General features: G+C 44.4%; 1 protein-coding gene across 2 annotated transcripts; it reads right to left on the reverse strand.

The window, feature by feature from the left end:
* Positions 1-15921: 15921 nt before the first annotated feature.
* LOC129714831 (RNA-binding protein 4B-like) lies at positions 15922-40892 on the reverse strand. Of its 2 annotated transcripts, XM_055664673.1 has the most exons (4): positions 40635-40892; positions 34632-34938; positions 21118-21821; positions 16127-16237 (listed from the first exon to the last, which is right to left on the reverse strand). In XM_055664673.1, the coding sequence occupies exons 1-3, from the start codon at positions 40737-40739 to the stop codon at positions 21124-21126; spliced, it is 1110 nt and encodes a 369-aa protein (XP_055520648.1). In that variant the 5' UTR covers positions 40740-40892; the 3' UTR covers positions 16127-16237; positions 21118-21123. The 2 variants fall into 2 exon arrangements, with proteins under 2 accessions (XP_055520649.1, XP_055520648.1); XM_055664674.1 differs by lacking the exon at positions 21118-21821 and having other exon boundaries at positions 15922-16237; positions 40635-40862.
* Between the last annotated feature and the right edge of the window lie 31197 nt (positions 40893-72089).

Genomic DNA, 72089 nt, shown 5'->3' on the forward strand with positions numbered 1-72089 from the left:
AAATGTATAAAAATGTTCTTTATTAAAATCTGGCAATGTGCACTTTAACCACATGTCATTTTTTTCTATTACAAATCTCAAATTGTGGAGTACAGAGGCAAACAATTAAATGATGGATCTTTGTCCAAAACATTCTGGAGGGCACTGTACATTTTATCTGTTTGCTTTGTTACCTTCTCTTAGCTATTCTAGATTATTGATCTTTCCTTGATCTCCACCGTCTTTAAGGTCTCGTTCTCACACCTGGCACATCCTTATCACTGTACCTCCTGCTCTCCTGACTCCCAATCTTGACCCGAAACGTCACCCATTCTTTCTTTCTGTGCTGAGATGCTGCCTGTCCCGCTGAGTTACTGCAGCATTATGTGTCTAGTTTAGCATTGGATAGGGATAGTCAGCATGGCTTTGCATGTAAGAGATCAACTATTGTACAACAATAATGTGAAGGAAGCCACTTCCAATGTCACTTTCCATGTGAGCCGGGTAGAATCTGAATGGAATTAGTTTGAGCAGAAAATTACTGAAACTATCGCAAATAGAAATGGGTAATGTGCTGGGGTATTGCAATAACAAAACGTTTTTTTCTTCAGAAATGCAGAAGCTGAGGAAAGCTGTTCGTGACATGGGTAAGGCAGCATAAATTGGCACTGATATTTCCAAGTAATTACAGCAAAGTGTTGGAATTAAGAAAACATTAGATGTATTTCTATTGCAAGACATTTTTAATGTTAGTTTTCATAAATATATTGTTGGCTATGAAAGTTACCACTTATCCATGCCACATGCTTGGTTTTCAGTTTATTGTCAGAAGAGACGATTCATGTTCCATAGTTGCCATCTATATAGCTGCCGTCCATTCTTTAAGGTTTAAAATTATGTTGCCAACACCATGTCAATTGGTCTCATAACTGTAGTCGAAACTAACCTGATTAACCATTACAAATTTTGACAAAAGGTATATCAGTGCAAAGCTTTAAACATTCTATACGCACCTTGATGCAGTGGGCATTGCTTATGAACAGGGATTAGAATTCCCAGTCCGATGAGTTTTGGAATTTTGCACCACAGGATGTTCTACACTTACGCAAGAATGCTGTTCATCGATTACAGCTCAGCATTCAACACCATTATACCATCAAAACTGATCACCAAACTCGGTAACCTGGGCATCGACCCCTCCCTCTGCAACTGGATACTGGACTTTCTAACCAACAGACCCCAGTCTGTGAGGTTAGACAAGCACACCTCTTCAACCCTCACCCTGAACACCGGCGTTCCTCAGGGCTGTGTGCTGAGCCCCCTCCTCTACTCCCTCTTCACCTATGACTGCACACCTGTACATGGTACTAACACCATCATCAAGTATGCAGATGATACAACGGTGATTGACCTCATCAGCAACAACGATGAGCTGGCCTACAGGGAGGAGGTCCAGCACTTAGCAGCATGGTGCGCTGACAACAACCTGGCCCTTAACTCCAAGAAGACCAAGGAGCTCATTGTAGACTTCAGGAAGTCCAGAGGCGGCACGCACACCCCCATCCACATTAACGGGACGGAGGTGGAACGTGTTTCTAGCTTCAGGTTCCTGGGAGTCAACATCTCCGATGACCTCTCTTGGACCCACAATACCTCTACTCTGATCAAGAAGGCTCATCAGCGTCTCTTCTTCCTGAGGAGACTGAAGAAGGTCCATCTGTCTCCTCAGATCCTGGTGAACTTCTACCGCTGCACCATCGAGAGCATCCTTACCAACTGCATCACAGTATGGTATAGCAACTGCTCTGTCTCCGACCGGAAGGCATTGCAGAGGGTGGTGAAAATTGCCCAACGCATCAACGGTTCCTCGCTCCCCTCCATTGAGTCTGTCCAAAGCAAGCGCTGTCTGCGGAGGGTGCTCAGCATCGCCAAGGACTGCTCTCACCCCAACCATGGACTGTTTACCCTCCTACCATCCGGGAGGCGCTACAGGTCTCTCCGTTGCCGAACCAGCAGGTCGAGGAACAGCTTCTTTCCGGCGGCTGTCACTCTACTCAACAACGTACCTCGGTGACTGCCAATCACCACCCCCCCCCCTCCCCTCCCCGGACACTTATTATTATTTATTCAAATCGTTTGCTATGTCGCTCTTCAAGGGAGATGCTAAATGCATTGCATTGTCTCTGTACTGTACACTGACAATGACAATTAAAATTGAATCTGAATCTGAATCTACAGTGTAAGTTCTGAGAATGTTTCAGAAGGAAACAGATTTCCAGTCATTAAAAACTTAGGGCAGTATCAGAGATAGCGATGATAAAAGTTGAGAATGAATAGCAGTCGGGCGGATGCTGATCATTTGTCATTGCGAGAAAGATTGATGTTGAATATTGAATTTAAATATGTACAAATGTACTAAAAAGTGGATCAAGTCCTCTAATTTTAACGACAGGGAGGAAACTGCGTCGGAACGAAATTGGTACGTCCAAAAATATTGGTATGAATTTAATTGTTTAAAATGTATATCATTTGCCAGTGCTTGGTATTAGTGCTTCTATCCATTCATTTGATTGTTTCAGAACCAAGAATTGATCAAAGCAACGGTGAGTAATTGCACAAGTTCCATCTCCTTAAGATGCATAGTTACATCTTGCTCTTGGAGCTAACAGAATCAAAGGATATGGGGAGAAAGCAGGAACTCTTCTGGATTCTGGATGCTCAGCCAGGATCATATTCTGGCTTGAAGGGCGGAATGTCCTACTCCTGCACCTACTTTCCATGTTTGTTTCCCATGAATTGGGTTAGATTATGTTGATATCAATAAACATGGATCTGGATTGGCATGAGTCGTAACTATATGCACCAAAAAATGGTTAAAACTTTGAAACTCTAAGAAACATAATTGTCATCCCGATTCATAAATTCGCATCAGCAATTCCAAACCTCGACATATTGTTCTGCTTGCCATCAAAGTGAATTGTGATTTTTTTTCTAGATCTTAAGGAGATGGAAGATATCCGCGAAGAACTAGGTTAATTCTTAAAATTAATTCACCAAATATTTATGTCAAATACCACAAATAATGGTGTTCATTGCACACGTTGTTGGCAGAATATTGGACTTAAAGGGCTCCATAATTTGCATTTCATGTGAAAAAACTCAAATTAAAATTGTTTCAAAATTAATTGGTCTTGAAAGATGTGACTAAACCGATAGCATTATCAAAGGTTCAAAGTTCAGTTTGTCACATGTACCAAGTGAAACTCGAATTACCATGCAGCCATTCTAAAAAAGCAACATGACACACAAAGTTAACATAAATATCCGCCACAGCACATTTCCCACATTCTTGGCTAATAAAGTAATTATGATTTTCACAAGGTGCTTGCATGCGCAACTTGACGTAGTTTGAAAATGCCCTCATTTCACCTCCACCCCATATTTTATCATTCACTAGCATAATGTTCAACTGAATCACACTTAACAACAGTTTTCAATAGTTGTCCATGCAGACAAAACATGCAATATCCTTGTGCATAGGTCTCGACATGACCTCATTGGAGGTAAAAAAAAAAGCAGACCGTAATGGAAAGATTGAAACCTACGTGGCCTAACAGTAGTGAAAAACATTGATAGGTAGATGTGTTGGAGAGAAGGAAAATCAATGCATACCTCTTAAAGGCAGAATTCTATGTTTATCTGTAGATAACTATTTCTGAAAATCATCTTAATCATTCATAACTTTAGTTTTATCATGTGTGATATCATCTTCATTAACTTTCATTGATTTTGCACCAGGAACCATGTTTATTCCTGATAACACAGAGGGAACTCTCATGCCAACATGTATTACTTGAGGAAACCAATTCAATAGAAGCCTTATAATGAGCAGGAATATTAGCAGTGAATTAAATACAATATTTATCATAGGGAATTCAAATAGCTCTGAATTTGCACATTGTAAAAGTTCTATGAGAACAAAATTCCAATGACAATTTTGAACATTTTACAAATAGTTGATTATTTATACAGTATATCGATTTGGTGCCATATCATTTTGCAAAGCCATGCTAATAATTGAAATTTAATCTTTCGCCAGAGGAAAAATTGCGCGAAAAGGAGTCAGGTAATGTACAGTTAAAATATATTCTCAGTGGTAGTTTATGCACTAAAATTATTTTTTCAGGTGAGAATTATGTTATTGGAAAATCGGGACCAAGCCTAAAATATCCTTGGCCTTCAAGAGTCGGCTAACAGCAGGGATTATTCCCTAATCTGTTGGTACGTGCTTTTAAACTTTGGTACCTTATTCCCGAGAGAAGGGAGATTACAGATGGTCGGGTGGCATGTCTTAATACATACATGAGGACTTGGAATTAATGCAGATTTCCCTAAATAATAACATTGATGAGGGAGCCTTGTTCTGTAAATAGACTGTGTAGTTGGAACTCAATGCAACAAACATAGTGTACCAGATTGGCAAAGCTATTTCAAATTCTCAAAGGCTGGGGGGGGGGGGTAGAGAGAGGATATCCTTTCTTTTGGCTGAGGGTTGAAGAGCGATTGCCAAAAGTGATACCCCCCAAATACACTGTAATTTATTGACTTTGGAATTCACTTTTATGTGCAAATTCAAATGCAGCGCTCAAAAAGCTGGATAGTTATCTCTTAGTACATAGTTTTCAGGATAATGAAGTGGCTGAATGGGTCTAACTATATTTTACATACGTAGAGCCAGTACGAACTCAACAATCCAAATAGCCTCCAATAGCCCTGTGGTCCTTTTCATTCAGCTTAAAAATAAAAATCAGGTCAACTATTACAAGTTTTACATTTGCATTAGACACCGAACAAAAACATGTCACAAATTATTTGAAAAATCTATTTCATTCATCTCTGCCATATTTTATCTTTAGAGCTGAATTATCTTCGTGCCATTTGCAGTAAGTAATGTCTTATTTTCTGATTACTTGTTTATATATAGAAGACTAACATTGCAATGTTCTCATTCACATCTGCATTAGAGTTACACACTGCGTGCTTTTATTACTTTTCGGTTGAAATGCAAGACCGACCTCGAAGTCCCGCATAGGTAGAATTGTAATGCATCCCAGCGGAGCCTAATGTAGAGTTTATCAGAATAACTCCAACTTCAAACAAAGGTTTGTGGAACAGAAATTTTCTTTGGCTTTGATATGAGGTTTGTAATAATTTGATCGGCCATCCAATAAAAGGAGGGTTGGTCTCAAAATCTGAGATTAAACCGAAAGTATAAATGTGATGAAGACGGTTTGAAGGGTGTGCGAATAGTGAATATGATTCGGAAAATCTGCATGGAAAATTATTATTCCAACTGGTTGTGTTACATGCAAGTAAAAGCAGAAATATGCCAAGGATGGTCAGCAAATCAGACATCATTTTGTGAGACAGACTCAACATTCGGCAGCCAGATTTTATTTGTCACCAAAGATAAACTTTGCACAGGGCTATGCAGCGAAGTGCTGGTGCAGACGCCAGCTACATTGCACTCAACCAGAGTTGAACAGTAGATCAGACGATCTGTACACACACAGGGAAGGCACTGCCAGTCATAAGTAATCACCCACATTTGCTGTGCCTGTCAGGATGCAGCCTTCTGCTCCATATCTAAGTCCCCAAAGCATTCATGTGGCTCTGTCCATTCTGCCCAACACCAACCGTCTCACATCTGCTCATCCATCCACAGATCTATTGGCAACTATCTCAGTCTTGTGTGTTGCAATGTGTGGATATGGAGATGAAACGATCTGATCCATAAGCAGATGTAGCCAAAGGTTTTCTATGAAGCTCCTATTGGAAGTATGCAAGATGCAACCTAGTAAAACATAATAAGGAAGCAATCAGAGATGCACTCTCTACCATCTGTTCAATAGATGCCATAGATTACGTTAATTTTTACATCACATACTTTTGATAACATAAATGTCAAATGTGCTCTCATCCCTCATATTTCACACAATCAGAAACACGATTCTGACATAAAAAAATTCGGACAAGTGCAACAGCAAAATAGTGCTGAGCACGGAATCTCGGGTTTCATTTTGCCTAATCAGTTAAATGATAACTTCTGTTTTTCAGGAAAAGGCCAGGATATAAAAAGTAAGACTGATGCAGTTACTACCTACAATTATATTATCTCCCTAGATAACTCACAAAATCATATTGCACTTTTGAAATGGTACTAGAAAAATCGTTGTGATTGATCCTGGGAGAACTTACAAAATATGTTGAAATATTCCGGGAAATCTAAATCTCCAAGTTTTCACACTCGGAGCATTTATAAATATACTAGACTAAGTGGGACCCGTTGGGTCCCAGCATCACACGGGAGGGCTGGTCACCAACGCAATGTTCCACCTGTCCACCAATTCCAATACTGCTCGCCAGTGGGGGGGGGCTGTCTGTTGCGCTAGTATGGGTGTTGCCTGCTGAAGGTACTGGTTTCCATTGGGCTAGTATTGACATTGTAGGCCGTATGGATGCTTGGGCAGGCATCCTACTGTTGCAATGTTTTAAAAAGCCAAGCCAAGGCAAACAATTGGGCTGCAGACACCTGACAACCAAAATTCATTTTGTGAACACAAACTTGATAAAAAGGCGGGGCAAACAATTGGACTGCAGACACCCCGACAACCAAAATTCATTTTGTTAACACAAACTTGTTTAAAAAAGGCGAGGCAAACAATTGGGCTGCAGACACCCGACAACCAAATTTCATTTTGTGAACACAAACTTTTTTTAAAAAAGGCTGCAGCCACTTTACAGCCGCATTGAGGGGACTCACTGTGGAGTAGACGTGCGTTCAGTGTTATTCGCAGCTCAGAGAGCCGTGACCCTCTCGCTTCCTGGTCTGGCAGAGACCGAGTGAGGCACGACACTTCCTGGTTTTATAGTCCCTCCCCCTGCCGCCAGCGGGGGCAGCAGAGAGAATGGGGAATTTTGTAAAAACATTAATATCTCTCTCATTTTTCATCGACGGAAAAAATGCTCCAAAAATGACGGACGTAGGTGGCGGCGTTCTCTTGGAAATCGCAGCAGTCGGCCAAAAGCGGTCAAGATCAGAGATTTAGTAATACAGATACACTTCGAGTGTGTGTTTCAAATCGTGCCTATTGTTGGTCGACAGTTTTATTTGATTTGGTGTGTGGTTAGGGTGCTGTAATCATAAAACAGTTCTCAGTGATAGCACTTGATGAGTTTCATAGCGTCAGCAAGTCATCGGAAAAAAGTACGACTTGACACCCGGAGACTATTCAGACCATTGTTTTTCCATCAGTTTTCCAGATAGGAAATTCACTGGCTGATAAAGGCAAATAAACCCAAAGCTTTCCAGAGCACACTATCTACCTGTGATGCCACCCTCAAGGAACTGTGTACTTGCACTCCTAGATCTTACTCTCCATCAAATAATGGGTAAAGACATTTCACGTGGTTAACCAATCATATGTTTTGCTGTAGCTTGACTTAACTAAAAAAAAAAATGGGTAATTATAACTGGGTCAGAGAAATAAGTCAATTTGCGAAAAACTATTAATGACAATCTTCCTTCAAATCTCTATTTTTCAGAAGCAATTGAAGATACAGAGAACTAGATTTACAAGACAAATTATCTGATTTAAAAAAATCTCTGCATCTTTCTTTCAACTGCAACTAATTTAGAAACATAGAAAATATGTGCAGGAGTAGGCCATTCGGCCCTTCGAGCCTGCACCGCCATTCAATATGATCATGGCTGATCATCCAACTCAGTATCCTGTTCCTGCCTTCTCTCCATACCCCCTGATCCCTTTAGCCACAAGGGCCACATTTAACTCCCTCTTAAATATAGCCATTGAACTGGCCTCAACTACCTTCTGCGGCAGAGAATTCCAGATTCACCACTCTCTGTGTGAAAGGTTTTCCTCATCTCGGTCCTAAAAGATTTCCCCCTTATCCTTAAACTATGACCCCTTGTTCTGGACTTCCCTAACATCGGGAACAATCTTCCTGCATCTAGCCTGTCCAACCCCTTAAGAATTTTGTAAGTTTCTATAAGATCCCCCCTCAATCTTCTAAATTCTAGCGAGTTCAAACCGAGTCTATCCAGTCTTTCTTCATATGAAAGTCCTGACATCCCAGGAATCAGTCTGGTGAACCTTCTCTGTACTCCCTCTATGGCAAGAATGTCTTTCCTCAGATTAGGAGATTTGCTTGGAATCTGGAGTTTTTTTCTGCATACTAAATTTGTAATTAACAAAGTTATCTGTTATTTCTTAAACTGAGGGAACATTCAACATTGCAGTGGAAAATATAGGTGAATTCTCCAGCTAAATTATTTTGTAATAACATTTCTGTCATAGCAGTGTGAACATTTCTCATGGTCGATCTCGCTGGTGATCCACTCAATAAATGCTTGATATTCTCTTGCAATTTATGGAATGTATTTTAATAGTAAGATTTCACAGCGTTGGACTAATGCCAGCACAGATTTCATACCGTTTCATTTACCCACTGATATTAATAATAAATGTTATTGCCATGTTTGCAAACTAGCAGATCCATTTGATATTGTAATAAAAACTTGGGTAACCATGTCAAACGAACAACATGGAAGGCAGTATCTAATGTACATGCTTAGTGCAGATAATTTCAATTGAAAATTAGTTAAACTCAACTGGCAGTGCAGTTATTCATTTTACACAAGAATATTTTAATATTATTGACAGATAAACAGACAATATTAATCAGTTCGAACTCCATACATTAAGAACTCAAAATACGTGGAAATGAGAAGGACATAAAACACACATTATTTACTTTTACCAATATATAATGCACATGATCACAAAAGGTGGATATTTAACAGCTACCGACCACTTATCTCCTGGTCTTACTTTCCTGTTTATTGAGCAAAAACAACATTAATTACATCCATTTGGTAAATACCCCTGCCAGTGTAATTAGATAGGTTTCAAAACGGCCTTGGTCACATTAGATAATCAAGTGTTTTTCAGTGAAAAATCCCCTATTAAAAATGTAGTACTCGTGGCACATGGCATTGAGGCACCTCTGCATTATTCATTCCATGATGATTAATATAATGTATTACATTGTAATATGTAAAACAAAAGATTTACTCCCGGCAAATTACATAATAAAATCATTCCTCCAATCAAGTCTTCATTCAGATTCCTTGGGACTACCTTAATGTTTGCGTGCAGAAAAGATGTCATGCGCACAAATAGCAATGACTTCTTATGAATCTATAATAGTCAGTGATTTTGCTGGCCTGTCGCCGTCTTTCTCTCATGTGCCCCACACGCCCCTTTTGTTCCACCTAATACGCACACATATGTGTGTGTGTGCCATTTTCTCTTTGGCTTCACTTTGCAACACAACCACAGCGCAGTGATTTTAGTGTTCAAAGCCGAGCAGAGGATGAATGCCCAATATTACTTCATTCTTATCGATCTGATTAATGTTCATTGTGGCTTCTCAGAAGTGTGTATCTGCCATGCACGAAGCATGAAAAGAGATTACCAATTTGCTAATATTGCTCTGTGCTTTTGTCAATTAAAAATGCTTATTTCTCTGTTGTATGGAAGATTAATTTGTTTGTTGTATGGAAGATTAATAGCTGAATCTTAACAAGAAAGTAAAGAAATATGGGCTGGGGTCTCTCATTTCAGCATCTGGGTATTTAGCTGAACAGAATATTTTAATTCCTGTGTATGTAACACATTAACCAACAGGGTTGGCACGTGTAGTGTGCATTAAGGAACGCAGTAAGCAAGTGGTGCTGCAGATAAGACACAAAATGATTAAGTAACTCAGCATTGACATTCTTTAATCATTGCTTCGTCTAAACAATGAAATTCCTTACCTAACAGCTTACCAGGAGAACCTTCATCTAAAGGACTGCTGCAACTGCTCACCACCATTTCCTCAAGAACAGTTAGAGAAGAGGTTTAAATACTGGCCTTGCCAGTGATACCCATATCCTACAAGAGAATGAAAAAAAATTGCATCAAGCAAATACCTCATGAAGAAATTAAAAAATGCTTATCAAGTGGCGGCACAGAGGCATACCTCCGGGTTTGATCCTGACTACGACTGTTTACCTGTACAGAGTTTGTACGTTCTCCCCGTGACCTATGTGGATTTTCTCCGAGATTTTCGGTTTCCTCCCACACTCCAAAGCCGTACTGGTTTGTTGGTTAATTGGCTTGATGTAAATGTAAAATTGTTCCTAGTGTGTGCAGGGCAGTGTTAACGTGCAGCAATCGCAGATCAGCTCAGACTCTGTGGGCAGAAGGGCCTGTTTCCACGTTGTACCTCTAAACTAAACTAAAAGTGGCTGCAAGTTTGCAAGACTGCAGTGCCACAAACCCTGGTGTGCGTAATTGGACATGCTGATGTTACGGTCAAATAGCACTGCAATTCATTATTCTCAAAGGAACAAGAGTTTGGCTGCACCTGCTAAATATCAAGTGAAACACGAGATATTGTAAATTACCACACATTTTCCCTATTTCTAACGAGCATACTTACCTGTAATGCTGGAACTAAGGCTCAGATTATAAAAGGGAATTACGATACGATAGTAGCTATAAGGTGAGAGGAGAAAAAGTTTAATGGAGATGTGCAGGACAATCTTTTTTACACCAGAGTGTAAAGCGGGTCTGGAATGCATTATCAGGGGTGATGGTGGAGAGATACAATAGTGGTGTTTAAGAGACTTTTAGATAGAACATGGAACTGCAGGGAATAGAGGGATATGGATCATGCACAGGCAGATGAGATTAGTTTAACTTGGCATCATGTGCAGCACAAATGGGGCCAAACGGCCCATTTCTGAGCTGAACTGTTGTAGACTCCAACAATGAGCCTATCCAATAAACAATTTTCATAGCAACCTTGTCGTTTTCCACTTCCTTGAAATCATGAAGCAAGCTATTTTCCCCCTTGATCTATTCAAATACACCTATTCTTCAAAACAATCACTCAAGCGGGTGTTCATGGTATCATGGGGCAAGATGTAGCCACAGGATTTAGACCAGGGGTAGGCAACTTTGTTCTGCATACGGGCCAGGACCCATATCTGTGAGCGGATGGAGGGCCACATCTATCGCCATCTATATTACTGAAACTCTTTGTGCTGGCGATGTCACTATGCTCTGCTTTTTCCCCATCTTCTTCCAAACGCTACGCCTCAGCCTGCCCATTTTCACATATTCTACTCACATGTCTCCCGTCGAAGCGATAAACATCTTCCCGACGCATTACGGCCTATATTTCCGAAGTTATTCATGATTTAAAGTTTCAAAAAAAGCCAAAACTGCTTTCTCAGGGAGCGTCCAGTGATGTCACAATGCCTCTCACAATGCTCCATTGGTCTCTCAGAATGGGACGTTGATCAGAATGGGCTTTCAAGCTGCATGCCGACTGCCACAATGACCGTACACTGTGAGAGGCAGGCAGCTTGAGAGCCCCCCTCCCCCTTCCCTCCCCTCTCTACCCACCTCCCCTTCCCTCTCTACACCCTCCCCTCTCTACCCCCCTTCCCCTTCCCCTTCCCTCTACACCCAAGTTATTTATAAACAGCCAAGTCTAATGTTTGTGACTGAAAAGGGATTGGAAGAAATTAGTTCTTCCAATACTCTGAAAAGGATGAATTTCTCACCTATGCTTAATTTGAGGTGCCTGGTTATTACGTCAGTGCAGTTGACTATTAATGATGCGAGTTGATAATTAATCCTCAATTGCTCCAAATTAAACAATTGCATATTAAACTCCCTTTTACCAACAATGAAAAGCAAATATCAGATGCAAAGCAGATATTTTGCTTACCAGAAAATAATGCATATTCCTTAGCTTGCAAGAACTGTCAGCAGAAACCAATTTTAACTGTGTGGGCGCTGGGACCAGCAAGAAAGAAGCCGGATGACAACCTTGAAAGAGATAACAAACCAAAGTTAGCCATAATTAATATTGATCACCTAGGCCAGCTGGCATTTTTTGCTGTCCCATCATTCCAGGTTGCTTGCCTGATTTTTTGAAAAAACAAAAAGAAACAAAAATCACTAAAATGTAAAGGAGCTACACTAAGATTATTTAATGCAAAGATATCTTTTGATTTTTTAATATCTTATGCTTAGACTTCTTAAGACGTGTGAGAAAACTATTTCTGCATGGCTGTTTCATGCAAGCCAAGTATCTTTTGCAGAGATGCCTACGTCAAGTTACAAGAGCTATAACGGCTTTGAGATTAAAATATATAGTAGTTGTTTACTTCACCAAAACCCAGCTGCAAGTTGGCTTTGTGATGGAATAGTCTCCATTTATTTGATGTCCTCAGAAACACGTGTGGCTCGCTTCATCCCAGGATATCATGGTTTGCCTCACTTGTATGCTTAACTGTTCAGTAGCTTAACTGTTCACCCATCTCTCACTATACGGCATGTCTGCAGCGTATCGACAGGATTAACTGACATAACTTGCGAAAATTTCATTCACAGGACCTTCCAAACCTTATGGAAGGACAAGGGAGCTAATCCCCACTATGTCCACATACAAATCCATGTCATTGCCACTCTGACTTGGAACAACTTTTCAATTTGCTTTCTCACGACTGAATAAAAGTTACTGTAGTGACTGTAGCTAGAAGAAAGCAAGTTTAGATGTCACTTTGGGAACTAACCGAGTTTAGTGTTTTTTTAAGTTTTTAGATACAGAGCGGATCCGGGTCCGAGCCGACCAGTGATTCCCGCACATTAACACAATCCCACACACAAGGGACAATTTACACTTACACCAAGTATACAACTCAAGCCAATTAACCTATTAACCTGTACATCTTTGGAGCGTGGAAGGGAACCGAAAATCCTGGAGAAAACCAACACGGTCACCGGGAGAACACACAAACTCCGTACAGACAGGAACTGTCATCGGGATCAAACCCCGGTCCCTGGCGCAGCAAGGAAGCAACTCTACCGCTGTGCCACCATGCCGCCCCTCATTTAGTTTAATAGTTTATTATATGAGAGAATCTAGATATAATCACTGTCAAGCAAAGTGTTGGACTTTCAGAAAGGAACCTTACTGACAACATTGCATCAACCAATGATAGTGGCAAGCTAGAAACCTAAAAGTATCCTCAATAAGCAGTCAATTTACTAAGAAAGCAAGCCCATGATATGTGAAGGATATTGAACCCATGACAAAAGTTTTGTTTTACATAAAGCAATCTAATTTCCCTTAAGTGGCAGACGCATGTATAATGTGTAACAATGGGACTCAGTTTGGTTGGAACAGTTCAGTCACTAGATTGACTGATGGTGAAATTAGCCAAATCAAAGCTGGGAAATGAGTTATCACTACAGCAGCCTTTCAATCAAAACAAACTGCACCATTGAGATAAGTAAAAACACCGTCCTTACCCATCTTGGGCTAGATTGACTCCGATGACGCAACGTGGTTGACTCCTAAATCTTCCCGAAAAATCAAACAGAAGATCCACAACCTACTCAGAGAATCTAGGATTGGACATGAAGTTTAAGCTTTGCTTTTAACAACGCATACAGACAACAACAATAAAGTTACAGCAACATTGCGAGAGCAATTTCAGAGCAGTCTGGCGAATGGTCCCGACCTGAAAACGTCACCTATCCATGTGCTCCAGAGGTGCTGCCTAACCCGCTGAGTTATGCCGCCGGCACCTTGTGTCTTTTTTTTGTGTAAACCAGCATCTGCAGCTCCTCGTGTCTCACCTTTCAACCGTAGATTTTAGCAGGTCAAATATGTGTTTAGCCTCCTTCACTTGTTTAGCCTCCTTCACAATGCAGAAATTAGGTGGAGGTGATATATGCGGCTTTGCCCGATGTCCAAAAACATTTATTATAAAGCAGCTGTCAAATCATTTTCAGGAGAATAATTGTCAAAAAGAAACAAAAACACATTTGGACATGTGTTTATTTTATTGTTATTGTTATTGTGTTGCTTGTTAACCAGTGCATGGACAGGTAAGGTTTAGCGGGATATGGGCCAAACTGGGACAGGTTGGACTAATGTAGATAGAGCATCTTGGTTGCATTAGCAAGTTGGGCCGAAGGGCTTGTTCCCGTGCTGTATGACTATGATTCTAATTAATTTACTTTGCTTTTAAGTATAACATCTGGATCATCACCAGACATTATTTACCTTGGTTTTAAGTACGATATCCAGAACATCACCCATGCTTCTCTGCTGCAAAAATAGCCATCAGTTCCATTATTACTCCAATCTTGATATTTCACTGAAAACTCTACTAGGCCATCTGTCATGTTTTGAGCATGAACACTGTACAGTCCATATTATAACTTGTACTTAATCTATCTCCTCTGCATTCAGTAACTTCAACTGGCTCCCAAGTCACGACTACCTTGATTTAAAATTCTAGCTTTTCAAATTTTAGTCGGCTGATACCACTTATGGAGACTAAAATTAAGTTAGCAAACCTTCCTGTTTCTACCATATTAACTCCCCTTCCATACAGACCTCTCTCTACTGGGCCTCTTCCATTTCCACAGTGAGGCTACAAGCAAACTGGAGGTACAGCACCTCATATTCTACTCGGGTAGCCGAGAACCCAACGGTACAAACATTGAATTCTCCAATTTTAGCACAGGGAGAACATACAAAACTCCGTACAGTCGGCACCCATAGTCAGGATCAAACCTGGGTCGCTGGCACTGTAAGGTCGCAATTCCACCACTGTGCGGCCCAAATTGCAGGTATGCACTTAACTTACCAAACTAACTAATTATCAGGAAAGATAGGAATAAAAATTTGCTTTGAAAAGATAAATCCACCCAATGGAAAATAAAAACTGACAATTCCTCCCATTGAGCACTGAAAGTCGGGGGGAGGAGGATAGATCAGCTGACATCTAGAGCAGCGGATGCAATAGATAAGGTTGGAGGAGGCACAGGTGAACCTCTGTCTCACCTGGAACGACTGCTTGGGTCCTTGAAAGGCGTCAAAGGAGGAGGTAAAGCGACAGGTGTAGCATCTCTTGCGGTTGCAAGGGAAAGTGCCCGGGGAAGAGGTGGAGCGGGAGGGAAGGGAAGATTTGACAAGGGAGTTACGGAAGGAGCGGTCTTTGCGGAAGGCAGACAGCGGGGGAGATGGGAAGATGTGGCGTTTGGTGGGGTCACGTTGGAGGTGGCGAAACTGACGGAGGACTATTTGTTGTATGTGCGGCTAGTGGGGTGAAAGGTGAGGACCAGGGGGACTCTGCCCTTGTTGCGAAAGCACTGAAAGTCTTTGGACCTTGCACATTTGCTATCTGTCAAGTGTGATTTCCCTGCCTGATTTGGTTGAGCAGTCCTGTTTTTATTTCAGATTTCTATAATCTGTCATATTTTTCTTTTAACAAATTTAAGGCTTAATTGTAATCTCAGGAATAACCCAGTGAATTGCCCTATTGTGTCAGTGATGACCACCCACACTAAAAATGAGTAGAAACAAAATTGCACTGTCCTCTCCTCTCATTTTCCAAGCTGGAGTCCATCTTGCATATCTGACCAACCATTCTTCATGAAGCAAAGTCACACACACACTCAAGGTTACAGCCTAATGATGAGTAGGAACCACAGCAAATTAGTCTGAAATCTGTTCAAATTGTACCAGTTCAACTAGTACATGTTGCTGGAAAGGTACAGCAAGCGGCAGAATTAACTATACCAGACTTTGTCCTCGTCTCTACTTCGAAAAATCTAATAGTAGGCAGCACGCCGCGACAGGTTGATCGCAAACCCCTGCATAGATGGTAAGCCCCAACGTACATACCATCAGGTGAGACTGTGCATTAATACATCTGACAAAGATACTACTGAATACCTTCACCGGTCAGTTTTAAAGATTAACTCGGACGCAACACGCTCAGGCTGAATACTGATTTGTTTATTGTAAATCGCATTACAGAAAATCCAAATGCTTCAGAATTAAATGTTTCACAATTACGCGTTATTTTCGCTGAACGCAATAAGAAACCCAGAGAAAAATTAAAACCAAAAAGATTTTTAAAAATAACGCTCACAATTTGGTGAGTAGTTGAGTCAGCAGCTAATTAACACCAATATTTTAAGAGTTAGTGTCGCACTAACATGTGTCCACACTAAAACCAACAAGCAAAAGATATGACCCGAGTTTCTGCACGTACCAAGGGGACCCGCGGCTCTCGTCACGATGCAAAGCAAACCTGCGAAAGAAGGGACAGTGCAGATTGATTAAAAACAAGCCTTTGAATTGTCCGCCACACAGGTGCATACCACTGAGAATGTTACTAAGAACAGGACTCTATAATAGACAATAGGTGCAGGAGTAGGCCATTCGGCCCTTCGAGCCAGCACCGCCATTTAATGTGATCATGGCTGATCATCCCCAATCAGTATCCCGTTCCTGCCTTCTCCCCATATCCCCTATCTTTAAGAGCCCTATCTAGCACATGAAAGTATCCAGAGAAATGGACTCCACCGCCCTCTGAGGCAGAGAATTCCAGACTCACTGCTCTGTGAGGAAAAGTGTTTCCTCGTCTTTGTTCTTAATGTCCAAACCTTTAATAATCTTATATGGTTCAATAAGATCTCCTCTCATCCCTCTAAACTCCAGAGTATACAAGCACAGCTTGCCATTCTCTCACCATATGACAGTCCCGCCACCCCGGGAATTAACCTTGTAAACCTATGCTGCACTCCCTCAATGCAAGAATGTCCTTTCTCAAATTAGGGGACCAAAACTGCACACAATACTCCAGGTGCGGTCTCACTAGGGCCCTATACACTGCAGAAGGACCTTGTTGTTCCCATATTCAACTCCTCTTGTTATTAAGGCCAACATGCCATTTGCTTTCTTCACTGCCTGGTGTACCTGCATGCGTACTTTAATTGACTGATGAACAAGGACCCTCAGATCCCGTTGTACTTCCCCTTTTCCCAACTTGACACCATTTAGAAAGTATTCTGCCTTCCTGTTTTTGCTACCAAAGTGGATAACCTCACATTCATCCACATCAAACTGCATCTGCCATGGCATCTGCCCATTCCCCCAACCTGTCCACGCAACTTTTCAATTTGCTTTCTCAAGGCGGGATAAAAGTTACTGTAGTGACTGTAGCTAGATGAAAGCAAGTTTAGATGTCACTTTGGGAACTGAGTTTAGTGTTTTTAAGTTTTTAGATACAGAGCGGACCCGAGCCGACCAATGATTCCCGCACATTAACTCAATCCCACACACACGAGGGATAACATACACTTATACCAAGTATACAACTCAAGCCAATTAACCTACTAACTTGTAGATCTTTGGAGCGTGGGAGGAAACCGAAGATCCCGGAGAAAACCAACGGTCACAGTGAGAACACAAACTCCGTTCTCATGGCATCCTCCTCATTTCGCACTGCCACCCAGCTTTGCGTCATCTGTGTCATCTCTTCACCTCTGCCTATCCTTAGCCCCACGTCCCCCTCCCTTTTCATCTGTGCATTAATTGCCTCATATTGTGTTTTGAATTGAATTCTGTCTTTACTTTGTGTACAAGTCATGTCTCTACTATTTATTTCATTCCCCTTACATGTTTTTCCTCTACCTGCTAAATTTTTGTAAGGTGTCCTTGAGACTCTTGAAAGGCACTCTGCAAATTTGCTAATGTTACTTTGAATTCCTTCATCTAAATCATTGATATATATTGTAAATAGCTGCGGTCCCAGCACCGAGCCTTGAGGTACCCCACTAGTGCCTGCCATTCTGAAAGGGACCCGTTAATCCCTACTCTTTGTTTCCTGTCTGCCAACCAATATTCTATCCATGTCAGCACTCTATCCCAAATACCATGTGCCCTAATTTTGCCCACCTATCCCCAATGTGGGACCTTATCAAATGCTTTTCAACAATCCTGATCTCGACCTGCCAACAAGTCTAGCCTTGTGGTACCCAAGCAGCGACTGCAATTGGGACACAACCACATCTTGATTTACGTTAGCAACTTTCAATCAGTTGCCGTACACAAGGCCAGGAAGCAGGCAGAATACCTGCTATCCAAGACTCAAGACCTGCGTAGCACATCAACGACCACCCCTCTCAGTGTCTGGAAAAGGGGCATCCCTTGCTATTAAGAGCAACACGCCTCACTATTTGGATCTTTGACTTAACGGTTCAGTAAATAACAAAAAAAGGTTATTGACAACAAATATACTTTTTTTCCCCAAAACTTAACCGAGGCTAGTGGGTACATTGTCATATGTCTGCACAACGAAATACAATATTGAATCTCCAAATTTGGTTATTAAAAACTGAATACAAGTACACTAGATAACCTAAGGGAAAAAAATGCAGCCACTCTAGCAGGATTTATCTAGCAAATAAAAATGACTTTACGACGAAGGTAGAGGCTCGATCGGTGTAGATTTAGCAGATTTTTGGAGCTACCAGTTGCACTTCAAATTTTTTTGCACTACTGAAGTGACGCTACTTCTGCACACTCAAATTTGGAGTAACTGTAACATCATCTATGGATTTGTGAAATTAAAGTCCACTTAGTCAGCAGAGAGGGCACCGGAAACCTCACAGTACTGTATGGAAAAAAGTGAACACTTATTATGTTACCTCGTGCAAGAGGCCTCTGGGATACATTTCTTGTCCAAGCCCACAGACTCTTAGCCAAACAATTAGCCACTGAATACAAAGAATGGAAGTACTGACAATATGCTGAATGGATTGAACAGTAGCAACATCTGTCAGATACACCTTCCAGGGCTTATTCTTTGATGCCATCACCACCTTTGTACTAGGTAACAAACTGGGACGTGTGTATCCCATGCAGCTCAATGAATGCGAATTGACTATTGATTTCCTGATCAGCTTCTCATACAAGTCGAAACGTATATGTCCATACAAAATGTGACTACAGCATGCATCCAACTGCCTCTCTATAATGAATAAAACTTAATAGGAAACGCTAGATTGAAATGGTGGGACAAAGGTGTCACCTTTCTCAGAAGGGTATTTACATTATGACTATAGGATCGACCACAAAAAAATTCACACAAATTACAAATTCCATTTCAAATTTCCAGAAAACTGTGTTTGTGGCTTGATCTTTATTAACCCTGGTCCTAATGATTGTGATGCACTCAAATTGTTGACATTTAGTGATTCTTTTGCTTCATTGAGGTGCTGTTATCTGCCCTTGTGTTTCACGGCAAGAAACTGCCTGGGTAAACTGTTGGCATATACTTCATTACCTTACCCAACCTGCACCAAAGGTTTCCTTTGCTTCTCTCTTTAATATTCTCACTACTGACCCAACTAGTTTATTGCAGCATGGAAATGGAGAGATATGGGAAGTGTCAGATTCCATGTTGCGAGTTAAAGTCATCCCAAGGAAAATCAGGCATGATAATTGAGCTTGGAACATCTCTGCTAGTGATGGAAGAAAAATAATTAAACAATACACCCAATCATATTCCCGAACCATTAGAATGTGAGTTTCAGTTGAGATAAAGATATAATATATTAATTGGTTTTCTTCACAGGAGTCAAACGGTTCTGCAAATTGCACCGATCTAGATTAGTGACACAGAGCACTGTTTAATTAATGCTCAATGGGCTTTGCAGAAGACGCGCTAAATGCTCTGCTCCTATTCTCAGACCCTAACTTCAGTTTGGCCTCCCCGCTACTGCTTCTCTTGTGCACTCTCCAACTTTTATTCGGTTTATATCAGGCTAGATCCTCTCCTCCTGTCAATCCCTTCTCTCCCACAGTTCAGTTCTAAAACAGACCTCACCGCATCAGTCTACCACTACCACATTTTTGTCACATACTCTTACATGTTCTAAACTAATAGCATCCCACACAATGAGGCAACGTGCTTAAATTTTTCTTGTCAAGAAAAAAAAAATAAAACTTGGTGAATGGATTTGGGACGGGGCAAAAAAATAAAAATAAAGCTCACTGTGGCTGTATGAATTACTTGCCTTCCAGAATGTATTTGGCATCAAATATCTGTTAATGCATGTAGCACTTACCAGTGCCAAGTATAACCAATCAGATCTGCACATTTAAATGCAGAATCACAGGCCAGCAGTGGGAAGACAATTATATGGCAATCCATATTACTGCAAATTAAGGCCCAGCAACATTTCTGTGGGCATATGGGAACTGAAGGCACGGTTCTTGGTAGGAAAAAAAAGTGAGGATTCCACACCAGGCCAGCCAAAACCATAACCGTGCAGATTGACAACAATCCATGCACAATGATGGCAGCCTTTGCATGGGTCATAATATGCAAACCTAGAGTTTGTTGCCTATAATTTAAAAATAAATTAGATAGGCATATGGATGAGAAGGGAATGGAGAGTTATGGTATGAGTGCAGACAGGTGGGACTAAGGGAAAAAAAAGTTGTTCGGCATGGACTTGTAGGGCCGAGATGGCCTGTTTCCGTGCTGTAATTGTTATATGGTTATAGAGTCCGTGACTGTGACAACCGATGCTTTGTAATTCACGTTCATAGAGTACCAAGGGAGGCTGACGTTCCAGAGCTTTATAAAACATAGGAACCAAATTAGGCCATTCACCTTATCCCGTCTACGCCACCATTCAATCATGGCGAACCTCTTTCCCTCTCAATCCCATTCACCTTTTTTCTCGCCGTAACCTTTTGACACTAACTAATCAAGAACCTATCAATCTCCACTTTAAAATTCATTAAAAGACTTGGCCTCCACAGCCATCATTGGCAATGAATTCCAAGATTCACCCGCGAGAAGCTAAGAAATTCCATCCAATCTTTCAAAAGATATGTCCTTTTATTTTAAGGCTGTGCTCGCTGGTCCCAGAATCTCTCACTAGTGGAAACATCCTTACTGAATCCACTATATCCAGGCCTTTCATTATTCGGTAGTTTTCGATACCATCCCCTCTCATCTGCTGAACTCTAGCAATTACAGGCTCAGAGCCACCAAACGCTCATCATACATAAACGCACTCATCCCCAGCATCATTCTCGTAAAACTCCTCTGGACCCTCCCCAACACCAGCCAATGACAATACAAACGCATGACCAATGTTAAACAATCCTCACCTTAAGTTAGTATGTGGGGTACTGAGCACGAGGGTACTGGGCGGCGGCAGCAGCAGAGTACTGCGCGGCAGAGTACTGAGCGGCAGAGTATTGAGCAGCAGAATACTGTGCGGCAGTGTACTGTGCTGCTGAGTACGGAGCTGCAGAGTACTGAGCAGCAGCGTACGCATCCCTCGCGGCAGTATTTGTATGGTCATACTCAGATGGAGAAAGCCCACCGCGCTCGAACCCATATCCACTGCCCACAGCAGACATGGACGCTTGCCGTCGTATAGGGCTCCTGTCGCGACCGTAATAGGCAGAGGGAGTCGACAATGGCCGCCGCTCGTATAGGTTTACCGCACCGGGGATACGATCTCGCAGGGAAGTGCCAATTGCCGTATATTGTGCTGCTTGTCCATAAGGATCTCCGACTGCTCCATATGATCCTGCCCGATACTTCTCGTAGTAGTCGGCGGCCCCGTATCGCTCATCGTATAGAGGGCGGTCTCCATACCCAGCTATGGGGCGCGCGGTCATCGAAAAAGGATCTAGGTAATCGCGTGAGAAGTTGCCATCAAAACTGCTTTCGAGACCGCCTTGATCTTTGGGACACTCTTTAGACCAGTGGCCTTCTTTACCACACCGGAAACAGCCGTTTTTTTCGCCCATCCCAGGTTGCATCCGCAGCCGACTCTTGGACAGTTCAACTTGCAGCCGTTTGCCTTTAAAAGGAGATGCAATACAATATCAGTATGAAGAACATTAACCAGATGCACTGGCTGACACATCAGCATCAATAAGGATCTTTGCTTTGCTTGTCAAACAATACAATGACATCACATCTTAACTAACACAGGACATAATCACTGTATATCTGAACCAGGCCTGGAAGTGCAAAGCTCATTTCTTGAGCAGTGATGACTTGGCTTTTTTTTTTAAGCCACAGCTTATCCACAAGATTACTGGCTTTCGTGATAGCTCCGAGCTGTGGAGTGCAAAACTCATAATTAAAGTGTGGAAAACATACACTTGCTCATTGGGAAATAAAAAGTTGGAATATTTGATCCAAATACAATGACGTTCAGTTGTCAATGAACAATGAGTGCCGAGTTAACTTTTTGCAAAACAGTCATGCACAAATAAAAAGTAACCCAATGCTTGTTCCAAAGGATACAGAATATGAAATCAATGTCAGTAATGCAATTATAGTTAGTTGGATTTAATGTAGCTCACAGGTTTTTTTGTTAACCACAATAAAGTTTGTTACCAAGTAAGGAAACTTTCTGCCCAAGTTGTTTACATAATTATTGTGGATTAGAAGGTAACCCAATAGAATATTGTTGGCAGTTTTAATAAATTTCACAGCATTTTGGCTATTTAATACAAATTAGAGGTAGCAGTGGCAGTTTGTGGAGCTGCCGCCTCCTAATGCTACAAATGCACATTGAATCCAGACTTCAAATGCTGTTGGTGGGGGAAGATGCATTCTCCTTGTGTCTGCCTGGGTTTTCTCCGATTTCTCTGGCTTCCACCCACATCCCCAAGAATGGTTGGTAGGTAGATCGGCTACAGTAAATTACCCATAGAGAGTAGGTGAGCAATAGGAAAAATAGTCATTAATCTAGGATTACTGTAACTGGGTGGTTGCCATGGACTCAGTGGGCCAAAGGTCTCATTTCTCAGCTACATGACTTCATAACCTCAATGTCTGGAAACAGTTGTGGAGTTGTTCACTTACTTCGTCAGCCAATTGCACCAAGAAACACATTACTTCACATGATGACAATACAGACAGGGGAGAATTGAAGGTGCACACATGGATTTTTTCTTTGTAGAAACAGTCATTCAGCAACTCAGGATAGGAAGAAACTGCAGATATTAGTTTAAACCGAAGAACGACAAAATATTCTGGAGTAACTCAGCGGGCCAGGCAGCATCTCTGGAAAGAAGGAATGGGTGACGAAACATCACCCATTCCTTCTATCCAGAGATGCTGCCTGTCCTGCTGAGTTTCTCCACCATTTCATGTCTAAATCAGGGTATATCAGAGTAAAGCTGCTGGACTAATATCCAAAGGCCTGGACTATCAGGTAGTCAGAACCAAATGTGCATAACTATTTGGTAAGAAGAGGTGTAATGGAAATTGGAAGCGATTTTTTATTTTTTTTTTGTAAACAGTGGTGGGGGCCTGGAATGCACTGCCAGAGGTGGTGGATGCAGATCCAATAGGGCAGATGAAATGTTTTCAGATAGGCACATGGAAGGGCAGGGAATAGAGGGATTATGGATCCCATGCTGGCAGATGAGACCTGGTCCGTGTGCTATACTGTTCTTCAGACAGTGAATGGTTTAAGGTGGTTGTAAAGAGATGCAAGTTAGGTCTTTAATCTCTGGAGCGCAGAAGGTTAAGGGGGGACTTGATAGAGGTCTTTAAAATGATGAGAGGGATAGACAGAGTTGATGTGGACAAGCTTTTCCCTTTGAGAATAGGGAAGATTCAAACAAGAGGACATGACTTCAGAATTAAGGGACAGAAGTTTAGGGGTAACATGAGGGGGAACTTCTTTACTCAGAGAGTGGTAGCAGTGTGGAATGAGCTTCCAGTGGAAGTGGTGGAGGCAGGTTCGTTGGTATCATTTAAAAATAAATTGGATAGGCATATGGATGAGAAGGGAATGGAGGGTTATGGTATGAGTGCAGGCAGGTGGGACTAAGGGAAAAAAAGTTGTTCGGCACGGACTTGTAGGGCCGAGATGGCCTGTTTACGTGCTGTAATTGTTATATGGTTATATGAACTGTTCCAGCAATATCCAGGTGCAGATCTGACCCTATTGCAGTCATCCATGAAACATAGAAACCAGCTTTTCAATTTTTTTTTAATATAGCATATCCATTTAGAGACGAAAGCATCAGCAAACAGAATTCTGGCCTCTGTTGTTCCAAATAGGAGAAACATCCAAAAATAATTTGAACACTGAGTATGCATGGTGGATGCAATTGGAAGGGTTACATTAGGAGAGAATATATCAGGCCATTTCCCTCACCCAACATCAACGTCTAGCTTCAGAATGTTCTCTGTTCTACTGCCAATCCACTAAGTTTACCTACTGCATGGCCACCTCATAATGTCCATCAGAGGGTTAATCCGCCGAAAACCCCCCAGATATCCCCAGACCAATTAATTCCCTGCCGTCAACAACCTTTATTTTCCAAATCTCAAAAATACATCACAAAGTAATCTAAAAAATCAAGAGAGTCCAAAGATCCACCATCATCCACATTCAGTCATGAATTGAGGACAATGAAACGGTTAACAGGGAGGTGGCTCCAGGCATATCCCTAACCCGAGATAAACACAAAATGATGGAGTAACTCAGCAGGACAGGCAGCATCTCTGTCTGAAGGTGACGTTTCAGGTCAAGACCCTTCTTCAGAGTAGTGGGCAGGACAGAGATAGAATGTAGTCGGCGACATTATGACTGGTTGGAGAACTGGTAAGCTGGAGGGGATGGAGAGCAAGAGCTGTTTGAAGTTAGAGAATTCAATGTTCATACCGCAGGGGTGTAAGCTACTCTTGCAAAATATGAGGTGCTGCTCCTCCAATTTGCATTGGGCCTCACTCTGACAATGAAGGAGGCCCAGGACAGAAAGGTAAGATTGGGATATCGAGGATCCTGTAGCTTCGCTCTTGCTCCCCCTCCCCCCCACACTCGTAACAAGGAGAGTCCCTCTTGTCCTCAACTTCCATCCATTCAGCCGTCGCATACAGCATATAATCCTCCAACTCTAACAGGATCCAACTACTGGCCACATCCCCCCATCTTCACCCATTTCTGCTTTCCAGAGACTGTTCCCTCCACAACTTTCTCGTCAATTCATCCCTTCCCACCCCAACCACCAGGTACTTTAACCATATAACCATATAACAATTACAGCACGGAAACAGGCCATCTCGACCCTTCTACTCCCGTGCCGAACACATAATCTCCCCTAGTCCCATATACCTGCGCTCAGACCATAACCCTCCATTCCCTTCCCATCCATATAACTATCCAATTTATTTTTAAATGATAAAAACGAACCTGCCTCCCACCACCTTCACTGGAAGCTCATTCCACACAGCTACCACTCTCTGAGTAAAGAAGTTCCCCCTCATGTTACCCCTAAACTTCAGTCCCTTAATTCTCAAGTCATGTCCCCTTGTTTGAATCTTCCCTACTCTCAGTGGGAAAAGCTTTTCCACGTCAACTCTGTCTATCCCTCTCATCATTTTAAAAACCTCTATCAAGTCCCCCCTTAACCTTCTGCGCTCCAAAGAATAAAGCCCTAACTTGTTCAACCTTTCTCTGTAACTTAGTTGCTGAAACCCAGGCAACATTCTAGTAAATCTCCTCTGTACTCTCTCTATTTTGTTGACATCCTTCTTATAATTAGGCGACCAAAATTGTACACCATACCCCAGAATTGGCCTCACCAATGCCTTGGACAATTTTAACATTACATCCCAACTTCTATACTCAATGCTCTGATTTATAAAGGCCAGCACACCAAAAGCTTTCTTTACCACCCTATCTACATGAGATTCCACTTTCAGGGAACTGTGCACAGTTATTCCCAGATCCCTCTGTTCACCTACATTCTTCAATTCCCTACCATTTACCATGTACGTCCTATTTTGATTTGTCCTGCCAAGATGTAGCACCTCACACTTATCAGCATTAAACTCCATCTGCCATCTTTCAGCCCACTCTTCCAACTGGCATAAATCTCTCTGTAGACTTTGAAACTCTACTTCATTACCCGCAACCCCACCTATCTTAGTATCATCTGCATACTTACTAATCCAATTTACCACACCATCATCCAGATCATTGATGTACATGACAAACAACAGTGGACCCAACACAGATCCCTGTGGCACCCCACTCGTCACTGGCCTCCAACCTGACAAACAACCATCCACCATTACTCTCTGGCATCTCCCATTCAGCCACTGTTGAATCCATCTTGCTACTCCACCATTAATACCCAACCATTGAACCTTCTTAACCAACCTTCCATGAGGAACCTTGTCAAAGGCCTTACTGAAGTCCATATATACAATATCCACTGCTTTACCCTCATCAATTTCCCGAGTAACATCTTCAAAAAATTCAAGAAGATTAGTTAAACATGACCTTCCAGGCACACATCCATGTTGACTGTTCCTAATCAGACCCTGTTTATCCAGATGCTTATATATATTATCTCTAAGTATTCTTTCCATTAATTTGCCCACCACTGACGTCAAACTAACAGGTCTATAATTGCTAGGTTTACTCTTAGACCCCTTTTTAAACAATGGAACAACATGCGCAGTACGCCAATCCTCCGGCACTATTCCCGTTTCTAATGACATTTGAAATATTTCTGCCATAGCCCCTGCTATTTCTACACTAACTTCCCTCAATGTCCTAGGGAATATCCTGTCCGGACCTGGAGACTTATCCACTTTTATATTTCTCAAAAGTGTCAGTACTTCCTCTTCTTTGATCCTCATAGTTTCCATAGCTACTCTACTTGTTTCCCGTAACTCACATCTCCTTGGTGAATACCGAAGAAAAGAAACTGTTCAATATCTCCCCCATCTCTTTTGGCTCTGCAGATAGTTGTCCACTCTGACTCTCTAATGGACCAATTTTATCCCTCGTTATCCTTTTGCTATTAATATAGCGGTAGAAACCCTTCGGATTTACTTTTACCTTACTTGCCAAAGCAACCTCATATCTTCTTTTAGCTTTTCTAATTTCTTTCTTAAGATTCTTTTTACATTCTTTATACTCCTCAAGCACTTCATTTACTCCATGCTGCCTATAATTATTGTAGATCTCCCTCTTTTTCCGAACCAAGTGTCCAATTTTCCTTGAAAACCATGGCTCTTTACAATTTTTACGATTTCCTTTCAACCGAATAGGGACATATAGATTCTGTACTCTTAAAATTTCACCTTTAAATGTACTCCATTTCTCTTCCACATCTTTCCCATAAAACAAACTGTCCCAATGTACTCCTTTTAAATGCTTTCGCATCTCCTCAAAGTTAGCCTTTCTCCAATCAAAAATCTCAACCCTAGGTCCATTGTCAGAGTGAGTCCCAGCGCAAATTGGAGGAACAGCACCTCATATTTTGTGATAAATGGATATCGGTGTGTGCATGCATGTCAACAGATCTTTTAAGAACTGTAGGGCAGGGTAAATAATGGTGGTTAAAAGGGCGCACCAGATGCTTTCCTTTATTTAGCCATGCTATGAAATGCAGTGGCAGGAAGCTTTGGTTTGAAATATGTACATCATTATTATACCACAGCTGAAAGAGTGCTGGGCACAACATATTGAGATACAATTGTTTCAAGACTGTACAATGCAAATTTAAAAGATTAGAAAACCTTGAAAATGGCAGATACTGGAATTTTAAATGTAAACAGTGGTAAAAACAGTCAGTTGGCCAGGCAGCAACTGGGGACCAAAACTGCTTTTTTCTTTTCTGAGACCATCAGAGTTTCTGACTGGCTTTCCAAAATGAAAGCGTATCTCTTTTCAGAAATGACCTATTGAGATTTACAAAGACTTTGTTTGCGCTGGATATTTTAGCTAAAAGAATGGTAAAGAGTCTGAAGAAGGGTCTTGACCCGAAACATCACCCATTCCATCTCTCTGGAGAGACTACCTGCCATGCTGATTTACTCCAGCATTTTGTGTCTATCTATGAATGGTATGTAGGATGTGTTTTTTTTTATTGTTGAGACAGAGCAGAGTGAGCAGATATTGATTTTGGATACATAAAGTTGTGTGGAATCTGGACAAAGGAAAGTAAAGTAGAAACCATTACTCAAAATCCATTTTGGGACACCGATTTAAAATCAGAAGAAATTGACAAGAGAAAAAAATATCTTCACCCAGACGTTAGTATGAGCTGGAGCTCATTGGCCACAAAAGAAACAGGGTACATTTAATTAGTAGGTAGACAAAAAATGCTGGAGGAACTCAGCGGGTGCAGCAGCATCTATGGAGCGAAGGAAATAGGCAATGTTTCGGGCTGAAGAAGGGTTTCTGCCCGAAACTTTGCCTATTTCCTTCGCTCCAGAGATGCTGCTGCACCCACTGAGTTTCTCCAGCATTTTTGTCTACCTTCGATTTTCCAGCATCTGCAGTTCCTACTTAAACATTTAATTAGTACGTGGGTGTGCATTTTGTACACATTTGCAGAGTTTAAGCTGTTGGAAGATGGGGAAAAAGCTGCGGAGCAATTTTGTTTCTTGGTGCTGCCTAACAGGCAGAGTTCTTCCGACAGTTTATTTTTTGATGGACCCAGGCAAAATTACCGCAGGAATCCAGAGGACTCTTCTCATCCATTTTTTCTTGGTGATAACATGGTCATCTTGGATTTCAATCCCAAATTCTTCTCAGTACTGACAATATTTGTGAGACATCTTTCCTAGCTCTTATGGCTAACTTTAAGGAAAAGAGCACAAATGCAACAACAAAAAAACCCAACCGGACACAACAATGCACATGTGTCTCACTCTTCATGCATTTTGCAAAAGGGTCCCACAACTGATGCCAATTCTTCAATGATCGCAATCTGATTTCAAGAAGCCGTAACCATTGTTCTGATGGCCATATATCTGGTGTGGAACGAGCGATATAAATGCCACAAAAATTAGTATGGGTTAGGCATCAACTAGAGAAATGCCTGTCAATTTCCATATCTGTGCATTGAAGTATCCTTTCTAAAGGGCCAGGTCAAACCCATTCATTTGGAATAATTGGTGGGCAGACATTTTATTCCTGCCCAAATTCACAATATTACTTACTCACATGTGCTCTTTGGCATTCATAATGACTTGAAATGGGAAGTGCAGCACTCCTTCGCAGCACCATTTCCTATTCTGACAAACAAAAGCAAATTCCAATCGCACTTGGGTACATGATGACATTTTTTCATTCAGTAAACTAGAATGAAGCAGACATGGCTGAATCTCGCACTCTAGTGACACAAGAGACCCCCATTCTTCTGGATCTTAGTTATTTCATTACGATGAAACTATTACATTTGCCACAGGCATCTTAAGGAGGCAGAACCTCTCCCAAGTGTCCATGGGCATGACCAGAACATAATTACAACCAGTTACCTAAACTTTACAAAATGTATTTTTCAAGTGTTCATATACATGATCCGTTAACAGAAAAAAATGATAAAGAAGACACATCATAGGGAAGGTTAATGGAAATAATTCAATACGGACGCTGAATATTATTCAAGGATTACGCCCCGCGGACGCTGTGCAAGTCAGATGTTACCTTAATTGGAAACACTGCGTTACTGTGCACATGTAAATATTCTATCCGACACGGTGATCATGTGGGCGCCAATGGGCTTAAAGAATCTACCAACAGTTTATCTCTTCTTTTTCTTCTTCGTTGTTTTTAGTCTGTTGTTAAATGTATATTTTAGTGTATTTTTAGTTCTGTATTATGTGGCGGGTTGGAATAACTTTTTGTTATCTCTTTCCTCGACGGAGACATTGTGGAGCTGACAGCCTCTTGCTGGGGATCAACCTCGGCAGCTCCAACCATTTTTAAAAATTATACTTTTATTCAAAAAAAAAATATATATATATACAAATTAGCAAAATCAAAGACTGCCTATGTTGACAGTTTTACAAACAAACGATCATCAAATTAATATACGCCTACTTTATCAACAAAACACTCAACTCACCGTGGCAACCAGCGTTCACGGAAGGCTTCCAAAGTCCATGTGGACACTGCGTGTTACCTCTCCAAGGACACGCAGGCATGGGTGTAGGCCCAAACATGGTGTAGGCAGTCAACCCTGGTTCGGCCGTCGACTACCCGCTGCCTGGCCATCTTGGCCAGGCCCAGGAGCAGAAGACAGGGAGACCCCCCCCCCCCCTCTCCCCCTCTGTACCGGGGTCCCAAATATCAGGAGTGTGGGATTAAAACTTGAGGAACAGCCCCTTCAGATTGTCGAACAGGGGTTGCAACGCCTCACACTGCATGTACAAATGGAACATGGTCTCTTCCTCGCCGCAGAAGTGACAGGTAGCTAGCCAGTCCGTGAACTGGCTCAAGTATCTGTTACCCCAGGTCGCAGGTGTAAAGAGGGAGGACTCCCTTATAGAGAGACCTCCACTACTCCCGCCGTCAGGTGGTAACACAGACCGCCGGGGCATATCCGGACCGAAGAAAAGAGCAAGGAAGTGCAGAGTATACAGGAGCAGCCTGTACAGTACGCGCCTCTCCGCGTCACAGGCGCCTCTTGGCATCTCAGAAAGGCCCGGGATCCGGGCCGTAGGTCCTATGAGCAATTCCGATGCAGCGGGGACAAGCTCGGCCGGAATCGCTCCATTCACACGCCTCACCTTGACACCCACCGTAACAGGGTCAGGACCGTCCACCCTCGCAACCACAACACCTCCCTCACCCTGTGGAGCAGCTCCCTGGCTGAAGGTGACCAGATTCCTGGCTTTAAGTATATCTCGCTAAACCCTCCTAGCGTGTCGACTGATGCCCGCTACTGAGAGCTGTGTGCCCTCCTGAAGGCAGCGACCCTGGCGGAAAAAGTAAATCGCCAGCGCGTGCCATCTATGTGGACACACGGAATACATATACCTCTGCAGGGTTGTGAGGTGGAGAGCCACAACCTGGGTACGGACGCAAACCAGTGCCTGACTGCTCTCCTCCAACGGGAGACTCAGAACCCCTGCAGAGACTCAATGATTCTTCCCTCCCTAGAAGAAGTTCATCAACCTCCTCTGGATCATGGTGACAAATAAAGAGGGTGGGACCAGAGTGGCCAGCGGTACCACAACATAGAGGTCACCAGCTGGTTTATTACCAATGGTCTCCGCCGGTAAGAGAGCACACCAAGAAGGACTGACCAAGGCCCTAGCCGGGCAACGACTTTCGCCTCTAGCTCCTACCAGTTCGCTGGCCAAGCCCCCTCAGTGAGCCACAGGTAGACCCCCAGGTAGAGGAGGTGCTTGGTGCTCAACGTATAAGATGTCATCTCCTCCGGCAGGGAGTCCATCTCCCACTGACCCACCAGGAGACCAGAACACTTCCCCCAGTTGATCCTGGCGGAGAATGCAGCTGAGTAAACCTGCTGGCACTCGCGCATCCTCCGCAGGTCAACAGGGTCGGTGAACATCAAAAGGACAGCATCGGTGTAGGTCGAAAGAACCACCTCCACCCCCAGCCCAGGTAGAGACAGGCCTGTCAACCACCTACGTAGAAGGCACAGGAATGGCTCTACACAGACGGAATACAGCTGGCCGGACATGGGACATCCCTGACTTACCCCCCTCCTAAAGTGAATGGGTGCCAACAAAGAACCGTTGACCTCAACAAGGCACACCGCAGCAGCGTACTCTGGCCACGAAGTGCGGTCCAAATCCGAACGCCTGTAGAGTCTCAAGAAGGTAGTCATGATCCACCTTTCTCCTGGTCAAGGGAGAGAAAGGCGACTGATTGTCCAGCCCCCTGTATACATCCAGGATGTATATTGTCCTGGATGGACCGGCCCGGGACTGTGTAGGACTGGTCAGGGTGGATCACTTATAATAATAATCTTATTTATATAGCACATTTTTAGTCAACTTGCATTGACCCCAAAGTGCTTCACATAATTACATTACATTTACACACAGGCAAAGGTGGGTGAAGTGTCTTGCCCCAAGGACACAACGACAGTATGCACTCCAAGCGGGATTCGAACCGGCTACCTTCCGGTCGCCAGCCGAACACTTAGCCCATTGCGCCATCTGTCGTCCCACACGGCCAGCACGGAGCCCAGGTGGTTCGCCATTGCCTATTCAAAGATTTTGGAATCTGTGCTGAGGAGAGGGACCGGGCGCCAGTTCTTCAAAAGGCGGAGATCGCCCTTCTTCGGTAGCAGGGCAACGACTGCCCTGCGCCACGAAAAGGGCATCTCCCCGGTCGCCAGGCTCTCCTCCGGGACCTTCATATAGTCATCCCCGAGGACATCCCAGAAGGCTCTAAGAAAATCCACCGTCAGCCCATCCAGTCCTGGGGACTTGCCCCCCCCCCCCCCCCCCCCCCCCCCCCCCCCCCCCCCCCCCCCCCCCCCCCCCCCCCCCCCCCCCCCCCCCCCCCCCCCCCCCCCCCACCCCCCCCCCCCCCCCCCCCTGATGCAGGGTAGCAGTCAGCTCCTCCAGAGTTAAGGGATCAACGAGGCGTTCAGCAACGTCTTTGCACACTAAGGGTAAGCCCTCCTACAGGACCCCCTGCGCATCCCCACTAGATGTACCCACGGAGAACACAGTCCTGTAGTAAGACCGAACCGAGGCACAAATGCTCTCTGGATCTGTGACAGAGGAGCCATCATTTGCAAGCAACTCAACGAGCTGCCTGCGGGCTCCTCGCCACTACTCCAGAGAGAAGAAAAAGGGGGAGGCGTGGTCCAGATCATGCAATATCTGGACTTGCGACCTCACATATCGCCCCGGGACCTCCTAAGCTGCAAGTCCCTCAGTGCTCCCTTCTTACCAATACACAAGAATGCCAATACGCAGACCATGCCCGTGTGCACGCTGGGATAAAGTCCACTCGGACCAGGCAGTGGTCCGAACACGGCATCGGACGCATGGAGGCCGCCGAGACACAAGTCACATTGCCCTTGGAAACGTACAAGTGGTCAATACGTGAACAACCACCCTCACACCTGTACAAGAAGGCACTAGAGTCAGGATGGAAATTCTGCCATGCCTCGACAAGCTCAAAAGAGTCCAACAGCTCTCTTAGTCTTGACTGCTGCCGGGTCACAGTGAACGCCAGAGCAATCTCTCACCTCGAGGGAGCTCCAACCGTGGGAGGTGCGGACTTAACACCGTGGAGCTCGCGGTCCCTGGTTAGGGATCGACTTCACCCGACTACAGGTGGTTTGTTTGCCCCGACCGCGGGAGAAAAGGAGGAAAGAAGTTAAGACTTTATTGCCTTCCATCACACTGGGGAATATGGTGGATGTTTATGTTAATTTTCATGTAGTTGTGGGTCTTGTTGCTTGTTTTTGGTATGACAAAACTAAAATCTTTGTATGTTACAAAACATACTTGGCTAGTAAATTAATTACGATTACAACTGTGTCAATGCAAGTTTATACAAGTCACCGATTACACACAATTATGCAAGTCGGAGAGTGCCTGTATTTAACTTGCCAATGAAATGGCAGAAGAATGTAACCAGCAAACATGCATATATCCAACCACGCAGCTGGGAGAGTACAAAGAGTATCTGGGCTAGATGCAAAGATTTCACTGACACAATTACTTCCATCTCAGCTGCATGAATACAACACATAACAATATCCCCTTAAGATGTTTAATAATGTTAAATTATGCTATTGGGTCGTTGATGTGGAAAGTTGTACAATTTTCTCAATTCAAGGACAGCCCATAAATTGGATATATAGATATATATCAGGTGCCCAATGGACTAAAGGAAAAATAATAACACTCTAACTTGCAGCAGTTGCTGAGTAGGTATAACCCAGCAAGATAGTGGGGAAACTAAGCCAACTATTTGGCCAAATCACTGGATGTTTTCAAGAGTTTTAGATTTCACTCTCAGGACTAAACAAATCAAGTGATATGGGGAAAAAGCAGGAACAGGGTAGTGATTTGGATGATCAGCCATGATCATATTGAATGGCTGATCAAGAGCCAATGGCCACCCTCACCATATTGAAATAATACACTGTGCGGCTCCTAAGGGGCGTGCCATTATATTGCCGACTCGGCACAGAGCCGTCCGGAGGCGGCCCACCCGGAGGGTATAAAACCAGGGTATTTTTCTTGGATTCGTTTCCCCTGAATAATTAAAGTAAAGTGCTTCTCAAACTTCAGACTACTTGCCTAATTTTGAGACCCACGCACTACAACACTATACATATTTTCTATGAGATACAATGTAGATTTACTATGTAGATTTATCGGCTCGGCAGCGCTAAATTGTTGTGACATTTTATGATCTGTGCCACTTTTAAATGACTAGAAGTAGCCTGTTTCCCACTGGACATCCTGACAAAGATACTTTTTGACTTGGATGTTATTGAAACAAGGTAATGCAATCTTAGATGCTACTGAGACAAGTTCCAGAGACTTAGTAACTTCAAAATATTCCAACAGTCTGTAGATCAGATTTAAATTTATGTTCACCATGAAAGTATTCCCACTTGATGAGCACCTAATGCAGAAATTGAAAGCCCTCATACATCAATAAAAAATAGTATGTTGCTCAATGCAGAAGCAAAGAGACTGAGCATTATTCAACACTTTAGATCACTGCAGTCCTTCAAGGGGACACTGCAGAGCTCAAAAGAACATGCCACAGATATTATGCATTGTATTTGGACAGAATTAAGCCAGCAGTGAAGAGTACATGCATATGCACCAAATTGGTACATCACCATAAAACAAAGCATTTTGAATAAGCCACTTCCAGGAATTTCACCTTTGAATTCTGTGCCATCGAGTCCCCTGATGGCTTCCATGGCATCCTCACTCCTCTCCAAATGCACAAAGGCGTAGTCCTTAACGATATCGCACTCCAGGACCGTCCCATACTCCTCAAATTTGGCCTGCAGCTCCTGGCTGGTGCAACCACTGCCTAAGTTACCCACGTGAAGTTTGGTGGACGACTTGGACCCACCCTTGCTGGCCTCGACATTGATGCAGACGCCATGCAGCTTATAGTGATGCAGATTCTCAATTGCCTCCTTTGCTGCCTCCCTGTCCTTCATGTGCACAAAGCCATAATTCTGTTGAAGGACAAGGACATAGAGGTTACAAATCAAATTAAATCAATTCCTCCTATACACAAGCAATAGCACGTGCATTTGCACTTTACATTCACATGCTGGGAAACAACATAATGGAGATTAGTGCTGAAGGAGAGATAGAGACTCAAACAAATAAGGCTGTTTGCGAACGTATATGAAAGCGATTCTGCTCATGGAGATCGGTCCTGAAGTGTATGGCAAACTCGTGAATGTCCTTTTGCCCATAAAGGCAAAAGACGTGCCATTCAATGACATTATGAAGGAGCATTTCAACCCAAAGCCTCTGGAAATTGCAGAAAATTATAAATTTGGCACTAGAAACGAAAGCTGAATGAGGCAATCAATGAGTACATTGTTGCTTTGAACAACTTAACTGTGCACTGTAACTTTGGAACCTTTCTCTGACGCGCATTGCACGCCAGATTTGTTTGTGGTCTAGTGAATGAACGAATTCAGTCCAAACTCACGAACACTCCAGATTTTACATAGAAAATAGGTGCAGGAGTAGGCCATTCGGCCCTTCGAGCCTGTACCGCCATTCAATATGATCATGGCTGATCATTCAACTCAGTATCCCGTACCTGCCTTCTCTCCATACCCCCTGATCCCTTTAGCCACAAGGGCCACATCTAACTCCCTCTTAAATATAGCCAATGAACTGGCCTCAACTACCTTCTGTGAGAATTTCACAGATTCACCACTCAACTGTTTCTCAACTGTGAGAAAAAGTGTTTCCTCGTCCCCATTATAAATGGCTGACTCCTTATTCTTAAACTATGGAGATGCTAACTTCATTTTGTTGTCTCTGGACTGTACACTGGACAATGACAATAAAGTTTGAATCTGAATCTGAAAAGACTTCCCCCTTATCCTTAAACTGTGACCCCTTGTTCTGAACTTCCCCAACATCGGGAACAATCTTCCTGCATCCAGCCTGTCCAACCCCTTAAGAATTTTGTAAGTTTCTATAAGATCCCCCCTCAATCTTCTAAATTCTAGCGAGTACAAACCGAGTCTATCCAGTCTTTCTTCATATGAAAGTCCTGACATCCCAGGAATCAGTCTGGTGAACCGTCTCTGTACTCCCTCTATGGCAACAATGTATTTCCTCAGATTAGGAGACCAAAACTGTACGCAATACTCCAGGTGTGGTCTCACCAAGACCCTGTACAACTGCAGTGGAACCTCCCTGCTCCTATACTCATAGAAACATAGAAATTAGGTGCAGGAGTAGAGGCCATTCGGCCCTTCGAGCCTGCACCGCCATTCACTATGATCATGGCTGATCATCCAACTCAGTATCCTGTACATGCCTTCTCTCCATACCCCCTGATCCCTTTAGCCACAAGGGCCACATCTAACTCCCTCTTAAATATAGCCAATGAACTGGCCTCAACTACCCTCTGTCCTCAACTCCTTTTACTCAAATCCTTTTGCTATGAATGTTAAAATACCATTCGCTTCCTTCACTGCCTGCTGCACCTGCATGCCTACTTTCAATGACTGGTGTACCATGACACCCAGGTCTCGTTGCATCTCCCCTTTTCCCAGTCGGCCACCATTTAGATAATAGTCTGCTTTCCCGTTTTTGCCACCAAAATGGATAACCTCACATTTATCCACATTATACAGCATCTGCCAAACATTTGCCCACTCACCCAGCCTATCCAAGTCACCTTGCAGTCTCCTAGCATCCTCCTCACAGCTAACACTGCCCCCCAGCTTAGTGTCATCCACAAACTTTGAGATATTGCCTTCAATTCCCTCATCAAGATCATTAATATATATAATAAATAGCTGGGGTCCCAGCACTGAGCCTTGCGGTACCCCACTAGTCACTGCCTGCCATTGTGAAAAGGACCCGTAAGTTTACACTGCAAGTTTAGCAATTCAATATTAATTTCTTAGTGTCAGTTAATGTCAATTAGTGTGTGCGTACATATGTGCATGTTGGTCATTCACTGCTGTGAATGGTGTTCGGCGCCACCTGTCCACTCCCTCCCTCCCTCCACACAACAGCCACCGTGCCCGTGCCCGTGCCCGTGCCCCCACAGCCACCGAGTCCGTGCCCGTGTCCGTGCCCGTGTCCGTGCCCGTGTCCGGGTCCGTGCCCGTGCCCGTGTCCGTGCCCGTGTCCGTGCCCGTGCCCGTGCACGTGCCCGTGTCCGTGTCCGTGTCCGTGTCCCCACAGCCATGTCCGTGTCCGTGTCCGTGCCCGTGCCCGTGCCCGTGTCCGTGCCCGTGTCCGTGTCCGTGTCCCCACAGCCATGTCCGTGTCCGTGTCCCAGCCGTGTGCCCGTGCCCGTGTCCCTGCCCGTCTCCGTGTCCCCACAGCCATGTCCGTGTCCGTGTCCGTGCCCGTGTCCGTGCCCGTGCCCGTGTCCGTGCCCGTGTCCGTGTCCGTGTCCGTGTCCGTGTCCGGGTCCCCCACAGCCATGTCCATGTCCGTGCCCGTGCCCCGTGTCCGTGTCCGTGTCCGTTGTCCGTGTCCCCACAGCCGTGTCCCGTGTCCGTGTCCGTGTCCCCACAGCCGTGCCCGTGTCCGTGTCCGTGTCCGTGTCCGTGCCCGTGCCCGTCGTCCGTGTCCGTGTCCCCCACAGCCGTGCCCGTGTGTCCGTGTCCGTGTCCCGTGTCCGTGTCCGTGCCCGTGTCCGTGTCCCCACAGCCATGTCCGTGTCCGTGCCCGTGTCCGTGTCCGTGCCCGGGTCCGTGCCCGTGCCCGTGTCCGTGCCCGTGCCCCGTGTGCCCGTGTCCCCGTGCCCGTGTCCGTGTCCGTGTCCCGTGTCCCCACAGCCATGTCCGTGTCCGTGCCCGTGTCCGTGTCCGTGCCCGTGCCCGTGTCCCCACAGCCACCGTGTCCGTGTCCGTGCCCGTGTCCGTGCCCCACACCGTGCCCGTGTGCCCGTGTCCGTGTCCGTGCCCGTGCCCGTGTCCCCACAACCACCGTGCCCGTGCCCGTGCCCGTGTCCCCACAGCCACCGTGTCCGTGTCCCCACAGCCACCGTGTCCGTGCCCGTGCCCCCACCGTGTCCGTGTCCGTGCCCGTGCCCGTGTCCCGTGCCCGTGTCCCCACAGCCACCGTGCCCGTGCCCGTGCCCGTGCCCGTGCCCCCACAGCCAGCCCCGTGTCCGTGCCCGTGTCCGTGCCCGTGTCCGTGCCCGTGCCCGTGTCCCCACAACCACCGTGCCGTGTCCGTGCCCGTGTCCGTGCCCGTGTCCCCACAGCCCGTGCCCGTGTCCGTGCCCGTGTCCGTGCCCGTGCCCGTGTCCCACACAACCACCGTGCCCGTGTCCCGTGCCCGTGTCCGTGCCCGTGTCCCCACAACCACCGTGCCCGTGTCCGTGTCCGTGCCCGTGTGTCCCCCACAGCCCGTGCCCGTGTCCGTGTCCCCACAGCCATGTCCGTGCCCGTGTCCGTGTCCGTGTCCGTGTCCGTGCCAGTGCAGTCCGTGCCCGTGTCCGTGTGTCGTGTCCGTGTCACCGTGCCGTGTCCGTGTCCGTGCCCGTGTCCCCACAACCACCGTGTCCGTGTCCGTGCCCGTGTCCGTGTCCGTGTCCGTGCCCGTGCCCGTGCCCCACAACCACCGTGTCCGTGCCCGTGTCCGTGTCCGTGTGTCCGTGTCCGTGTCCGTGCCCGTGTGTCCGTGCCCGTGTCCGTGTCCGTGTCCGTGTCCGTGTCCCGTGTCCGCCCGTGTCCCAGTCCGTGTCCGTGTCCGTGTCCGTGTCCGTGCCCCCACCGTGTCCGTGCCCGTGCCCGTGTCCGTGTCCGTCCGTGCCCGTGTCCCCCACAGCCCCGTGCCCGTGCCCGTGCCCATGTCCCCACAGCCCGTGCCCGTGCCCGTGTCCGTGTCCGTGTCCCCACAGCCATGTCCGTGCCCGTGCCCGTGTCCGTGTCCGTGTCCGTGTCCGTGCCCGTGTCCCGTGTCCCCACAGCCATGTCCGTGCCCGTGTCCGTGTCCGGGCCCGTGTCCGTGCCCGTGTCCGTGTCCGTGCCCGTGTCCGTGTCCGTGTCCCACAGCCAGTCCGTGTCCGTGTCCGTGTCCGTGCCGTGTCCGTGCCCGTGTCCGTGCCCGTGCCCGTGTCCGTGCCGTGCCCGTGTCCGTGCCCGTGTCCGTGTCCGTGTCCGTGTCCCCAAACCACCGTGTCCGTGCCCGTGTCCGTGCCCGTGTCCGTGCCCGTGCCCGTGCCCGTGCCCGTGTCCGGGCCGTCGTGCCCGTGCCCCACGTCCCGTGTCCGTGTCCGTGTCCGGGCCCCCTCAGCCGTGTCCGTGCCCGTGCCCGTGTCCGTGCCCGTGCCCGTGCCCGTGTCCGTGCCCGTGCCCGTGCCCGTGCCCGTGTCCGTGCCCGTGTCCCCACAGCCGTGTCCGTGTCCGTGCCCGTGTCCGTGTCCCGTGCCCCACAGCCGTGTCCCGTGTCCGTGTCCGTGTCCGTGCCCGTGCCCGTGTCCCCACAGCCGTGTCCGTGTCCGTGTCCGTGCCCGTGCCCGTGCCCGTGTCCGTGTCCGTGCCCGTGTCCCGTGGTCCCCACAGCCGTGTCCGTGTCCGTGCCCGTGCCCGTGTCCGTGCCCGTGCCCGTGCCCGTGTCCGTGCCCGTGTCCCCACAGCCGTGTCCGTGTCCGTGTCCGTGCCCGTGTCCCCACAGCCATGTCCGTGTCCGTGTCCGTGTCCCCACAGCCATGTCCGTGCCCGTGTCCGTGCCCGTGCCCGTGTCCGTGTCCGTGTCCGTGTCCCCACAACAGCCATGCCCGTGCCCGTGCCCGTGTCCGTGCCCGTGTCCGTGCCCGTGTCCGTGCCCGTGTCCGTGTCCGTGCCCGTGCCGTGTGTCCGTGCCCGTGTCCCCACAGCCGTGTCCGTGTCCGTGTCTAGCCGTGTCCGTGTCCGTGTCCGTGCCCGTGTCCGTGTCCCGTGCCCGTGCCCGTGTCCGTGTCCCCACAGCCCGTGTCCGTGCCCGTGTCCGTGCCCGTGCCCCGTGTCCCCACAATGTCTTGGTGCCGTGTCCGTGCCCGTGTCCGTGTCCCCACAGCCGTGCCCGTGCCCGTGTCCGTGCCCGTGCCCGTGCCCGTGTCCGTGCCAGTGTCGTGTCCGTGTCCGTGTCCGTGCCCGTGTCCGTGCCCGTGTCCGTGCCCGTGTCCGTGCCGTGTCCGTGCCCGTGTCCGTGTCCGTGTCCGTGTCCGTGTCCGTGCCCGAGTCCCCGGGCCCCCACAGCCGTGCCCGTGTCCCGTGTCCGTGTCCGTGTCCGTGCCCGTGTCCCGTGTCCGTGCCCGTGCCCGTGTCCGTGCCCATGTCCCCACAGCCCGTGTCCGTGCCCGTGCCCGTGCCCGTGTCCGTGCCCGTGCCCGTGTCCCCACAGCCGTGTCCGTGTCCGTGCCCGTGCCCGTGCCCGTGCCCGTGTCCGTGTCCGTGTCCGTGTCCGTGTCCGTGTCCGTGTCCCCGTGTCCGTGTCCGTGTCCGTGCCCGTGTCCGTGCCCGTGTCCGTGTCCCGTGTCCGTGTCCGTGTCGTGCCCGTGTCCGTGCCCGTGTCCGTGTCCGTGCCCGTGTCCGTGCCCGTGTCCGTGTCCGTGCCCGTGCCCGTGCCCGTGCCCGTGTCCGTGTCCGTGTCCGTGTCCGTGTCCGTGCCCGGGCCCCCACAGCCGTGCCCGTGTCCGTGTCCGTGTCCGTGTCCGGGCCCGTGTCCCCACCTTGATCAGGTCGCACTCGCTGACCGGCCCGTACTTCTCGAACAGGGATCGGATCTCGTCGACGGTTGTGGGCCGCGACAAGTTGCCCACGAATATCTTCACCATCTTCCTACTTCTTTTCGGAGCGTTTCGCAGCCGGAATAACGGATGAAGCAGGAGATGAGAGGTGAGGAGAGGAGGGAGGGGGTTAGAAAACACTGAGCGATAAACAACGGGTTTAAAAACAACAAAAACAAACGGCTCCGGCTCCGACTCCGACTCCGCCAACGACGGCAAAGAAAATGGCGCCGCTCGTCTCCCCGCTTCTCTCGTGACGTCGCGCGCGCTCCTCGCACCCGCGCCTCTGATTGGACGACGGGTACGTCAATAATCTCACCGACAGCGCTGATTGGGTGATACTCGGTGAAGGTGTGCTCTGATTGGACTAAAGGCGTGTCAATCATGACTCCGACTGTACTGATTGGGTGATGCTCGGTGAAGGTGTGCTCTGATTGGACTAAAGGCATGTCAATCATGACTCCGCCTGTACTGATTGGGTGATAATGGGTGGTGGTGCGATGGGATTGGACGAGCATCCCGTCAATCATCTCTCCGACTGTGCTGATTGGATGATACTCGGTGCAGGTTCGCTGTGATTGGACGAAGGGCATGTCATTCATCACCCCGACGGTGCTGATTGGGTGATACTCAGCGGACGTGTGCTCTCATTCGACGCTGCGCTGTCAATCATCGTAATAGACCCGCCCCCTTCTTGCTCGTGCGGGAGCCAATCAACAGCGGGCCCAAAGGGGGCGGGAGATCAGTATGGGTTAAAAAAAAATTCTTGCAACAGCCACATGTTAACATAGAAACATAGAAAATAGGTGCAGGAGTAGGCCATTCGGCCCTTCGAGCCTGCACCGCCATTCAATATGATCATGGCTGATCATCCAACTCAGTATCCCGTACCTGCCTTCTCTCCAGACCCTCTGATCCCTTTGGCCACAAGGGCCCCACATCTAACTCCCTCTTAAATATAGCCAATGAACTGGCCTCAACTACCCTCTGTGGCAGAGAGTTCCAGAGATTCACCACTCTCTGTGTGAAAAAAAAAGTTCTTCTCATCTCAGTTTTAAAGGATTTCCCCCTTATCCTTAAGCTGTGACCCCCCTGTCCTGGACTTCCCTAACATCGGGAACAATCTTCCTGCATCTAGCCTGTCCAACCCCTGAAGAATTTTGTAAGTTTCTATAAGATCCCCTCTCAATCTTCTAAATTCTAGAGAGTATAAACCAAGTCTATCCAGTCTTTCTTCATAAGACAGTCCTGACATCCCAGGAATCAGTCTGGTGAACCGTCTCTGCACTCCCTCTATGGCAATAATGTCCTTTGGTTAAAACTGTCTATTGTGCAGGAAGGAACTGCAGATCAAAGATGCAATCACAGATCTTTGCTGCAGATGCTGGTTTAAACAGAGGATAGGCACAAAATGCTGGAGTAACTCAGCTGTCTGGAGAGAAGGAATGGGTTGCGTTTCGGGTCGAGACCCTTCTTCAGACCAAAGATACTATAGGAGCTTCTGTAGTATCTTAGCTTGGTTCTTGGTTTCTTGGTCCTCCAAAATATTCCAAATGTAATTTAAACTGGAGGTGGTGAAGGGAGGGCTTAAGCCAGAAAGGGTTATTGGGAAGAAAGAGCTACTTTAAATTTAGTTGCATATGGTTGGGTAACTATAGTAGGGTGGAGATTACAACGTCATTTCGCTCAGACCGAAAGGTCTGAATGACAATAAAGGAATCAACTTCAAATTCAAATCAAATTCCATGCTTTAATTGTCCGGGGGAAGAACAAATTGCTGTACACATCTGTCTTTGTAGCTGGGATCACGAATTGGATCGAATGCCCTTTTGTCCAGACACTTTTGTCCAGTTAGATCCCAGATAAATGGTCTCCCATATGATGTTGAAGTTGAATTTCTTCCCACAAAAAAATCCTGAATCTCTGGAATTTGCTGCTCTATTTCAAGTTCAAGTTTACTGTAATATACATGAGTATGATGTGGTACAGGTACAATGAAAAATCTTGCTGTACCTCTGGAGAGCTATTGTGATGTAATCCTTAATTAAAAAAAATAATTGCACTACTATGACTATGCACGTAAATATATGTATTTATTGCTCGTATTCTATGTCGCTCTTCTAGGGAGATGCTAACTGCATTTTGTTGTCTCTGTACTGTACACTGCACAATGACAATACAGTTTGAATCTGAATCTAAATATATTACGGTTAAGAAGGAGGAATCAAAATTAATGATAAGAAGGATCAAGTCAAGTCAAATCAAGAGAGTTTATTGTCATGTGTCCTAGATAGAACAATGAAATTCTTGCAAGGATTTTGATTCATGATAAGTTGGAGAATCAAACGGCTGTGGGGGCTCGGCAAAGTAATGGAAATGAGGATTCTTAAATTAGCTGTGATGTACCTGAATGCCAGGTAGACACAAAATGCTGGAGAAACTCAGTGTGTGAGGCAGCATCCATGGAAAGCAGGAATTGGCGATGTCAGGGGATTTCAGGGGGTCAAAGAAAGAATGTGGGAATGGCGGAGATAGTGGAGAACTGGGAAGTGGGGGTGGGGGCAATGAAAATAGAGAGCAAGGGCGACCTGAAGTTAGGGAAGTCAATGGTCATGCTGCTGGGGTGTAAACTACCCAAGCGAAATATGAGGTGCTGTCCCTCCAATTTGCACTGAGCTCACTCTGACAATGGAGGAGGCCCAGGACAGAAAGTTCAGATTGGGAGGGGGAGGGGGAGTTCAAGTGCTGGGCCACCGGGAAATCAGCTTGGTTAAGACGGACTGAGTGGAGGGGTTCAGCGTAACGATCGCCGAGCCTGCGCTTGGTCTCGCCGATGTAGAGAAGTTGACACATGGAACAGCGGATGCAGTAGATGAGTTTTGATGGGGGTGCAAGTGAACCTCTGCCTCACCTGGAAATACTGTTTGGGTCCTTGGATGGAGTCGAGGGAGGAAGGTAAAGGGACAGGTATTGCATCTCCCGCGGTGTAAACTACCCAAGCGGAATATGAGGTGCTGGTCCTACAATTTGTGCTGGGCCTCACTCTGACAATTGAGGAGGCCCAGGACAGAAAGATCAGATTAGGAATGGGGTGGGAGTTGAAGTGCTGGGCCGCCAGGAGTTCACCTTGGTTAAGACGGCCTTATAGCAAAGTAATGCTCATATTTCATATCTCATTCATATTTCACTTCAGTCTGAAGAAGGGTTTCGGCCCGAAACATTGCCTATCTCCTTTGCTCCATAGATGCTGCTGCACCCGCCGAGTTTCTCCAGCATTTTTGTGTACCTTCGAATTTTTCAGCATCTGTAGTTCCTTCTTAAACACTCAAATTTCATATGCATGCTGGGAAGAGGCCTTTGGTCATTTAATGTAGTATATACCTTTATATTATCATTTTAAAGCATATTTTGGCAGTGGAAATAAATGCGTTATGCATATTTTTGTCAATAAATGCCTTTTTCGTACCTTTTTGGTAATTTTATGAGCCCCTTTTCCTGCCTATTTCAGAGATTTTTAGCACCTAAACATCCTGGCTCTAGTCATCAGTTTAAGAAGGAACTGCAGATGCTGGAAAATCGATGGTAGACAAAAATGCTGGGGAATCTCAGCGGGTGAGGCAACATCTATGGAGCGAAGGAAATAGGCGCCGTTTGGGGTCGTGACCCTCGAACCGAAACGTGGCTTAAATGTCATCTGAGTCACTCTCGAGCAGAGCATCCTCCTCATCAGACTTGTCACTGTCAGAGTGAGGTCCCGATGCAGATGCTGCTGCTGGGTCCTCTCCATGTCAGGCCTCCTTGCCCTCATCCCTCCTGCATGCCACAAGCTCATGGCTGGCCGGGGATCAAAGTCCTTGATGTTACTGCCATACAGCATATTGAGGAGCTATCACCTGGAGGGAACTTCTCATGCTGGTCTTCAGCTGCTTCAGCTAGCTGAAGCCTCGCTCAGCCTCAGATGAACTTGCCTGTATGGTAAGGACGAGGTCAAGGAGAGCGCAGATGTTAGGTATCTCTTCTCTCATCACAGGGATGATGGCTGACTAGGTCAGGGCCTTCTTGCTGATGTTATGCAGAGTCATTAAAAGGTTATTAACAATACGACTTGTTACATGAGATTATTTATGAAATTAAGTTTTGAATTCTTCAAAGGTAATGCAATACTACAAATGCATAATTTAAAAATATTATTTGAACATTTACTTTGATTGGGAGCTGATCATCACTTTCAGGAGGCCCCACTCTGCTCCCAGTTTTGTTGGGTCCATGTGTTGTACTGGGGTTAGGCTGCCCTTGAAGTGCTGTGCCAGTGACTGGACAGCATCATTTCCCAAATCTGCGGAAAATAAACAAAATAAATATTGAATCAGTCGACTACTAGCTTAGGGCTTTGAACCTATGTTATACTTAATCAACTGATGTCACTGTCAGTGTGACATAAATGCAACTGACTTGGATATAACATGCATCAAAATTCCTTTATTTTTAAAAATTAATAAATGAAAAAAAAATACAACATAAACAATATAACTAAAATTTAATGTTCTACCTTAGAGAAGTACAGAGTAACCACACACACACAAAATCAGTAAACAATCACTTTTACAAATATTACATATGCATGACCAAAATAAAGGCATGCATTAAAAACAACGAAGTCTGAAGAAGGGTCTCGGTCCGAAACGTCTACGATTTCCTTCACTCCATAGATGCTTGCTGCCTCACCCGCTGAGTTTCTCCAGCATTTTTGTCTACCTTAAAAACGATAGTAACAGTTCGGTCGCCCGACGGGTCACAGAGTGCATCGCGTCGGCGCTTCCATAGATCACCACGAGGAGGCACCACGAGGAGGCGTCAGTCATGATGCATGCGAGGCGAAGATGCTTGCCAAGCCGGGCAGGAATTTAACAGTAATAGCATCATGCACGCAGGGAAGTGCCGATCTGCATTTCAATAGCATTGTTGTTTACCTTAACAGTGGTCATGGGCTCACTATTTTGCACATTTTGTCTTGCAATGGAATGTGTTTGCAGAATCACGCCATCCACTTTAGGCTTATCACCGGTTCTGCTATCAGATAAATCAGACAAAGGCTCGGCCTGTAGCAGATTCACGTATTATTTAGAAACATAGAAAATAGGTGCAGGAGGAGGCCATTCGACTCTTTGAGCCAGCACCGCCATTCATTGTGATCACGGCTGATCGTCCCCAATCAATAACCCGTGTCTGCCTTCTCCCCATATCCCTTGATTCCACTGCCCCCTAGAGCTCTATCTAACTCTCTCTTAAATCCATCTAGTGATTTGGCCTCCACTGCCCTCTGTGACCGAGAATTCCACAAATTCACAACTCTCTGGGTGAAAACGTTTTTTTCTCACCACAGTCTTAAAAATGGCATCCCCTTTATTCTAAGACTGTGACCTCTGGTTCTGGACTCACCCAACATTGGGATAAAGGGCCTCGATCCAAAATGATGTCCGTCTATTCCCTCTCCAGATGCTGTCTAATCCACGGAGTTCCTCGGGCGCTTTGTGTTTTGCTATGCAGTAGTTCATATTTGGGCGTTTTAGATACTTCTGCTGTGTGTGTGGTTTAAAAAAAATATATGTATTCGTACAAACGTTACTGTGGCTCTAAAAGACAATGAGTAAGGAAATGCGATTGAAAGATCGGGGGAGAATGGAAATTGACAGTGGGGGCTCATTTTCCTCTTCCAATGTGGCCGCTCGGGAGACATGGTAACCGGATAAATGACATGACCATCCTGTGACAAATCAGAATTAGTTTGAGGGGAAAGGGCTGCCAACAGAAAATCTGCAGAGTCAGCACATTCAAGATGCACTCAATGTCCGTTAAAATGTATCATCTTGCTGAAAAGATTCCAGTTTCCACGTCCAATTGTTTTACTGTCAAGTCTCAAAATTAACACAGTAAACAACTCCAATGTTGAATTTGACATCATTTACGCAATGGAATTCAGACATTAGCTGCCAATATTTTTGGAAAATTCTTCACAGGTAGGCTTACTTATTACTTTCTCCAAGTAGCGTTCTTCAGTTTTAAGCGTAATAAGGCGACATTATATCCACTGGAGTACTGGAATATTTTAAAGGTATCTAAACAAAATCCCAAGCGATTTGTTGACAATTCTGCATCTAAATGCAGTTCTATTTATTCCCAAATCGGCGCACCTTGTGACAAATTCATGAGAGACACCGTTTTCTCGTTGTTTGACCGCTGTCCATTGGTAGTAAAGACGTTGTGAGTGATGCAGGAGGGAGGGAGGGGGAGGGAGAGAGGGAGAGAGAGAGAGAGAGAGAGAGAGAGAGAGAGAGAGAGAGAGAGAGAGAGAGAGAGAGAGAGAGAGAGAGAGAGAGAGAGAGAGAGAGAGAGAGAGAGAGAGAGAGAGAGAGAGAGAGAGAGAGAGAGAGAGAGAGGTTCAGAGAGAGAGAGAGAGACAGGGAGAGAGAGGGTTGCAGAGAGAGAGAGGTGGAGCGACAGAAAGAGAGGGGGATAGATAGAGAGACAGCGAGAGATAAAGAGAGAGAGAGAGAGAGAGGGTTGAGAGAGAGAGGAAGTAGCAGAGGGAGATCACAGGAAGTGCCGAGGGAAGGGATTTGATCACCCTTGACGGAGAGATGCATGCAAGGAGCCGGGATCTCCTCGTTCGAGAAGGTGACGATTCAGAGCCTACGACACATAACTCCGTGAAGCCACAGAGGCAAATACCCACTTGTTGATGCGCTCTGTAGATCGCGCCGACGCTTGGATTCAAAAAAGAGTTTGAGGGCTCCAAGAAGGAGTAAAGGAATCGTAAAAAAAAGGTCAGTTATTCAATGTAACACTAGCTTGTATTTTGCGCGAGGTTTACAGCGAACGCAACTCTTTCCTTTTTGTAACATAAAATTGAAACACCACTTCCTCTAATTTGACCTTGGCATTTCTGTGCTGCGAATGCTACTGATAGAAGTTGCAAACGGGTTGACTGGACCAATTGGAGACTTGTCCACTGGCATAGATTCCACGACCTATCAGCTTTACGTCACGGGCCTGTCAGCGTGGTATAAATAGATTAGATGTTTTTTTCCTTTACTGATGAAGCGAGTTTGGAACGGATCTGTCCAAGAAATACCATTATTTTGTTGTCGCTAATTCAGTTGGCGTCCCATGTAATAGGAAATTATGACCTTGCCTCCTCAGATAACTGTCTAAAAGAATATACCAGCGACATCTAAATGCGTTTTACATTTTTATATTGAAAATATAAAAGGGTGTGAAGGAGGGTTCTGAACGTCATCTATCCCCATGCAGTGTAATGCCCCTGTCCCACTTAGGAAATCTGAACGGAAACCTCTGGAGACTTTGCGCCCCACCCAAGGTTTCCGTGCGGTTGCCGGAGGTTGCAGGTGGTTGCCGGAGGTTGCAGGTAGTGGACGCAGGTAGGGAGACTGACAAAAACCTCCGGGAACCGCACGGAAATCTTGGGTGGGGCGCAAAGTCTCCGGAGGTTTCCGCTCAGGTTTCCTAAGTGGGACAGAGGCATTAGTGAAGAACACTGACGTCCCATTGCCTCAAATAAACCTATGAATGCAATCCTTATTTCATTCATGGACGCATACAGCTTCCTGGTAAACGCATTGATATTATTCAACTCAACTGCGCACACGCTGATTTACATTTTTTTGGAACATCTTTCGCTGAATCGTTGAAGATTATCAGAAAGGCTCTAAATGGGTCCTGCCTCTGGAGTCTTATCATCTTATCACGTATAGAGCGTATCGCGTATATTATTGCCATAGAGGGAATACATAGCAGGTTCACCAGACTGATTCCTGGGATGTCCGGACTTTCATATGAAGAAAGACTGGATAGGCTCGGCTTGCACTCGCTAGAATTTAGAAGATTGAGGGGAGATCTTATTGAAAGTTACAAAATTCTTAAGGGGTTGGACAGGCTAGATGCAGGAAGATTATTCCCGATGTTGCGGAAGTCCAGGATAAGGGGTCACAGTTTGAGGATAGAGGGGAAATCCTTTAGGACCGAGATGAGAAAAAAAATTTTCACACAGAGAATGGTGAATCTCTGGAACTCTCTGTCACAGAAGGTAGTTGAGGCCAGTTCATTGGCTATATTTAAGAGGGAGTTAGATGTGGCCCTTGTGGCTAAAGGGATCCGGGGGGTATGGAGAGAAGGCAGGTACAGGATACTGAGTTGGATGATCAGCCATGATCATATTGAATGGCGGTGCAGGCTCGAAGGGCCGAATGGCCCACTCCTGCGCCTATTTTCTATGTCTATGTCTATGTCTATAATGAGTGGTGGAACATCTCAAAGGGACATATAGCGTTCTGCTCCTTTCTAATTACTTATTGATTCCACGGATGAACATTCACGTACCATCTGTGTTTTAGTGTGAAGACCTTACGTCTGCTATAAATCCTCCCCAAATAAACAGTAAGAGTGAAATAAGAGCCTGCAGGAGCCGGAGTCTTAATAAAAAAACAGAAAATATATAAAACATATCTATCAGTAATAGTGATTTCATTCAATGAGGCTCATTATAAAAAGGGGAAATACAACGAGATCTGTGGGTCATTGTACATAAGTCACAGAAAGTAAGCATGCAGGTACAGGAGGCAGTGAAGAAAGCTAATGGCATCTTGGCCTCCATAACAAGAAGATACTAGGAGCAAAGAGGCCCTTCTGCATTTGTACAGGGCACTGGTCCTTTCTAATTACCACACTTGTAAGCAGTTTTGGTCTCTAAATTTGAGGAAGGACATTCTTGCTATTGAGGGAGTGCATCGTAGGTTCACGAGGTTAATTCCCGGGATAGCTGGACTGTCATATGTTGAAAGAATGGAACGATAGGGCTTGTATGGGATGGGATGTAGATGGGTAAGAGGGGGTCCCATTGAAACATAAAAGACTAATAAGGGATTAGAAACCTAAGGGGCTGGAAGCATGCTCCCGATGTTGGGGGAGTGCAGATCAGGGGCCACAGTTGAAGAATAAGGGGTAGGCCATTTAGGACTGAGATGACGAAACATGTTTTCAACCAGAAAGTTGTGAATATGTGGAATTATCTGGCTCAGAAGGCAGTGGAGGCCGATTCTCTGGATGCTTTCGAGAGAGAGTTAATAGAGGTCTTAAATATAGCGGTGTGAAGGGATATGGGGAGAAGGCAGGAACGGGTTATTGAATGTGGATGATCAGCCATGATCACAGTGAATGGCGCTGCAAGCTCGATGGGCCGAATGACCTACTCCTGCACCTATTATCTATTGTCTATTGTTTATCGTCTATTATTTATTTCATTTCAGAACGAAAGCGAAAGTGAAGACAAAACATGTCGGGTGACTATTTTGACATGTTGCCGTGTGACTCAGCAGCAAGCTTGGAGATTATTTTACCCCGATATAATAATTGTTCAGAATACGAATATATATATGAAAAATATCTGTGGGGAAACTCTTCATACATTTTCAGTGTCTATACGTTCAACAGTGACATATTCAGTCGTGTTCGCACCTATCTTCAGTCAAAATATCCTTGCCACTCATGTACCCCCTGAGGTGATATCCCTTGTTTGAAAAGTGACCATACCAGGCACCACCCCTCAATGTCCAGCAGCGGAAGGACCCTGGACCATGGTCCACACCTGCGGAGCTTTGGCGTTGACTGCATCCTGCTGCCTGAATTATCAGATTCTTGGCCCAATATATCAGCCTTGGAGAGAGGAGAAACTGCGTGAATGCAGGCTGCTTCACGCAGAGATCCACCTATGATTTAGATATTAAAGGATAGTCGGGAGTTCGCAAGCAGAATGCCTATATTATTGAATACCCATAAATTGAGTGTGTAGATGGCAGTGGAATAACACGATTAAATTATCAGGCACAAGTAATTTCTTCTCTAATTTATTTCACATATTAATCAATTCACGAGGCGCACGGCAAGTGACGGCCTTCTAATTGTGGTAGATTAAATATTTACAAGCTTCTGAAATCTTATTTTTATTCCACGACAGACGAATCGCTTCGCGTGGAGTTGGGTAACGTATGAATTTGTCCTCTTCAGCAAACTGGGAATAATTTGCTACAGGATTTTCTGTAGAGCGAGTGATGCTGTTTGTCGTGCATTCAACAGACAACTTCGAATAATCCGTCTTCATAATTGTATTTTCCCAAGTCAAGAAATATCTAAGGGGCCACTTAAAAACATTTCTGTAAGTTTGAGAAAATTCAGAAAAAAACTTACAGGACACGGAACGTTCGTGGCTAGAAGAACGAACACAAATTCACGTCAATGATATTCACCATGACGTGATGAAAGAATATATATTTCAGAAAGAATATATCTATATTCCTACTGACGTTGTAAAGGGGCCTGGTGAGACCACACCTGAAGTATTGTGTGCAGTTTTGTTCTCCTAATTTGAGATAGGACATTCTTGCCATTGAGGGAGCGCAGTGTAGGTTCACCCGGTTATTTCCCGGGATGGCGGCACTGACATATGATGAAAGAAAGGATCTAGTGGGTTTATATTCACTGGAATTTAGAAGGATGAGAGGAGATCTTATAGAAGCACATAATATTCTTAAGGGATTGGCCAAGCTAAATGCAGGAAAAATGTTCCGATGTTGGGGAGTCCAGAACCAGGGGATCACTGTTTAACAATAAGGAGTACGCTATTTAGGACTGAGATGAGGTCAAAAGTTTTCCATTGGGCTCAGTTGTTAGAATAGCAACTCATCCAAAGACCTTTATTAGCGTTACAGCATAGGTAACTTCATCTTAACACATAACTCTAGACTGGTGAAGAAAGTGAAGTGAGGCTTTCGATTAAACTAGTGGGTGGAGCTACAGTGTGACTGCAATATGAGTGAGACTGATCTACTCCAGAGAGTTGTGATTCTGTGGAATTCTCTGCCACAGAAGGCAGTGGGGGCCTATTCACCGGATGTATTCAAAAGATAGTTAGATATAGCTCTTAGGGCGAATGGTATCAAAGGATATGTGGAGAAAGCAAGAATGGGTTACTGATTTAGGATGATCCGGCATGATCATTTTGAAAGTTGGTGATGGCTCTTGGTTCTTGGTTATTGGTCCTCCAAAATATTCCAACTGGAATTTAAACTGGAGATGGTGAAGGGAGGGGTTAAGCCAGAACGGATTATTGGGAAGAAAGAGCTACTTTAAATTTAGTTGCATCTGGTTGGGTAACTATAGTTTGGTGGAGATTATTCCATGCTTTAATTGAGCGGGGGAAGAACGAATTGCTGTACACATCTGTCTTTGTAGCTGGGATCACAAATTGGATCGAATGCCCTCGTCTGCTCCTAATTGGTTTGGATTTGGTGTAGGTCTTGTGATCTATGTCTAGCTGACCATTTAACATTTTGTAAAAACAAAACAGGTCAAACGGTGAGCTTCACGTCTGTCTTGGAGAGGGTTTCACCACAGAGAATTCAGAAGTTTGGTGACATTTGCTCGATGGGTGAATGGCCTCTCTTGCGCCTATTTCTATGTGTCTATGTCTACATGGGCTGCATACTTCCAACGCAGCTCAAAATTAGGTTTTCTATGATCTACGAATTATTATTTGTCATCTTGAAAGAACCGGTCCGGCCAGCGATAATCAGCGCCGAACATGACTGAAACTATATGATGTCATTGTTTCATATTTTTTCTTTAATTCTCAATGTATAAGAATGTATTAGTCTATTGATGTAACCTATTTCTTTCCAATTAGTCGAGAGGATCGCGAGAGTAAAAGGTAAACTGACATCAGATGTCTTTTCTTATATTAAGTTACCTTTACATTCAATACAGTGCAATACACTACGGTTTTATTCGTCACATTGCACATAAAGTGCAAATGAAATGAATTTGTCACAGAGTTGGACATTTTCTGTGACATCAATCGTCTTTTGAATGAGACTGATCGACCAGTGCGTCTAACATCGGTAGTGGGGAAACTGCTAGAGTCAGTTATTAAAGATGGGATAGCAGCACATTTGGAAAGTGGTGAAATCATTGGACAAAGTCAGCATGGATTTACAAAAGGTAAATCATGTCTGACGAATCTTATAGAATTTTTCGAGGATGTAACTAGTAGCGTGGATAGGGGAGAACCAGTGGATGTGGTGTATCTGGACTTCCAGAAGGCTTTCGACAAGGTCTCACATAAGAAATTAGTATACAAACTTAAAGCACAAGGCATTGGGGGTTCAGTATTGATGTGGATAGAGAACTGGCTGGCAAACAGGAAGCAAAGAGTAGGAGTAAACGGGTCCTTTTCACAATGGCAGGCAGTGACTAGTGGGGTACTCACTACTGGGACCCCAGTACTGGGCTCAGTACTGGGACCCCAGCTATTTACAATATATATTAATGATCTGGATGAGGGAATTGAAGGCAATATCTCCAAGTTTGCGGATGACACTAAGCTGGGGGGCAGTGTTAGCTGTGAGGAGGATGCTAGGAGACTGCAGGGTGACTTGGATAGGCTGGGTGTGTGGGCAAATGTTTGGCAGATGCAGTATAATGTGGATAAATGTGAGGTTATCCATTTTGGTGGCAAAAACAGGAAACCTGGGTGTCATGGTACACCAGTCATTGAAGGTAGGCATGCAGGTGCAGCAGGTAGTAAAGAAAGCGAATGGTATGCTAGCTTTCATTGCAAAAGGATTTGAGTATAGGAGCAGAGAGGTTCTACTGCAGTTGTACAGGGTCTTGGTGAGACCACACCTGGAGTATTGCGTACAGTTTTGGTCTCCAAATCTGAGGAAGGACATTATTGCCATAGAGGAAGTGCAGAGACGGTTCACCAGACTGATTCCTGGGATGTCAGGACTGTCTTATGAAGAAAGACTGGATAGACTTGGTTTATACTCTCTAGAATTTAGAAGATTGAGAGGGGATCTTATAGAAACTTACAAAATTCTTAAGGGGTTGGACAGGCTAGATGCAGGAAGATTGTTCCCGATGTTAGGGAAGTCCAGGACAAGGGGTCACAGCTTAAGGATAAAGGGGAAATCCTTTAAAACCGAGATGAGAAGAACTTTTTTCACGCAGAGAGTGGTGAATCTCTGGAACTCTCTGCCACAGAGGGTAGTTGAGGCCAGTTGGCTATATTTAAGAGGGAGTTAGATGTGGCTAAGGGGATCAGGGGGTATGGAGAGAAGGCAGGTACGGGATACTGAGTTGGATGATCAGCCATGATCATATTGAATGGCGGTGCAGGCTCGAAGGGCCGAATGGCCTACTCCTGCACCTAATTTCTATGTTTCTATGTTTCCATGTTTACATATGTGAATTTTATTGCGATGAAGAACAACGTTGGGCAAGTGAGGCATTGTGCGATTGCACAGAGAGATTAGCAGCATCAGAAACTTAAAGGAACGCGTCAGGTTGAATGAGTGGATATAAGTCACATCCTGGGTCAAAATTCTTCTTAGCAGACCCATACTACATCGGCTGATGGTTATGCAATCTTTCCGTAATTCTGCTCCATTTATTTGAGAGACCCCTTCCACCCCTGCAACGGACTGTTCCAGCTGCTACGGTCAGGCAAACGCCTCCGTTGCCATGCGGTGAGAACGGAGAGGTTGAGAAGGAGTTTCTTCCCAGAGGCCATTCGGACTGTAAACGCCTATCTCACCAGGGACTAACTCTACTGAAGGTTTTTCCTTCCATTATTTATTATGTAAAATAATATGTGTGTTATGATTGTGTTTATAGTTTGTTTGGTTGTTTGTCTTTTGCACAAAGGTCCGCGAGCATTGCCACTTTCATTTCACTGCACATCTCGTATGTGTATGTGACAAATAAACTTGACTTGACTTGACTTGACCTGAATGAAATAAATGTAAGACCGGAGGTAAAACGGTAGGCGATTGGATAGGGCCACTTTATAAGATGTCTGCAGCTATTTTCTGGCCTCCGACCTACAGGCAATGATAACTCCTCTTATAGTTGTGACCTTTTTAAGTGTGCGAACGAGAAACTGAGATTTGTGTATGCAATGAATTTACGCATACTGTACTTGTTATCCCCCCCCCCCCCCCCCCCCCCCCCCCTCCCCCCCCCCATTAGAAAAAGAACTCATTACGGCAAGTGAGTAACAGAGGATAAGTATCACGCGAGCACTAAATCAATCCAGGACACCCAGGGCTAGGGAAACTCAGGCAGCATCTCTGGAGAACATAGAGTCATAGAGCGATGCAATGTGGAAACAGGCTAGTCGGCCCAACTTGCCCACACCGGCCAACATGTCCCAGCTACAATAGTCCAACCTGCTCGCGTTTGGTCCATATCCCTTCAAACCACGAGGCCCAGGTCTCGACCCGAAACGTCGCCTATCCGTGTTCTCCAGAGATGCTGCCTGGCCTGGTGAGTTACTCCAGCACTTTGTGTCCTTTTGTGTATTCACCAGCACCTGACGTTCATTGTTTCTACTAAATCAGGCCTACATCTCTAACACGACTCCCGTGGACAACCTTAGGTGGCAACGGACTTTAGTTGTCACTTGCCTCCAAACGTTCTGGAAGTATCACTACCTATCTAATCATCCAGCGAGCAGAAGTCGTTGAGCTACAACGTGGGTCCTATTAAAGGATCCGAAGCCTCTCCACCCACCCCTACCGCCCCGAAGGATTCATGGTCTCCGGGACCTTTGTACAGTGTTTCAATGTATGTGATAATCAGATACTTTCCCAGACAGTTAAAGTGCATTAAACAAATCATGTCGGTGCATTAATGTGCATTAAACAAACAAACCATTTCACAAATAAATAGAAAAATATAACGTGTTATTAAAGTGATTTCAGTGAAATTGATTTAATTAATTAAATTAACTAAATTAATTACGTCAATTGCATTATTTAAAAAAAATAACAGCAAACAACTTCTATTGATTGTCGGTGATGTCGTATTTCAACATACTATGACCAGGTTAGATCCTTTGGTGCAGATGTGGGGATTCAACTTCCCTCCGCAGATGCCGCCTGACCGATGAATTTCTCCAGCAATTTGTTGTCTTATGTTGAAGACAATTCAGCTGTTGTTAGCATAGAGCTGTGGGGCCAGATTAAAATATTTTTAGTTTAGTTTATTGTCACGTGCAGCGAGGCACGGTGAAACTCTTTTTATTTGTTGCGTGCTATCCAATCAGCGGAAAGACTATAGATGATTACAATTAAGGTGCCCACAGTACACGAATGCAGGGCAAAGGGAATGTCGTTTAGTGGAAGATAAAGTACAGAACAGTCCGATTAAAGATAGTCCAGGGGGGGTGTCCGATGAATTAGATGGTAGCTCAGGATCGCTCTTTATTTGGTGATAAGATGGTCCCGTTGCATGAATACTACTGAGAAAGAACTGTCCCGGAATCTGGAGGTGGCAGTTTTCACATTGCTGTACCTCTTACCAGATGGGAGAGGAGAGAAGAATGAGTGACCAGGGTGAGACTCGCCCTTGATCATGCTGGTAACCATGCCGAGGCAGTGTGAAGTGTAGATGAAGTCAATGGATGGTTGGTCGATTGCCCTGGTCTCTGTCCACATTCTTTTAAATGTATTCGACACCCGCGGCTGCTTTTCACTGGGAACCGCCACTGTCTCTTTTGCCGTGTGCAGCCGGGAAGCGAGAGGTCCCTTGTGCCCTTGTCTGATCTCCAGCCTGTTCCCTGCTTCCGTACGAGAGTGTGAAAAGGGAAGAAGATTCAGATTCAGATTCAGATTCAGATTCAATTTAATTGTCATTGTCAGTGTACAGTACAGAGACAACGAAATGCATTTAGCATCTCCCTTGAAGAGCGACATAGCAAACGATTGAATAAATAATAATAAGTGTCTGGGGGGGGTGTGGTGATTGGCAGTCACCGAGGTACGTTGTTGAGTAGAAAGAAAACCGGTTAAAAGAGCTTAGCGGGTCAAAGAGAATGTATAGAATTAGAAATGCTATGAACAAAAATGTGCTGATGCAGAATTTAGATCCGAGACGGCGACATATCAATTTTGATTCCATACCCGTTGAGTACTGCCAGATTATTGTTTGCTCGGTGTTCCGGCACTTGCCGGGGAACCACCAGCCCTAGCTGGATCGATATTCATTCTCTCAATCTGTGCAAATCACCATTTTTATTCTTCCGCCAATAATGGTAGCCAATTCGCTTACCAATATGTCTTTAGCATGTAGCAGAAAACCAGAGCGTCAGGGAAAACCCACACAGTCACACGAGGGACATGCTATTGATGCACAGAAAGTCTGTATGAAGAATCCGTACAGGGTAAAGCACGCAAAAATAGCTCTGTGTTTCAATTGCAGACGCACAGCTGCAAGCCAAAGAAAGGGGTAAGGCCAATGCGCGTGGACACTTAATTCTACACGGATTGGAAACATCGCCCCCTTTTCCCTGGAAATTAATGACCGTTTTTTGTTGTTGCTCCGAAAAAGCGAATCAAGTTAAACAACGGACGTACAGATAATTTTGTATTCCACAATTCGTAGGTACTCCCGTGAGTCTAGTTACCTATTTGCAAGGTTTACAGCTTCGAGGAGAGGGGTAGGTAATAGGGAAAGTAGGCGGTGGTGCAGTAGGCCATTCGGCCCTTCGAGCCTGCACCGCCATTCAATATGATCATGGCTGATCATCCAACTCAGTATCCTGTGCCTGCTTTCTCTCCATAGCCCCTGATCCCTTTAGCCACAAGGACCACATCTAACTCCCTCTTAAATATAGCCAAGTACTGGCGTCAACTACATTATGTGGCAGAGAATTCCAGAGATTCACCACTCTCTGTGTAAAAAAATGTTTTTCTTATCTCAGTTCTAAAATATTTCCCCTTTATCCTTAAACTGTGACCTCTTTTTCTGGACGTCCCCAACACCGGGAACAATCTTCCTGCATCTAGCCTGTCCAACCCCTTAAGAATTTTGTAAAGTTCTATAAGACCCCCCCCTCAATCTTCTAAATTCTAGCGATATTACGGAAAGATAGAGGGGCAGTGATTTTGACCCGAAGTTGTTAAACTATGTAACGATTAAATCCATTACAGGCCTCGGAAGTCACAGAGCTATCTTGACTTCCTTCTCTCCATCAAGGACTCTATTATATCTCGTATAGTTGAGTTTACTGCAGTGATACCACGTGGAAACAGGCCACGCCGACCACCGATCTATCGTTCACTGAAGTTCTGTGTCCAACACCCTAGGAACAATTTACACAACCCAATCGACCAGCAAAATCTGCACGTCTTTGAAGTGTGGGAGGAAACCTGAGCACCCGGAGAAAACGGAAGTGCTCACAGGGACAACGTACCAACTCCGGCCAGACAGCACCCGAATTCCTAATCGAACCCGTTCTCTGCCGCTCTGTCGCTACCCCCACTCCACTGCCCTCAGTATCACTGTTCCGCCGTTTAATTCTGATCCAATGACGTGAATTTGCACACGCATGTTTTTAGTATGTTTTCCTAAATGCATTTATATATGTATTTCTATATGTTATATATCTATATCCATGTGTGGTCTTTCTTCGAAGCAAGTGATTTTGCGTCTACCATTATCGAAATAGCCCAGATGTTTTCAATTGTTTCTGCGAGGAAAAATAAAGCTTCACCGCAGCATCGCGAACTCCCAGAATTCATATATATTTCCCATTGATTCAATAAAATGTACCTCAGAGGTTCAAACGAAATTTGGTTTCTGCAGTCAAAGCAAACAAGTAGAACAACCAATACACAACACAATTTCCACAAACATCCATCACAGCAAATCTCCTCCTCGCTGTGATGGAAGGCAAAGTCGTATCTCTGCTCTCAGTTTCCTCCTTTATTTATAGACATATGTCTTCAGGGTTTCATAATAACCTTCTCCGCCCCAACTTCTGTGTCCTTTGGCATCAAAGAGTGACCTTGTCCAATCTGGTCAATGCTCTTGTCCTGTGAGAATGAAACGCGGATCGTCGGGTGCGTATCTTTGGGCCCTTCTTAGGGCCCTCAATTGCGCGCCCCAAGTAGGAGAACCCATTGAGTCAGGGCCGATTGAAACAAGGAGTTGGTGGAATTCTACAATAGCGAGACGTGGTCCACAATAGACGCAAAGTGCTGGAGTAACTCGGCGTGTCAGGCAGCATCCCTTGAGGACATGGATGATAATCTCTGGAGAAAAGAAAATGGCCAATAGGTCTGGCAGCATCTACCGCTAGGAGACACAAGCAGAGTTACCCTATCCTAAATGCTGACAAAGTGGCAAAGCGGAAGTTAACCTGCCATTGGTCGTAACATTGAGAGGTATTCAATGTTATCATTACTTAGTCATGCTCTTGTCGTGTTTTCCAGAATTACAGTCAATGAGCAAATTGCTACAAGCATCAGGTAACAAGATAAGAACGGTTGGAACCGCTAATATATTTAAATCGCTGAGCTCATGGTGTCGTTTTTGCTTTATTATTATATTGCCTTTGCCAGAAAAGAACATTTATACAGCATTATTTGTGTTTGTTTTCACGCCAGACCGATCTTTAGCTCAGAAAGAAAATGGTAAATGCGTGAGCAATTTTAATCGCTTTCCATTCAATATTGATCAGCGCTTTGAAATTGCAGCTGTTTTTATTCTTTGTCGACCGTTCCATAATATTGAAACAAAAACTGTCCCATGTTTAGAACTAGGCGAGCAATGTAAAAGCAGCGGTGAGTAGAAATGAAGTTTTACACACATGCATGGTGAGAATTCCTGTTGTTCTTAGAATCGAGATTTCGGTTGGGTAAGGTTTGTTTTCCTTTCAAAGTCAAAGTCAAAGTATCCTTTATTGTCATTCAGACCTTTCGGGCTGAACGAAATGTTGTTGTCTTGCAGTCATACACAAAATAAAATAACAAAACACACAATAAACACAATTTTAACATCCACCACAGTGAGTTCACCAGCCACCTCCTCACTGTGACTGAAGGCAAAAGTCTTAAAGTCTTTGTCTCTTCCCTCCTTGCTCTCCCTCTGCGCTGAGGCTATCCAGGCCTCCGATGTTGTGACCCCACCGATGTTGTGACCGCCAGTTGTTCATGTACTGTACAACCATTTGGTTTTCCCACCTGACCAATTATGTCCCTACCTTTCCATCATTGTAGCCCAGATTCACTGAATATCCCTCTCATGAGTTTTGTGCATGCAGATGTGATTAAGCTGGAGAGGGTGCAGAAAATAATTATGTGGATGTTGCTCGGACTGACGGGCTTGAGTTATGAGGAGACTGAATACGCTGGGACTGTATTTCCTGGAACAAACGTGGCCGAGCATGATTTTTAAACAAAAGATAAGATGGAATGCCATTGTCCTTTCCGCCGGACACGGAGGTCTAAAGCTAAAATGCATTCCTTTTGTTTGAGATGCGAACACTTTAAAGGGATCACGAGGGACAAGTTTTTTTTCCCACACAGTCTATGGATGCATTTGAAACAACCAGTACGTAGTAGTGGTGAGCACAGTTACAATGTTTGAACGACATTTGGACAGGTACCCGAATAGGGAAGGTTAGTTCATCAGTTTTAGGAGCAGAATTAGGCTATTCGGTGCATCATTTCCACTCCGCCATTCAATCCTGGGTGGTCCATCTTTTCCTCTCAACTCCATTCTCCTCCCTTCTCCCCAGAAGCATTGACTCTATAAATAAATTAATACTATGCAAATTCTTCATTAAATATATCCACTGACTAGGTATCCACAGCCGTCTGTGGCAATGAATTCCACAGATTCGCCACCCTCTGACAATGGCGGAGTGGAAATGTTGCACCGAATTGATGTTTCGAAGGTGCACACTTTTATTCTGAGGCTAGACTCTCCCACGAATGGAAACTTCCTCTCCGAATCCAGGCCTTTCATTATTCAATGCGTTTAGACTAAATACAATAGACAATGGGTGCAGAAGTAGGCCATTCGTTCCTTCGAGGAAGCACCGTCATTCAATGTGATCATGGCTGATCATCCACAATCAGTACCCCGTTCCTGCCTGCTCTCCATATCCCTTAACTCCGCTATCCATAAGAGCTCTATAAAATTCTCTCTTGAAAGCATCCAGAGAACCTGCAGATGTTTCCACACACTGTGTAACTTTCGGTTAGTATGGGCGATTTTGGGCGAAGGGGATTTTATGGTGCGCTCTATCTCTGTTAACCGATTGGGGATGGGGATGTGAGGCCTACAATCATCAACGTTTAACGAAAAAATACAATCCTTCTACGGGTGTCAGTGGTTATGGGGAGAAGACAGGAGAATGGGGGAGTAAACTTGATGGGCCGAATGGCCTAATTCTGCTCCTATTGCTTATGACATTATTAAAACATATATATATATATTTGCCGCAACAGACGACCGGAGGATATGGAGATGGATCAGCATTATCATATAACGTGCCCACGATATCTGATAACGGAATTGGGAATCATACAATGAAAATACACCGTGTAATCAAATAACTCGTAAAGTCGCAATTCCTATAGAAAATAGACAACTACAAATCCCAATTCTGGGAATTTTATATCACATTTGGCCTAGCCTGGAACAGACACATAAACCAGGCTGCCACAAAAGCAATCAGAACTTTGGGCTTTCTCCGGAGAAACGTATCCAGTAGTGACAAACTAACTAAAGAGGTAGCGTACAAAGCACTCGTCCGCCCACTGTTGGAATATTGCCAGACAATATGGGAGCCTCGCCAGAAAAATAACATTGACACCCTTGACTAGTTTCAGAGGCTTGAAGCCCGGTTTGTTAATAATGACTACGCTAGACTGTCACGTGTTTCCGGTATGTTAAATCGCCTTGGCTAGGAGTTGCTGGAGTCGAGACGCACCAAAGCCCGCTCATGCACTGTTTATAACGAGACTCATGGCATCATCCCCAGTAGCATATCTGACGCCATTCAATCCAATACCCAGAAATCTACAAGAAAGTCTTCTGGTTCCTTTATTCATCATAGCAAACCAAAATAGCTATCTCCAGTCACTATATCCATGTACTATGTCAGAGTGGAACATCCTTCCTGACACGACCAGGTGTGCCCCAACCTTGTCACTCTTCAAGTTACAGCTCAACAACTTGGACATGGATCGTCTCAGCCAATTTGCCCACATAAAAATCTAAATAACCCTTTTGCAACCAGTGCCCATGCGAGCGTAACCTGCACGAGATAGCCAAGCTGTTGGCGGTTTTGCAGTAAACAAGCAGAAATAGGGGCAGAAACAAACACTGAGACAGGCAAATTAAAATAGAGACGTATTTATTAGCAGTGGTCTCAATCTCCTAATTTGTATGTTTCCAATTGACCCGGTTCCATTTACCATTCAAGTAAGAATAACAAACAAAGCGCTGCCATTGGGTGTAGTATAGTGCTAATTGAAGATGTTTGTGATTTGACCATGTATTCCAACTTCCACAGATGATAGATTGGCTCAACTGAGAACAGGTATAGAAATAGTTTGTGAATCATATTTTGCCAAAACACAAATGTGAAATGTATTGAAATAATAGATTAATTGGAATGTTTCTAGTAACTAATATATATAACCTGCAGCATCTCCTGAATAACAACAATACCATCAACAGCAGCAACAACAATATAAATGATAACAATAATAATTGCAATTTCAGAGCTTCAAGAACTCCGCAAAAGCACACGTGGGTAACAAAACAGCCTATATGTAGTTTTTGAATCATGTCTGAGGTTTGTTGACCGGATGTTAGTATGAAATAGAACAAATATGTATTGATTTTCATGCAAAAAAATTACAACAAATCATCTGAATTAAAGTGATGTGGGAATAATATGCCAAATTATGTTGACTATAAACGAGTTCGGATTTCGATAAGCGCAAGGAGTCATGTGATTTTTCATTCGGGAAAAAGAACAAACGAACCCAGCGCTGTATAAACTGTGTATAAATTGTTAACTATTCTACCAATGAATTAATCTAGAATGCTGTCCACTCAATCGCGTTATTTCGTGTTCTGCTGTTCACTCATTATTTACACAGTCCCAGTTCTAGTTCAGTTCGTTAATTTGCAATTATGATATATTCAAAAAGTTAAAGAATTTATTATTTGCATTTAATCCTTCATGTTTTTTTGTACTTGTAATGAGCTGACTCGAACACACACCAAGATACAACACATGTATATTAAATCTACTTACAGCAAGGATCTGCAAACATTACATCTCCGAGCTGCTACTCATACTAACTAGCGCAGGCAAACTCTTGATCATATAAAGCACATAGTAGGCGGAGCCACTACTAACAAGCACTATAATCGACATTCTGATGCTCAAAGTTGAAGCTCCATTTCAAGTGCCGCCATTACCCCGATGAGGGTATACAGTGAAGATTCGCGGATGGAAGAGAAGCTGAGGCGCCACGCTTCTTATAATATATTCTGATGTTTGTAGAATCTCCATTCACAAACCGATAATAATTTGCCGGGTACAGTGTTTTTTTTACAGTTTTCCTTTTATGTCCATCGAGCATTTTGGGACATCACTTCTGACGTTAATGTATCCGCAGTTCACTTTGGTATAATGTACCAGTGTACCAAGTGCAAGTATCCCAGCCGATGAATGTACCAATTGGTTTAATGTTATGTCTGTTTTATTTTATTTGGCACAGACGGGAAAAGGCGTGTATCAGGCAGCTGATTTGAGATGGCATTTCACACCATTGGAAAATTAAATGTGTGATCTATTGTCAATATGGTTTCCAATCTTGGAAAACTGAAGTTTGGCAATGCAAATTATTTCAATCTGCGATCTGCAAATCCGTTTACAATCACTTGTATGTTTAGTATCTATTTGCTTTTACAGAGGAACAGTTGCTTGCAAAAGACAAAGGTCTGATTCTTCCATTTTTATTGACTACATTTAGCCAAACAACTCATATAGAACTTTTAGAACATTGACTCCTGATACCCATCAACCTGTTGAACGCAAAACAATAGGAAAAGTTACCATTTTGAATGTTTAATCTACACTTGATGGTGGTGGGAGGTGGGGGGGGGGGGGGGGGGGGGGGGGGGGGGGGCATTTACATTTGCATACCAATCCGCACGAGTTTTGGATGTGCAAGGAGACTATGGCATACCGGAAAACCCACACGGTGAGAAGAACGAAAAAGCAAAGTGATTGTGAAACTCAACAGATCGGGCAGCATTTGCCAAGGGAAAAGAACCGGCGACGTTTCAGGACTCGATGCTGTATGACCAGATGATGCCTGACCTGTTGAATTTCTTCAGCACATTGTATTTTTCTGCTCAGGATTCCAGCATCTGATTACAGTTAACACTAATGCTTGTGATTACAATCCATTATTTCTTCACGGTGAGAATGGGGATTGGTAAGCTTCAAACAACTAGCACCAGAAGTAAGGAACGAAGTCGTGTCGCTGAGGTGCGAAACACCATCTCGGTGTGCTATGTCCCTGCGTCACCTTGTTATTGTATATTGTACAACTATTTTTGACCGAATGATAATTATTTCCAATTTATTGGTTTGAAGTGATGGTTAATCAATCATTAGTCAAATATATTCAGGGGTAATATCTGCAATATGTATTTACATATCAATTTTAACACTGAAACCGCAAGTTGCCGAATATCGTGATACGGGCGCTTGGCCCATGTTTTAGCATGGCTCCAGTCTTCAGTAGGCGATGATACTCGGCCTAGCGTATCTAAGAATATAGACACCAAATGATGGAAAATGATGCCTGAATTCACCTAAAAATCGCCTAAGTGGGACAGGGGCATAAATCAGCAGGGCAGGCAGCATCTCTGGAAAGAATGAATGGGTGCCGTTTCGGGACGTGCCCTTATTCAGACGCTATCTACGGTTTTATTTGAGCTGAAACATAAATGCCTTAGAAATGAATGCTGTAAAATAGCTGGCCATGATTCAGGTAAATGTGCCTTTACAATGTTCAAAGAATTGTTATTGCAATTCGATTTGTAAAGCTCTAGGTAATTGTAAGGACGTTAGCTTTACCCCTGAAACGCTGTACAACCATTGTTCTAACATAATAATCTCAGTTTTTTTTTTCAGAATTGAGTTCTGCGTTTGTAACTCAAAAAGAAAACGGTGAGCACTGCTAGAGACATAACCGTGAATTATTCCACTATTTTGATACAAGGAGCTGCAGATTCTGAAGATTATTTCACCATGTTAGTTTCGGAATTAATCATTGTGGTTTGGTCATGGCCTTGGATATAATATGCTTTTGTTATGGCTTTTAGAAATGCAATTAAAAGAAAAGGATAGAGGTACTGTGAAGAAATGTTCATGATCATCGTTGATCATTAATCATTTTGCTGCTATCCAAATGCCACATTATTACCTCTTTAATAATTGACTCCAACATCTTTCCCACCACCGAAGTCAGGCTAATTGGTCTGTAATTCCCCGTTTTCTCTCTCGCTCCTTTCTTGAAAAGTGGGATAACAATAGCTATCCTACAATCCACATGAACTGATCACCGCCCTGCGGACCCTGGAATGCAGACCATCAGGCCCAGGGGAGTTATCATCCTTCAGTCCCATTAGCCAACCCAATACTATTTCTCGCCTAATGAAAAATTATTTCAGTTCTTCAACCCCCTTAGATCCTCCTTTCCTCCAGTACTTCTGGGCATTGTTTGTGTATTCCTTAGTGAAGACAGATCCAAAGTACTTGTTCAATTCTTCTGCCATTTCCTTGTTCCCCGTAATAATTTCACCCTTCAAGGGCCCACATTTGACTTTGCTATTCTTTTCCCATTAACATATCTAAAAAAGCTTTTACTGTCCTTCTTTATATTCCTGGTCAGCTTCCCCTCGTACCTCATCTTTTCAGTCCCTATTGCCCGTTTTGTTTCCTTCTGTTGTCCTATGAAAGTTTCCCAATCCTCTTGTTTTCGGCTACTCTTTGCTGTGTTATACATCTTTTCTTTTAATTTTATTCTATCCCTAACTTCTCTTGTCAGCCACAGTTGCCTCCTACACCCCTTAGAATCTTTCTTCCTTTTTGGAATGAAATTATCCTGCGTCTTCCGGATCAGCATTTGACAATCAACAAATGTACGTTCGAGGTATTGCATATACGGATGTAATAATTATAATAATAATAATAATAATAATAATAATAATAATAATAATAATAATAATAATAATAATAATAATAATAATAATAATAATAATAATAATAACAATAATAATAACAAATGTTATTCATGGGCGCCTTTCAAGAGTCTTAAGGACACCTTACAAAAATTTAGCAGGTAGAGGAAAAACATGTAAGGGGAATGAAATAAATAGTAGAGACATGACTAGTACACAAAGTAAAGACAGAATTCAATACAAAACAAAATAATAAGGCAATTAATGCACAGATGAAAAGGGAGGGGGACGTGGGGCTAAGGATAGGCAGAGGTGAAGAGATGGGTCTTGAGGCGGGACTGGAAGATGATGAGGGACACGGAATTGCGGATCAGTTGGGGGAGGGAGTTCCAGAGCCTGGGAGCTGCCCTGGAGAAGGCTCTGTCCCCTAAACTGCGGAGGTTGAACTTGTGGATGGAGAGGAGACCGGCTGATGTGGATCTGAGGGACCGTGAGGGTTGGTAGGGGGAGAGGAGGTCAGTGAGATATGGGGGGGGGGGGGGGGGGGGGGGGGGGGGGGATGGTGGTAGGGCTTTGTAGGTGAGGATCAGGATGTTGTAGGTGATCCGGTGGGAGATGGTAAGACAGTGAAGTTGTTTGAGGACTGGAGTGATGTAATGCCAAGATTTGGTGTGGGTGATGAGTCGGGCGGCTGCATTCTGGACCAGTTGGAGTCGGTTGATGTAGAAATGGATGAAACTGGATAAGGCTGAAAACACACCACTGTCTAATTGAGTTGCTTTTTACCTGCTGTTTCTCGTTCTTTTGCTTACATGCTTTGATCTTAAATTGTCTTAAAATCTGGCGCGAGGCTTTCCCACAGATATTTCCCCTGATCCGCAAATTATTGTCCCCTTATTTATTTGTCAAATATAGCAACTTCTTCATTTTTTTTTATTTTCATCGCCAGAGTTGGAGAAGCTGCGGACCGCTTCTGAAGGTAAAATAGAAGATCAACGCGGTTCTGTCGCCTTCGGCAACGATTCTTCACCCTTCAATGCCTGCTCCAATGATTTCGGTCACGAGAAAGTACAATTAATTTTCCCGATGGTGTGAAATATCGCCACGATATAGTAGGCTCCCCATGACTGACCATGGTTGATGCATCCTGGTCGTATGCAAACCTGAGCGATGTCATATGGAGGACAGGCTGTTTCCCATGCAGCACGTCCCCCCTCTCCACTTCGCTGACCGATCCAAAGGAACTGCAGGGCCGTTACAGTTTGGCACCAGCGCCGCCGCAGGAGCTGCCAGAGCGAGGTTGTAGTCAACGACGAACTGCCTTAGGGGCTCCGACTCCCGATCTTCTTGAGGATTACTCCTGGAGCTTTTTCCGTGACTGGATATGGCCACAAGGCAGTGGAGGTTTTAAATGTGAGTATTCCCTCTCCTAGATGCACAGCATTTCCTGGCTGACGAACCCCATCTGCCCGAGACTCGTGGAGGCGGGAGCGTCTACCTTCCCGTGTAGGTCTATTGCACCTGTCATCTGCCTATAGCACCTGCCCACGATATAACAACAAAACGAAAGAAGATGTTAACAATTATTTCTCATTGTGAGTTACGTGAGATTTATTGGAATGAACTGGTTGTTGATGCAAAATTAATTAAAACAAAAATAGAATAGTATAGATGAAAAATCATTGAGTTGCAATTTCACATGCTGCTACCCACCACGCACTGTACCATCACCGTGTGCAATACTGGTTATTTATTTACCTTGATACCTAGTTTTATAACATTGTTTTTAAATTGTGTCCTTTGTTTTTTATGTTTGTATACTATGCACCAATGGAGATGCAATACTAATGTCGTTGTGTGCAGTGCATGCACTGACAGACACGGCATACATGCATTCATTCAATCATTCAATCAATCATTCATTCATTCACTCATACATTCAATCATCCATTCATTCATTCATTCATTCAATCCTTTCATTCATGCATTCATGCATTCATACATTCATGCATTCATCATTCATTCAAGCATTCATTCAATCATTAATTCATTCCTCATTGAATTGAACAGCTCTTTTTGATGTCAATCCCTCTCTTGCAATAATGATGACTTTTTCACCACAGTGTCACCAAAGACTGATAGCTCCGGTAAGCATAGACACTTAATTTAAGACTCGTGGAGCAAGATGATCTGGATTTATAAACATACGCTATTTATACTCTGTCAATCAGGGGTTGGATCGAACCTCTCCATCTGTTAACATGACACTTGTTGGCCATAAATCTTTTTCAGTTTCGTTTTCCTCTTTCGTTTCTTCGAATAATGTCTCTGCTATTTTGCTTCTTGTTTCATCTTGGGGGTGTTTTCCAATAACCCAGTTCTTACTTTGTTTTTCATCTCTTGTTGTTGATCGGCATTACATCCGGCATTGAAAGACAATTCCAGTGCTGCACGCCCACTCAGACAACTATAACTTGAATAGAAAAATAGAAACATAGCCTTCGAGCCTGCACCGCCATTCAATATGTTCATGGCTGATCATCCAACTCAGTATCCTGTACCTGCTTTCTCTCCATACCCCCGATCCCTTTGGCCACAAGGGCCACATCTAATTCCCTCTTAAATATAGCCAATGGACTGGCCTCAACTACCTTCTGTGGCAGAGAGTTCCAGAGACTCAAAAATGTTTTTCTCATCTCGGTCCTAAAGGATTTCCCCTTTATCCTTAAACTGTGACCCTTTGTCCTGGACTTCCCCAACATCGGGAACAACCTTCCTGCATCTAGCCTGTCCAACCCCCTAAGAATTTTGTAAGTTTCTATAAGAAATATTGCTAATTGTAATCAAAATCCTGCATGAATCAAACTTCTATTTTCCGATTCTTATGGCGAAGAAAGACATCTTTCTTTGCTGGTTCCAAATCGAGCACTCCCACTCCCTTGCACATACCATTCCTAACATCCCGCTGGTTAGTCTCCACTCATATAACAATATGGTGTATGTTCAGGTGATCCCACAGGAAAGGACAACAAATCCAATTGGAGAAACGCAACAGATTAGGCATTCGGAATGTTAACGGATAAAAACAATCGACCTATCAATACTGTACGAGCCTGCACTGATTTCTTAGTTGAACGCTATTGATGAACATTATGTAAAATGAATAATGTGTAGGTTTCAGATGCATCCATGAATTATTTGCACCTGCCGGTTTACCGTCTCATGAAATTTTAAAGCAGCCTCTTTAAATGAAGAAAGGCGTATATCCAATGCGTTGCTTATCCATTCCGTCCACAAATGCCGCCTGTCCCCATGACTTGCTCCAGAACATTGTGTTCTATTCAATATTCCAGCATCTGTATTTCCTTGTTCCGTCCCAGTCCCGTTCCATCTACAATTCCAGTCCCGTTAACTCATTCCCATCGTGTTCTGTATTTGCACCATTCTCCAATTGTGTCCTTAATCTGCCCGTCTCAGGCATTTAATTTGTTATATCGTAGAGAGATAAACTCTGAAATTGGCAATATATATTCCATTATCGATTTTTAATGATACGTATTCAAATGTCCTTTGAACCCCTTCTTTTTTTATAATTGATTAAATGGAAACCTGTATTGGTGATATTTAGATTTTACACAACCTTCTGCTTCCCCAGATGTCACAAGCAATTAGAATATTTTGTTCATCCTCTCATAAGTAAAATAAACACCAATGTTTCTTCTGTTCTACTTCAGAGATGGACACTCTCCGTATAAAATTTGGTAACGTCTCACTTTGATTACTGACAACGTTCACATTCAATATTTGCATTATTTTGCTGAATATTGAACAGCAATAAATTAACTACTTATTGCCGAATGCGCTGAGCGTGTTGCTTCTTGGCTGTGGTTAAGTGTTTAGATCATTATGAAGCTCAGTTTTAAGCATGTTTTGATCTCTTCAGAGCTATGCAAAAAAATATGAGCCGGCACACAATTTTGGCGTTTGATCGTTAATTGGACAAGGTTTACCCATATTGATCTCAGAGTGTATCTCTAAGGCCCAAACGTCGTTTTTTTATTTCATTTGTCAAATGATCCTTGATATTAATCGAATGGAAACTATCGTAATATAGCAATTCTTCCCTAGGATGATATGGATAATGCACAAAACAATCTGATTTCAAGGAACTTTTGTAATTGCACTGCAGACCAAAGTTAAACCACACAGCCATGCTTCGACCTTTCGAATTTTGATGTGTTCAAAACCCATCAATCACATAATTTCTAAATAGATCCCTGAATATGTGCTTGTGAGAAAACTATCATGGTATAGTATAACAATGTTATTACATATACACTTTTCGAATATCTGCAAAGACTGGAATGCTTTGAAGATATATTCTTATATCTTGCTGAATGCATTTCATCGTGTTTTCACTCACATGCATATATCTATAAAACGATATAACCGGATCGCTTGCTAGTCCGTGTTTTGCAAATGCCAGTTCGTGCATAGAGGGAATGATTTGAATAAAATTACGACTGTAATAAAGAAATACAGAATTGCCAGATAAGTTGTTCAGCAAAAGGTATGTTAATCCAAACTTGATAATTGTTCCAGACTCATTTAACTTTTCGCTTTGATTTATTAGTTGAAACGGTCGCAGAACTTCGAGGTAATGTATATGCTCTGGTGCTGAATTTATCGTTCAAAAAGATGATTGAAAAATGCACCTTTACATACATATTGTTGAGCACGAAACGTTATATGTTACCGACCCCCCCCCCATCACTCCTCCCCCACCCACACCCCTTCCCTTTCTAGATGCTTACCTGGCCGCCTTTTCATTATGCACAATCTATTAATCTTAATCATTATTTGTGACGCTCTCACTGCGATATTTTTGGAGAAATGATTTTATGTTACATTGTCTGTAATATATATCGGTGAGTACCTAATATCAACGAACAATTACTTTGTTGTTCTCCGCAAATACGATCGATCTAGGTGTCAACCCATACCAGCGTTAAAGGATGTGATTGTCAAAGCAATACACACAATGGCATTGGGATGATTGTTTTTATTAATGACAAGTTTAGTTACAAAAGGAAGTAAATTATTCCGGTGATCAATGCGAAGAACGTTTTCCTACTGTGGAGCAGGCCACCAAATGTTCAATATCATGAAAAATCTTGAAATTAAAGTAAAAAATGTTTGGAATGACAGGGAACGGCTTTGATTTGCATGCCTCTGGGGAGCAGGTTATCGAAGTTAGCTCAGAAGTGGTTTTGACAAAGGTATCAGACAGGAAAATAAGACGTGATGTGGACCCTAACTACACGTTTTACCAAAGGAGTTTGAGCAAATTGCTTCCCTTGTCATATTTCATTCTGCATTCTCTGACTGTCTTACAGAAATAATATTCTTTATTTATTATTACAAAATACAATTCTTTATTTATTATTAAAACAAATTCCTCCAGTTTGATGACCTGGAAAAGATCGTCCACAGATTAATCTCCTCCCGCCTAGATTACTGCAACTCCCTTTACACTGGCATCAGCCAATCTTCCCTGTCCCGGGCACCCGAAAAAGGGACCACATCACCCCGATCCTGGCCTCTCTCCACTGGCTCCCCGTGCGGTTCCGTATAAACCTCAAGATTATCCTCCATGTCTACAAAGCCCTCAATGGGCATGCCCCCACCTACATAAAAAGTCTTCTCACCCACCACTCCACCCCAGGCCCCTCTGATCTGCCGACTTGGGGTTGCTGAATATCCCACGGTCCAGGCATAAGCTCAGGGGCGACCGCGCCTTTGCGGTTGCAGCCCCTAGACTGTGGAACAGCATCCACTTTCCCATCAGAACTGCCCCCTCCATCGACTCTTTTAAGTAAAAACTAAAGACTTATATATACTACCAAGCCTTTCCTGGCGTCCTCTGAGTGAGGGCTACATGTATATATGTATGTAGTCTGTTTTGTTGTGCTATTCTTATAACAAATGTAAAGCACTTTGGCCAACGAGAGTGGTTTTTTAAATGTGCTATATAAATAAATGTGACGACTTGACTTGACTTATTGTAGAATGAGAGAGTGCGATTTTTTCAGATGAAAAGAGAACGCGAAAAGCTTTAGGTAGTATTGATATTTTTGTCACTTCAAGTGTTGTTTAGAAGCTGTAAAGATGAAATTGTCTTGTGTTCCTTTATCTTGTCAGTTCCTACCTTGGTTTCATTTCCCTGTCCGTTTCACACCAATGCTTCCCAGTGACACATAT

This window comes from Leucoraja erinacea, chromosome 42, assembly GCF_028641065.1.
Source record: "Leucoraja erinacea ecotype New England chromosome 42, Leri_hhj_1, whole genome shotgun sequence".
NCBI classification, from domain to species: domain Eukaryota; kingdom Metazoa; phylum Chordata; class Chondrichthyes; order Rajiformes; family Rajidae; genus Leucoraja; species Leucoraja erinaceus.

What these genes read in the sequence shown, in the direction of transcription:
- LOC129714831 (XM_055664673.1), bottom strand. Translation starts at nt 40,739, where the DNA reads ATGGTGAAGATATTCGTGGGCAACTTGTCGCGGCCCACAACCGTCGAC. An exon ending in GCGAGTGCGACCTGATCAAG is followed by an intron (nt 34,939 to 40,634) that starts GTGGGGACACGG and finishes GTCCTTCAACAG; the next exon opens with AATTATGGCTTTGTGCACAT. An exon ending in CGATGGCACAGAATTCAAAG is followed by an intron (nt 21,822 to 34,631) that starts GTGAAATTCCTG and finishes CTCCTTTTAAAG; the next exon opens with GCAAACGGCTGCAAGTTGAA.